This window comes from Cyprinodon tularosa, unplaced genomic scaffold (assembly GCF_016077235.1).
Source record: "Cyprinodon tularosa strain WSP-4 unplaced genomic scaffold, ASM1607723v1 ctg961, whole genome shotgun sequence".
Taxonomy (NCBI): domain Eukaryota; kingdom Metazoa; phylum Chordata; class Actinopteri; order Cyprinodontiformes; family Cyprinodontidae; genus Cyprinodon; species Cyprinodon tularosa.
In genome coordinates this window covers 767-62,266 of record NW_024039742.1, presented here as the reverse complement: position 1 = coordinate 62,266, position 61,500 = coordinate 767, and the positions used below count along the sequence as shown (strand labels likewise).

The 61,500-nt window shown below is 38.9% G+C and overlaps 2 protein-coding genes across 2 annotated transcripts; one reads left to right on the top strand and one right to left on the bottom strand.

Annotated features, from left to right (window-relative positions):
* Positions 1-14,490: 14,490 nt before the first annotated feature.
* On the top strand, positions 14,491-16,798 carry LOC119776873 (natterin-3-like). The gene is made up of 2 exons (XM_038275501.1): positions 14,491-14,581; positions 14,850-16,798. The coding sequence occupies exons 1-2, from the start codon at positions 14,512-14,514 to the stop codon at positions 15,989-15,991; spliced, it is 1,212 nt and encodes a 403-aa protein (XP_038131429.1). The 5' UTR covers positions 14,491-14,511; the 3' UTR covers positions 15,992-16,798.
* A 5,384-nt stretch (positions 16,799-22,182) lies between these two features.
* piwil2 (piwi-like RNA-mediated gene silencing 2) lies at positions 22,183-57,951 on the bottom strand. Its single transcript, XM_038275490.1, has 24 exons — positions 57,843-57,951; positions 49,849-50,264; positions 49,677-49,764; positions 48,887-48,968; positions 47,802-47,965; positions 46,273-46,369; positions 45,853-45,963; positions 45,590-45,707; positions 44,502-44,626; positions 44,245-44,325; positions 44,055-44,168; positions 43,589-43,777; positions 43,351-43,435; positions 40,708-40,800; positions 38,071-38,211; positions 33,936-34,049; positions 33,622-33,810; positions 29,581-29,682; positions 29,335-29,451; positions 28,861-28,949; positions 28,655-28,760; positions 27,278-27,531; positions 23,266-23,373; positions 22,183-22,495 (listed from the first exon to the last, which is right to left on the bottom strand). The coding sequence occupies exons 2-24, from the start codon at positions 50,245-50,247 to the stop codon at positions 22,339-22,341; spliced, it is 3,123 nt and encodes a 1,040-aa protein (XP_038131418.1). The 5' UTR covers positions 50,248-50,264; positions 57,843-57,951; the 3' UTR covers positions 22,183-22,338.
* Positions 57,952-61,500: the final 3,549 nt, after the last annotated feature.

Sequence of the window (61,500 nt, the reverse complement as noted above, 5' to 3'; positions counted from 1 at the left end):
CTGAAAACATATTTACCCATTGACTCTCGTTAAAGGTTGTACATGTACAGTAGCGCTTTGAGCGCACCAAAGCTATGCCCTGAGGTGACAGGAACTGTCATCACAATTGTAGTGCCGGAGATCTACAGGCCGAGTAAGAAATCGTCTGCATCTGATTGCCCGAACATCAAAATTGGCTCGACTAACTGCATGTAGCAAGGCTGAGTTCTGCTGCCTTTACTGCCTGCCTCCATTTTCAAACATCAGGATCTGACCAAGCATGGATAAAGATAGATAGGATAGATTTAAAGCCCTTTTTAGAAAAGGCAAAGAACCTGGGATTCATGTGGAATATAATATAATATAGTGTACTTTTATCAGGTGTTTGTTAATTTGTATAGTTGCTTTTAGATAAACACATTCTCGTAAAATAAATAGTTTTTATATATAAAAAATATATATAAAGCTGACTAATAACTTATCCATTATTAAAGTGGTACATATTTTTTTTAGTTTGTGACACTATATTGGACCATGCAAAGCACAGATTTACCTACACAAAGCCACCAAAGGGCAAAATGTATGTACAAAAACCTGTACATGAAATTATATTTTGTTTTTAAAAGTGTTTTTTATAATGTTCTTTGTTGTTGGAATTTATATAAATATACTTGTGTGATAACTTATTATAAGTTTGATTGGTGTTTGGTATACGTTTATTTTGAATTTATCACCCTCCCCTTGAGAAAACTCCACCAGCCGCCCCTGATCTGGGGGTAGGGTTGGGAATTGAAAAGATTTTCACGATTCCGATTCCCTTTTCGATTCTATGAAATGATTCGATTCTTTATCGATTCTTTTTTCGATTCCAATTTGGGGGAAAAAGGGGAACAAACAGTTTGATTATCAGCATCAACTTTGTTTACTTAACTATTGCACAATCTTACAAACTCAACAAGATCAAGATGTCCACAGGAAATGTGAAACTGGAGTAACATCTGTGTTTAAATGAAAAATAAATATACAAGAACAAACTTAATAACCAACAATGTCTAATAACAAATGATGGGATAATAACCTATTTTAAATAACAAAAAATACTAATTATAAAAGAGTAGTAGGGAAAATTAACAGTTATTTTGCAGAAAGATGAGCATATCTGCTTTTTCTGGAAGGATACAGGATCTTTCAGGGCTTATGGTGTCTCCAGCCGTGGAGAACACCCTCTCAGATGGGGTGGAGGAAGCCTGCACACAGAGGTAGTTTTCAGCCAGTCAGATAGCAAGGGCAGCGTATCTTGCTTGTTCCACCACCACAGTGTGGCGCTATCCCTGCAGGGGATGGAGGGCAAGCTTTTATAGAGCTGGATTTCCTGATCTACCCTCTGGGCTAAGGAAAGACGGGGCTTTGATTCACAAAGTGACCGCAGCTCGTTGTCTTCCTCCTCGAATAGTTCTTCCAACTTGCGTAACTTGCGTAACTTACGTAAAAAACGTGACGTAAGTCGTGCTCCCCAGAGCCGGCGCTCTAGGCTCTGGTGCTGCGGGAATCGAAAAAAGAATCGTTCAGTGAGCTGCCAAACGATGCCATGGAATCGGAAAATACGGAACCGGTTCTTAACAGGAACCGGTTTTCGATTCCCATCCCTATCTGGGGGCGAGAACAAAGTCTTCCAACCTGTGTAGGCATACTGTGAAATAACCCCACTGAACGTGATGTGCAAACATGGATGCAGGTATAAAGAACTACCTCTCCTCTAACAAACTGATGAGAAAATGGATTGAAATATGAATGAAAAAGGAACTTTTAAACATATTGTTAATGTTTCCATATTTCTTATACAGGACACCCTAAAATTTAGAGTTTTGGTGGACAGATAAATTTGAACTAATACGATTTTTACTTGTATAGAGACACGTTTTAGTCGATGTCAGTGTCCGATAAATATATATTCTCTGCCCAGTGGATGGCAATTCCTGCTTTTGCTATCAACATCATTCTATATCATTTCTGACAAAAATTAAGAATATCTTTAATAGTTCACTATTCTGTTCATATTTCAATCTGTTTTCTCATCAATGTGCAAGAGTTTACAGCGATGCTCACTCCTGCGACAGGGGAGGTCATTTTTGGCAGGCAGGTGAAGATTCCTAGTCATCAAGGTCATAGTCATTCCAAAAAAAGTTAAAAAAACAATTCAATGGACTTTGTTTTCAAGTTTGAAGACATTTTGCTTCCCATCCAGGAAGCTTTTTCAAAAATAGCGTGCCTTATTCAGTACCCCAGCAAAGCCTTGTTTTTGCTTAGACAACATGCAAATTGAAACGGACGAATGGGTCCACCCCTTTGGAATGGGGGTCGTTTGGCTTCTTTTGTTAGCCTGCAATGCCCCTTGGCAGGCAGGTATTTCTCGGCATTTATCTGTCCACCAAAACTCAGTTTTAGGGCATCCAAGATTTATGAAAACATTGAGAATATGTTTAAAAATTCCCTTTTTATTCATATTATTTATTCAATCCATTTTCTCATTACTGTGCAAGAGGGGAGGTAATTCTCAGCAGGCAGGTATTTCTAAGCATATCAGCCTATTTCATTTATAGAGTGAGAGTCATGATAAATTTTTTAAAAATTCGGGGTCTTCACATCACAAGAGACATTCTAAACACAGATTTGATATATTATTCTCAAACGCTGTTGCCCCAAATTCGGATTTTTGGAGACACTATACTGTTAAAGTGGGACATCTCTAATTGGAAGTGGGACACTATTTTTTTCAGCAAAAACACGGTAACAAATATGCAAAAAAAGTATTCTCAACTTTGTCAAAATCTTTAGTAAGAAAACAAAATTATGCGTGATTTGCAAACAAAAAAAGTAAACCTGTTATGAATGCCTTTGGCAGAATTCAAATGAGTGATTTTAATCTAGATTAATCGAGATTATTTCCAAGATTACAGTGAGATAGGTCTAGATTAAAAAATTAATCCATGCCTACCACTAGTTTTTGCCAAGTGTTGCACAAACCATTCATTTGGTTTAGGAGGCAGGGTTTTAAATATTTACCTTTCAGTAACCAAAAACAAAATAACCAAAATTTATTTGTTAGATTCATTTTGTACATTTATATTAGACTTCTCAATTGCTTTGGCCACAGATGTCAGAAATGAGGAACAGGTTATCTAATTTTTGTCACATTATAGTTGCTCAACTTCTCTAAAAGCACATCTTACCTCTGCTTAAAGGACGTAATCGATATTGAGAAATGCCTGTGCAGCATGCAGCAAAAGAATAAGAAAGGTATGGTAATTTAGTATCTAGTACCCAGGATAAAGAAGTAAAATCATGATAAAGCAATGATAGATGATAGATACAGATAGATATATAAATACACATATATAGAAAGATCTAGAAGTAGCTATGTATATATCTGAAGCGAGTCTTCCAGTCTTGTTTTTCTAAGCTCAGAGTGTAAGCCCCTTTATCAGAGGCAACCTGCATTAGATAAATGAGAGCTGAAAAAGCTCTGTATGTTTATATATTGTATCCGTAACATAGAGAGGGCATCAGTAAAAATTATTGACTCTATGACTGGCCATAACCTTTGGTGAAGACCACACCATCCTGGACAGAGCAGTAAAATTCCTTCCCAGTAATAAGCCCAGGATTATCAGTGACCTGAAGGAAATACCAAATAAGAAAAAAGATACTTCAGGAAGAGAGTCACGCACAAACTGAGGAGAACCCTCTACTGCTGGCTTCCCTTCAACAGCCACTCCGCCTTCTCCCACTCCACCTCCTTATAGACCCCCTGTCTGCTTTTCACCACCGCAATCCACATCCTACAACTCCACCCCTCCCCCCTGCTTCACATCATGTCCTCCACAACATGAGGACCTCACCCCTCCCCCTATGGTTACCTCCACAGTGTCCTTCACTCTTGACCTGGTGAGAAGACAGCTAACCAGACTCCACTCCGGCAAAGCTGCGGGCCCCGATGGTGTACTCCCCTGGGTGCTCAAAGCTTGTTCCAACCAGCTGTGTGGAATATTTAGCCTAGTCTTCAGTCTGAGCATGCTCCTCCAGAGAGTACCCGTGCTGTGGAAGACGTCCTGCCACGTTCCTGTGCCAAAGACGTCACGCCCTAGCGACCCTCAGGACTACAGACTAGTAGCACTGACGTCCCATATCATGAAGACCTTTGAGAGGCTAGAATGTGAAGAAATAACAGTATTTCCTCACAACCCTGTCCTCTCTGACCACTTTCTAATAACCTTCGGGATTACTTTAACAGAGTTCTCCTCCCCCAAAAGAAGGTTACATTTTAGTAGATCTTTATCAGATAGTGCAGTTATAAATTTTAAAGAATCTGCTTCACTTTCTCTCTCCTCTGTGTCGCTGAGCAGTGCTGCAGAGTGCAAAAGCATAGCTTATTCCCCTTCACAGGTTGATGATTTTGTTGATGGGGTTGCTAGTTCTCTGCGTACTGCCTTAGACAACGCAGCTCCTTTGAAAATGAAAACCGTTAAAAATAGAAAGCTTGCTCCTTGGTTTAATGCAGAGCTGCGTACTTTGAAGCAAAATGCTAGGAAACTGGAGAGAAAATATCGCTCCACAGGCCTGCGGGAGTCCTTCCTAGTCTGGAAAAATAGTTTAATGCTGTATAAGAGGACCCTTTGTAAAGCAAGAGCAGCATACTTCTCCTCATTAATAGAGGAGAATAAGAATAATCCTAGATTTCTTTTTAATACAGTTGCCAAACTCACCCAGAGCCATAGCTCTGTTGAACCGTCCATTCCACCTGCTCTTAGCAGCAATGATTTTATGGGATTCTTTATAAATAAGATTGATCTTATTAAAAATAAGATCATAAGCACTCCTCTATCCGCGATTGTACCTGAGGTAGTCATGGAATCTGAACCGGGTTTAGACCACTTTGATCCAGTTGAGCTTTCTGAATTACCAAAATATTGTCTTCATCTCAGCCTTCAACATGTATGTTAGATCCAGTTCCAACCAGGTTATTTAAGGAGGTATTCCCTTTGATCTCCTCCTCCATTTTAGATGTGATTAATCTATCTCTGTTACAGGGATATGTACCTAAAGCTTTTAAGGTTGCTGTAATTAAACCTCTGCTTAAGAAACCGTCTCTTGACCCAGATGACTTGGTTAATTATAGACCTATATCCAATCTTCCTTTCTTATCCAAAATTCTTGAAAAAGTAGTTGCCAAACAAGTTTGCGAACACTTACACCATAATGAACTTTTTGAAGAGTTTCAGTCTGGCTTTAGAGCTCATCATAGCACTGAAACAGCTCTGGTGGAAGTCACTAATGATATTCTCATGGCCTCAGATAATGGACTTGTATCTGTGCTCGTCCTGTTGGATCTTAGTGCTGCATTTGATACAGTTGACCATAATATTCTTTTAGAAAGACTTGAATATTTTGTTGGAATTCAAGGAACAGCACTAGACTGGTTTAAATCTTATCTATCTGATCGAATTCAGTTTGTTCATGTTAATGATAGATCTTCAACACGCTCAAAGGTTACCTGTGGAGTACCACAGGGATCAGTGCTAGGACCAATTCTCTTTACTTTATACATGCTCCCAATTGGTAGAGTTATTAGACAGCATGGGATTAATTTTCACTGTTATGCTGATGATACCCAGCTATATCTGTCTATAAATCCAGATGAAGCTAACCCATTACATAGATTACAGGCATGTCTTGAAGACATAAAAACCTGGATGACTCTTAACTTTCTACTTCTGAATGCAGACAAAACAGAAGTTATAGTCTTTGGACCAGAGTCTCTGAAAGAGAAGCTGATTAGCCAGTCACTTCATTTGGATGGGATTAAACTGATTTCAGGTAATAAAGTAAAAAATCTTGGTGTTATTTTTGATCAGGACCTGCATTCAAATCCCATATCAAAGAGGTTTCTAGAATTTCCTTCTTTCATCTGAGGAACATTGCAAAAATTAGAAATCTCCTGTCCAGGGGTGATGCTGAGAAACTAGTCCATGCATTTGTTACTTCAAGGCTGGACTATTGTAATTCTTTACTATCAGGAAGTCCACAAACTGTAGTTAAAAGCCTTCAGCTGATCCAAAATGCTGCTGCCAGAGTTCTGATGAAAATTAAAAAGAGAGATCACATCTCTCCTATCCTGGCTTCTCTTCATTGGCTTCCTGTTAAATCCAGAATAGAATTTCTCACATATAAAGCCTTAAATGGCCAAGCTGCATCTTATATCAGAGATCTGATTGTTCCTTATGTTCCTAACAGAGCACTTCGCTCTCAATCTGCAGGTTTACTAATGGTTCCTAGAATTTCTAAAAGTAGAATGGGAGGCAGATCTTTTAGTTATCAGGCTCCTCTCCTGTGGAACCAACTACCAGTTTTAGTCCGTGAGGCAGACACCCTGTCTACTTTTAAGGCTAGACTTAAAACTTTCCTTTTTGATAACGCTTATAGTTAGAGTGGCTCAGGTTATCCTGAGCTATCTCTATAGTTATGCTGCTATAGGCTTAGACTTTTGGAGGACATAGGGACCCCCATTTCATCATTCTGCTTCATTCTCTCTCTGTTCTCCTATTCTGCAGAATCTGTTAGTTCAATCTCTAACCTTCTGCTCTCTCTGCTTTTCCTCAGAGTAGCTTTGCCTTGTCTGTTCCCGTTTGGCTGTGACGTCATCCTGGAAAGAAACATCAGCTGTGCTGCTTCCATCAACACCCTTGTTTATAGATGTTGGAGATCGGCCTGTTTTCCAGTGTGGTCCTGTTTCTCTGACCGTGACTGAGTGGATGTGCTCTCTTCGTCCTCTGGCATGGGAGCTGGCTCGGAGCTCGTCTGCCTGGCTGTGTGTTTCCTGGACGGCGCCGCCTTTTACAGCTGCTTTTTGTGTCTCTGCTTCTGTCTCCTTGAACCCCAGTCGGCCTCGGCAGATGGCCGCTCGCACTGAGCCTGGTTCTGCTGGAGGTTTCTTCCTGTTAAAAGGGAGTTTTTCCTCTCCACTGTCGCTACAAGCATGCTTAGTGTGAGGGATTGTATTTGAGTCAATGAGTCAATGCAATCAACTAGTTTTCCTTAGATAGAAAACTTTGTATCAATTTGACTGTATGATCTGGTTGAACTGTAAAGTGCCTTGAGATGACATGTGTTGTGAATTTGGGGCTATATAAATAAACTGAATTGAATTAGTCCCAGAGCAGCTAAGGCCCATGGTCAGGACCTTCACTGATCCACTACAGTTCACCTCCCAGCCCCGCCTGGGAGTTGAGGACAGCATCATCTTCCTGCTGAACAGAGTCTACAATCATCTGGACAAGGCAGAGGCGTTAACGAACTGATGCCCTCCTCCTGTGTCCAGCTCCTTAAGAAGGGTGGTAATCAGCTCAGATGTAGTGCACCTGCCCGTCCATCCCTGCTGAGGAGAGAGAGAGAGAGAGAGAGAGAGAGAGAGAGAGAAAATCTGGCCTGCACCCAGGGCCCGAAGTATGACATCTCCACCTTGAAGCAGGCGTGGACATCCAAGATATTATCCCATCTCAGCTTTGAGTTCAACCACTGCAGCCAGCTTGCCTTCAATCACACCCAGCATATGGCTCAGCTCACAGTCCTGATCATTCACAGCCTTTGTGAGCATGTCAACCGCTGTCGGAAGCCTGATCAATGCCCAAATTGCTGCCAACATCCTCTGTAAATTCAAACAGAGGAAATCTGAGTATGATTAATCCAAACATGTAAACATCTTCCACGTCCTCCACTGACAACATTGTAAAACACACCATTCTCCAAGCCATCCATTTGTCCAGGGTGTATCACACGTATGGGATACACCCCCAAGTATGTCCTGGCAGGAGAGCACGGTTCAACTTTTCCCTGTCTTCCATTTGACAAAATTTGATCAATTGCATTCAGAGACCAGCAGACCAGATCTATTGTTTGAGTCCATGTGATATGAAAAGAGGGCTCTACTACCACTACTACTGAAACAACGACTCTCTGTATCAAAGCTGCTGGGGGCACCCATGCATTATCAGTTGATGTCACATTAGTAGGACTGTGCTTTAAATGTGTGTTCTTACATAATTCCTACCTCTAGTTTCTTTAAGTGGAGTGATAAGGGGAAAAACAATGTTTAACACACAAACAAAGCGATATACAGAAAATGATAAAAAGCTGAGAAGCAAAGTGATGTTTTTAGAAGGATTTCCTGCTATTAAGTAGCCTAGTAAATTAGCCCCACCTGCCTGCGAGTGGTCTAGCCTCGATCAATGGCCCAGGCCCTAGAACTGGCGGGCCAATCACAATGCAGAGATGTGTTTTGAATTTCTGGATGGAAAGCGGGCGGGGTTTTGAGGGCAGGACGACAAAGCTGCACGACGCTGGAGAAAGCACAACAAGGAAGATGGCAAAAACTTCTGAACAGTTCTCATTTGACTCAATTTTGGAAGGATTACAGTTGGGATTTTCATAGAAATGTGAGCAGGAAGAGGCTCTTCGCTATTCATTTTTAAGAAGGACATTTATTTACACTTTTGTTCACTTACACCCCCCACCCCCCAAACCCCCCGCTTCCTAAGTCACAGTCAGTTGTGCTCATTGGTCAGAGCGTAGGCCAATACGCACAGACAGCGGTTTGAAAAACTACGGGTTGTTATCATCAACAATCTTGCAATGTCTCATTCACCGGTGCCAGACTAAATTACACATTTAATCTCACATTTAGTCTGGTTTATCAGGCTAGCTATTAAGTACAAATAAACAACAGATGGTTTAATTTTAACTGATGGCCTATAGATTTTTTTTTTTTGCCAAGATGGTATAAAGAGCCTTGTGTAATGATGATCATTATCTTTCAAATCTGCAATTATAGTTTCATCCAAGGATACTGTAGGAAATGTCCCCAAAAATTCCAATATTCCTGATTGTGAAAGCTGGCTTCTTTTTTTTCTTGTTTTTAAACAGTGTCCTGTCTGGCAATGTGGCAATAAGTATAATTGTCTTAATGCCAAAAAAGAGCCGAACAGATTTTGCTTTAGAGCAGTACGGCTATCGCCATGGTGTTCTGCTTGATTTATGCATATAAATAGCTTTATTATAAATCATGCAGGGAGTATTACAGATTATATGGACACTGCAATGTAAGTAGAACAGGAAAAAAAGGAGAAAAGATTAAAGAAAGAGAAGATAAAAGGGAGATAACAATAAAACATGTTCATTCTGCTTCATCACCTGCAAAGAGTTGTAAAAAGAACAGCACAACCAACGGATATAGTATAAGAGATACAATAAAGTAACACCTAGATACTATCGCTGAAGTATAAGCAGTACTATTAAATCTGACATGAATATTGTGGTAGCTGAAGAGTGAATCTGTAAGTACCTGGAAATAAACACCTGTAGTTGTTTGTGAAAGGGCACTTGTGCATGTAAAGTTTATCCAAAGAAAAAATTCTCATGTCACAGCCACACTAACCCATCAAGTCATCAAGTTTCTGCTTTGGGCCCAGCCCCCCACCCCGCACCCAGACAAGATAACCCCCAGCAAAAGCCCCCCCCCCCCGGGGACTGGGCCCACATGCCCTGCACAGGCCACCCAACTAGAGCATCCATCCTCCCTCCCACAAACTCATTTTCCTGGAAGTAAAAGCTGGGCCTAGGAGTGGCTTTCATAAACAGCCCAGATCTTTATCCTAATCAGAAAGCAGAACTGAACAGATGTCTGCGAGGCTACTAATGGACAGCAAACCATTGTAAAAGGCATGTAGATGGAAACCTAACAGGTTTGATGCAGATTATACAGTTTAAAGCCAATTCTACCAAACCCCAAGGAATTGTATGTAAACTCCCAAATTTTAGGAGATATTTAGAGATATCTCTAAAAAGTAATTTTCTTATTATTAATATGAATAATTTAGCTGATGCTTTCTGAGCTAAGAACATATTAAATAACAAACAGAGAGGAAAAACAAGAGTTGTTTATACAATTGTCTGATTCAGCTTCACTTCATTTGATTTTATGTCAACATGTGATATTAAAACAACAATTTAACAAATTAAGCAAAGGTTACTTGTTTAACACAGGAACTGAGAGGTACAACCAATCATGTGCATCTGCTTTTATATTTCCTTTTTGGTATTTATTCATGTTGTCCTTATTTGGTGTTGTGTGTAATGAAATAAGCACTGATAGGCTCCTTTGAAAAGTCTTCCTCCAGAATTAAGTATTAAAGAGCATGCAGTCTAAGGCAAACCTCTACCTCTAAAACAAAAACTTCACAGGGTTTGTTAACTAAATAAGAAGACCGCAGATCTTCATCTGATGTGAGACTCTTCAGTCATTTAAATACAGGTAAGCTGTTTATCTTATATATTATGTTCTCTTTATAAAGTATACTTACTTTTAAAGTAAATCTAATATTCCATATAATAACTATTCAGCTACATTTATGCTTTAAGTGTTTGGTTATTTTGGTATTTCTGGTAACAAAAACTGGCATATTTTCTTTAACTACAGCTTCCACCGTTCTCCTGCTGCATCAACAGCTCAAAATGGTAAAACTGAACTCAAACTTTTCTGTCCTATTAATCATAAAGTCAAAATAAGAATTTAACAAAACTATGAGACAATTAATTTTCTCGGAGGTGCAATTATCTTGTGAGATATGCAGTGTCAAGTAAACCAATTAAAAGCCTGAAATAATGGTTTGAAAAATTACCAAATTGTTTAATTAGGAAATCCTAAAAGAAAAAAGAAAATACAGTTCATTTTGCAACATTAAATACTGTTTAGAAAAAGTAGGTAGTTTCTTGGAGCACAATAAAAAAAAACAGCGATAGCCACAAGAAGCTAAGATTCTAAATGATTTTTCTTTTTCTGTAAGCCTGTTGCTTTTAAATACTAATATCCTATTTATTTCTTCCTGTGTTTAATGTTGAGCTAAAATTCCTAATCTGTCATTCACTACCCGTGTAGCCATTTAAGACAGCATTCAGATTAAAAGTCAGGTTGAGTTGACATTGTGTTTGTCTATTTCAGTTATCCTTTCTGTGGACCATATACTGGTCAGCATTTGTATTATTTTAACTATGAATATTTGAACATATATAAAACTTAATTCTTATTAGTATAATGTTGTTTTCTACTTTCTGAAAATCAGTTTCTGTTACAAAAATGTAATTTAGAAAATATATTGTTACAGTTAGGTCTAGGAGTGTGATTTTGAGCAGAGAGAATCTTATTTTAGTGATCTACAAATGAAACAACAGAGGAGCGTGCTTTTAATAAATGTAAAAACGGTCTGCCATAGCTCACTTCATATATACTTATGCATTAACTCAAGCATCTTCTCCCCTGTCATCGTCCTCTACTTTGTAGCTGTAGTGCTGTTTCTCTGTCTTTTAAACTCATTCTACTTTTTTTTATTGAATTTATTTTTATCATTTCAGTTGGGTAAAATATGCACTTCCTGTTGCCTGTTGTCATGGTGACTCGTCTAATTGGTGCTCCACTATAATGGCTTTTCATACTTGTTGCGCACATGTTTAACTCTGAAAGGTTCTACTTGGAGTTAATTAAACTGATTCATAGCAGCTGTTGTGAAATCAAAAACTCAGAGTTCACGGCATTAGGCTAGATCAATTTAGAGTTGCAGATTTTAATCTGAATTTGTTAAACCTGCTTTGTGAAACGGACCCCTGGACTGATGTTATCTCCTTGCAAGGTTCTCCAGACTCCAGCTGATTGATATTCATATTGCAAAAGCTCAATATCAATTTCTAACTTCCAACTTGGATCAATTTCAATAAAGGAACCTACAGAATTATTAAATTATTCATTATTATTCTCCACTTGCTGTTGTGTTTATCTTATTCAGTCTCAAGATGCTTGTAAAAACTAGGTGTCCACAATTTCAAAGAATTCAACTTTTGTTACTGTTAAAGATTAAAACAATCATTGAACCTTCTCTAATGTGAGGTCATAATGGGTTCCCCTCACACTTTCTTTGTCTTTTTAGCTCACATCTTTTCTATTTTATCATGGAAAATCAGTTAGTCTATCACATCAAACACGCTTTCATGCTTTTCGGCCAAATTAAGGCAGTACAACACTCTTTTCTGATTCCAAACAGAGCCTATTTATTTCTCTCAGACATTAAAAATTATTCACAATGGCGTTTATTTAGCTAGTGTCTGTTATTTTTTTCCTCCATCAGCTGTCAGTCATATATGTCCTCCTTGCTAATTTTGTTAGCTTTCTGTTATACCATTTAAAAAGAAAAATACCCAAAACAAAAACTCTTGCAAGTTCTTTTATTTTCTCTTCTCACAAGGGAAATAGGCTTCTTTTTAGATCATTTTATTAAAGATCAGAGAGTCATTTAAATTTAATAGTTCACTTTGGCAGAGAATTATTGAGTAACTGGTTACCAGCAGATGTGCGTCACCTTTTTTCGGAAGGCATGTTTAGTTTATGTAGTTAAAGAAGGAAGAAACTATGTCCTTTTTTTCCTACAAGACTTTTGGGCTTTAAACCCACAAAATCTCTTGATTGTTTAAACTTTGGAGATTAAATCACCATTCGTCAGACTTTTTGGATCTTAATCAGATTGCATTTTACTTCTTTTCAATATGATTGTAAAACTTGCGACTCCTCTAAACAATTTTCTCTCTCTAAAATTATTAAGAAAAAAAACCTCAGAACTTAGAACTAACAAAACAGCTCAAGTGCTTTAGGAATTAGGAGGGATTACAGTCAACTCAGTGAGTCAACGCACTCAGTAGGTTTTTAATATATAAAAACTTTGAACCAATCTGACTGTATGATCTGGTTGTATTTTCTCTGTAAAGTGCCTTAAGATGACATGTGGTGTGAATGGGTGCTATATGAATAAACTGAACTGAATTTAATTAAATGCTATGATTACAAACAGCCAACCCCCAAAATTAGAAAACGCACAGCATTGTCCACCTCAGCATTGTTGGTGTTTTTAAAAACAGTTCACAGGCCATTGCAATATTTCACAATTTTTCACAATCCTTGGGGCAAAAAATACTTTTTTAAAGCATGCCTAGTTGCAAAATTAATGTGGCATAGAAAAGCAAAAAAAAAAAAAAAAAAAATTAGATGCAATGATAATTTCACATTTAGAGGTTCCGTTTTTCTATATGTGAAAGTTGCTTAAGCCCCTGTCACACCTTGATGATTTATCCAGCGTATGCCTGACGTCCCAGAATCTTCTAAAACGCTGGCATATGCTGAACTTTCTATGTATTTTTTCAATTTTGGGTGTACACATAGAAAATACATAACAAGTGCAGAACTTATGTCCAACGACAGCCTAACTAATACATAACGCATGTCAGCGTAATGCCCATGAAATGTCCTGAGGGGGAAGCAAAGAGCCCGGAGCCCAGCCTTCATCGCTGTATGTCGACGTGTGCCATCATGCTTCTGCATTATCATCACTTATAGAAAACTGACCAATAACTTATCCAACTTATGCCAGCATTTTTGACAGATTTTTCGTACGTCAGGCATACAATGGCTAAATCATCAAGGTGTGACATGGGGCTTTACCACCTGATCTCAGTTGGTCTCTCCATGAGAGTGCCCTTGTCGTTCTTTGAAATAAAACTGTGAAAAACCTCCTGTTTAACTGAACTAATAATACACTGCCATCCTAGAGAGTCAATTTATTAGAGGGACCATAAAGTGTTTGGAGAAACTAGGGACAAGGTTATGCTGCCCACAATTTTGTTTGAGAATGATGGGTGTTGTGGTGGGTTTTTGTCATAAGGTATTACTGTAGGATGAAATCTTAAAACCCATTGTTTGACCATTCCCTGGGTCAGTGAGTCCTTGGTGTTTCCTAGTGCGGGATAATGCCCGGTCTGATTTGGTAGTTGTATGCATGAAGTTGTATGAGTTGTATGTATGAGTTGTTCATGCAGGATGATGATACCATTGACTGATCCTGACCCAAATCCTGACTCAATAGAACATCTCGGTAACAATGTTGATGTCAATCTACACCATCTTATGAGGAACTTGCTAATGTTTTCATTCTTGCATTTAAGCACATGGGGGCCACCAAACTACCGAGTACTATTTTAAGTTGTTGTAAATTGACTGGCATGCCTGATCAGTTTTTCAGTTTCACTTTCTTTGTGGCTTCAGACTAACGTCAATCATTTCTGCTAAATGTAGCATATTTTGCTCCTAGCACTTAAACTGTGTGTCAGGCTTCTTCCACAGCTATACTGTGTTCCTTGGTCTTCTTTAAGCTGTTTGTCCATGTATGTCAGGAAATTTAACCTCTGAAACCAGAGAGCTGGCTCTATAGTTGAATTATATCACGCTTTCATTACTTTTAGCTCAGCAAAACAGCTTTATATGAAATTAATTCAGCAATGTGTTTTTAGAGACCAATCTGTGCAAACTTAAGAAAGTTAAGGCAAAATTTTATCTTGTTCATAACTAATAATACCTTTTATTTGTGCAACTTTTAGCTGTTGTTGATGTTGCTGCTGTCTCTGACTTTGGCCAGCCTTCAGGACAAAGTGGGGAACCAGTCAGCAAATGAAAATGGTAAGAAAAACTAGTTGAACGAGTCGACCGACCTCTTTCAACTCTTGAAATCTAGACTGTTGTTGGAGTCAGTGTGTTACAGAGACAAAAAGAAGTTTGCACCATAAAGATAAACTTTGAGCTTGAATTTTGTTAGAATTAGGATTGAAAATAAGGAAATGTGGCAAAAATGTTCAGAATGAACAGTGTAAAGTAAGCAGACAGCAGGTGTATGGTATTTATTGTTAAAGTGATTTTAATTTGAACTAAATATTTCCTCTTTTTGCAGTCTTGTCATTGAACCAGAATCCAGTTGATGGTGCTGCTAAAATGAAAGCTATCATATCCATCTCAAAATTTCAACATGTTCTTCCTCTTGCCAAATGGAGAAAGAAAAGGCCCGTTAACTCAAAGCTCTCCACACTACATGATCAAAGCAAAATGCGATGGGCAAAATGGGAGGGTTTCCTTCCTAATGGAGCTGTTTCGATTTATAACAACTATGTTGATCGCATCGACTATGTCTGCAAAGTCAGATGCCTTTCTGGCTTTTATACCCCCAGTATGGGTGCTTACTGCCATTACCCAGACAATAAAAAAGAACTTCGTTCCTCTTCATTTCAAATCCTTGTGAATGAAGATAATTTCGAGATCTTAGAGTGGAAAGAAGATTCTTATGGTTCTGTTCCCAAGACTGCAGTAAGTACCTGCTCCAATCAAAAAATCTATGTAGGAAAGAACAAGTATGGTCTGGGGAAGGTCGATCCAAAAGATGAATGCTTTTATCTTCCCTGGGAGGGTCAAGAATATTGGTACAGGCACTATGAGGTTCTGACCCACTGGAAGGCTGAAAAGGATCTCATCTCCTCTGTCAAGTACAAAACAGACCAAGCTAAGATTTTTAAGGAGCCTCCCAAAGCCCTCCAAACCTCAACTGCTATCAACTATAACAGCAAGCCTGTGAAGAAAACAGTTACTTTGACTAAGACGACCAAAGATGAGAGACGATGGGACACCAGCTCCTCCTTTACAGTTGGTGTGAGAGTGTCCATCAAAGTAGGTATTCCTCTGATTGTCGATAAAAGAATTGAATTAAGTGCTGAGACGACCCATGTGTTCTCAAAAGGAAATACCTGGATAGAGGAGATCTCCCACTCTGCCTCTGTAGAGCTTACTGTACCACCAAGCAGCAGCTGCAGAGTCAATATGGTTGCTTTCCTGTACAAAGTGGACATCCCTTTCACCGCCATCCTCAATCGTACTTATGAAGATGGAGAGACCAGATCCGTTGTCATCACCGGAACATATGATGGAGTCCAAACTGGGGAGATTATGACTGAAATTGAAGAATGTAAACCTTTATTCAAATCTAGGTCATTTCCCTATAAGATAAATGACATACTGAATTTGGGAAAAACTGGTATATTGTAGTTAGCACAACTTTACCAGGCATTCAATATAGACCTACAGCTGCATTTATGCTTTTTTCTCCATACTTTTTATAGATGTTCAATTCAATTTAATTAAATTCAGTGTATTTATAAAGCGCCATTGAGCACATGTCATCTCAAGGCACTTTACAGTTCACCAGATCATACAGTCAAATTGATTCAAAGTTTTCTATCTAAGGAAAACCAGTTGATTGCATGGACTCATTGAGTCAATGGCAATCCTTCAAACTAAGCACGCTTGTAGCGACAATGGAGAGGAAAAACTCCCTTTTAACAGGAAGAAATCTCCGGCAGAACCAGACTTGGTGTGAGTGGCCATCTGCAGAGGCCGACTGGGGTTCAAGGAGACAGAAGCAGAGATATAAAAGGTAACTGTAAAAGGCGGCCCCGTCCAGGAAACACTCAGCCAGCAGACAAACTCCGACCAAGCTCCCATGTCAGAGGATGAAGAGAACACTTCCAGCCAGTCACAGTCAGAGAAACAGGACTACACTGAAAAACAGGCTAATCTTCAACATCTATACACAACGGATTAGAAACATATTTGATAAAAGTGAATTTTGGCTGTGCTATTTAAATGTAATTTGTAAAGGTCCATTAAACATTCTCTTTTTCTATAAATCATACTATATATTCTTTCATATAATTAGCTTATTTACTTTTATTTTCTTTAATTACATGTGCTGTGAACAAGCCACTGCAGTCTTTTTCTTTTTTCTTACCTTAAGCACTTTGAATTGCCTTGCTACTGAAATGATAAATAGATAATAAATAAACCTGGCTTCCAATGTCCCTTTTGAGTCTGAAAATATTTTTTGCACTGGGAGTGATAAGCAGACATCAACAATGTCATACAGGTGCTGGTCATAAAATTAGAATATCATGAAAAAGTAGATTGATTTCAGTAATTCCATTTAAAAAGTGAAACTTGTATATTATATTCATACATTACATACAAACTCATATATTTCAGATGTTTATTTTGTTTAATTTTGATGATTACAAATGACAACAAATGAAAATCTCAAATTCATCATATCAGAAAATTAGAATATTACTGAAGACCAATAAAAACAAAGGATTTATAGAAATGTTGGCCAACTGAAAAGTATGAACATGAAAAGTATGAGCATGTACAGCACTCAGTATTTAGTTGGGCCTCCTTTGGCCTGTATTACTGCAGCAATGCGGCGTGGCATGGAGTCGATCAGTCTGTGGCACTGCTCAGGTGTTATGATAGCCCAGGTTGCTCTAATAGTGGCTTTTAGCTCTTCTGAATTGTTGGGTCTGGTGTATTGCATCTTCTTCTTCACAATACCCCATAGATTTTCTATGGGGTTAAGGTCAGGAGAGTTTGCTGGCCAATTAAGAACAGGGATACCATGGTCCTTCAACCAGGTACTGGTAGCTTTGGCACTGTGTGCAGGTGCCAAGTCCTGTTGGAAAATGAAATCTGCATCTCCAAAAAGTTGGTCAGCTGCAGGAAGCATGAAGTGCTCTAAAACTTCCTGGTATGTGGCTGCGTTGACCCTGGACCTCAGAAAACACAATGGACCAACACCAGCAGATGACATGGCACCCCAAACCATCACTGACTGTGGAAACTTTACACTGGACTTCAAGCAACGTGGATGAAGTGCCTCTCTTCTTTTCCTCCAGACTCTGGGACCTTGATTTCCAAAGGAAATGCAAAATTTACTTTCATCAGAGAACATGACTTTGGACCACTCACCAGCAGTCCAGTCCTGTTTCTCTTTAGCCCAGGCAAGACGCTTCTGACGCTGTCTGTGGTTCAAGAGTGGCTTGACACAAGGAATGCGACAGCAGAAACCCATGTCTTTCATACGTCTGTGTGTGGTGGTTCTTGAAGCACTCACTCCAGCTGCAGTCCACTCTTTGTGAATCTCCCCCACATTTTTGAAGGGGTTTTGTTTCACAATCCTCTCCAGGGTGCGGTTATCTCTCTTGCTTGTACACTTTTTTCGACCACATCTTTTCCTTCCCTTCGCCTCTCTATTAATGTGCTTGGACACTGAGCTCTGTGAACAGCCAGCCTCTTTAGCGATGACCTTTTGTGTCTTGCCCTCCTTGTGCAAGGTGTCGATGGTCGTCTTTTGGACAACTGTCAAGTCAGCAGTCTTCCCCATGATTGTGTAGCCTATAGAACTAGACTGAAAGACCATTTAAAGGCTTTTGCAGGTGGTTTGAGTTAATTAGCTGATTAGAATGTGGCACCAGGGGCCATCAATTTTGAACCTTTTCACAATATTCTAATTTTCTGATATGATGAATTTGAGATTTTCATTTGTTGTCATTTGTAATCATCAAAATTAAACAAAATAAACATCTGAAATATATGAGTTTGTATGTAATGTATGAATATAATATACAAGTTTCACTTTTTAAATGGAATTACTGAAATCAATCCACTTTTTCATGATATTCTAATTTTATGACCAGCACCTGTATACTGTCACCATCAACTGACAATATTTACTCACATCCTTCAATATGTAAGCTTCTGGAGCTTGAGTTTTTGCATCAGTAATCACAAGTCTTTGTTATACTCCACTTTTACTCATATCTTATCCCTCAAGGGTCCCATATTATGTAAAATTCACAGTATAATTATTTTGTAACTTTCATGTGTGTCCTGAAACCTGTGCAGGAGGATCACAAGTGATAAAACCCTTTCACTTCTCTCATTGCTCTCCACCTCTTAGCTGAAGTGGGCTCAAAAGGAGAAATGGGCTGTTCAGAGTGATCTGTAACAGCAGATTGGTAGAGCTCCAGCCCTCAACTAAAGTATTATACCATGCTCCTAGGCTATCTTTGCAAATTCTGACTGGTTGTAAAGGTTGCAGGTTGTGGGACGGGGCGTGGAAAGCCAAAACAGCTCATCCAGAGGAGGGCTGAATACGCAGCTTTTTGGTTCAGGGGAATTTTCTTGTACAAATGGGAAACACATGCTCTAGGGACCTGATTATTTAAATTATTTTATTTTTTTAAATGTAGAATAATATTGGAACTTTAAAGCATTAAATATTTGTTTTTTATTTTTCATGCCAAAGGGGCTACCTTTATGAAAATGCCCAGAGGAAACATTTATAGTACATAAAGAGATATCTCACTGCAGCAACCCATGCATCCCGGCGTCTCTTTGTTATGTCTGTGGTCCATATTTCCTTTTCTAAGTGGGAAAAGTGAAAAAATGTAAACTACTTTTCACTGTTTTCTGGTTGGAAGTATGATTGCACCCTTTGACGTTACACCAGTGCCCTATTTTGTCAAAAACAAGCCACTAAATTGTCTCAACTCTGTTTCGTTTGCTTCTGCTTTCTCCCCCATTAAAATAGTGCCAACTGCCAAAAATTAGTTGCGCTATTGCAGCCATGTTTTAACCAATCAAAGACTGATTTGTAGTTCATTGGCTCCACTTGCTCCTTCTACTTCTTTAATTAGTCATTGCACTTATGCACAAGATCTTAGAGCTTATGGAAAAACACAAAACCCTTTAAGCTTTAAAGATTACCGGTATATGTCTAAAAAATCCCAAACAACACCATTTGATCTTGATAAAATATTTTTTAAACACGTCTGTCCTGGTACTGCTGAATTCCAGCACTGGGAGCAATGAGCAGTGCCGCAGAACAGTCAGAAAACCAGATTACACAGCGACTTTATAAAGCTAGACCGAGCCTGAATGTGTTGCAATGCCTCGTCTATACTGGTAAAAGTCGAAGTAACAGCTTGACCTCTTTACTCAAGTATAAATGAAAAAGTATGTGCTCCAAAAACTACTTAAGGCAGGGTTCTTCAACGTTTTCCAGGCCAAGGACCCCCAAACTGATGGTGAGATGGAGCGGAGACCCCCTAATTATATATATTGGATGAAATTATGTTATATCAAACTGGTACTATAGTCACTCTATTAACGATGGAATAATGAAAAGTAATTTCCTGGGATTATTAAAGTATTTCTGATTCTGATTCCTCGTAGATGGAACAGGTGTTGTGAATGAAACGTTGTCCAGCTTGAAAGAGCTCCTGTGTGTCGCAGAATGTGTGCGTTGATGACTGAAAGACATCTTCTGCCTCCATTTATCTGTTTACGACAGTGTGATGAATTCATGTTAATGTGGATTTAAAGACATTTCATTTAGTGGAAAAAATTTGCAGGAGGCAATATAAAAAAAAAAGTCTAATTAACCAAAACTTTCGCGACCCCCATGCAGTACCTCCGTGGACCCCTCAGGGTCGCGGACCCCCTGTTGAAGAGCTCCGACTTAAGGTATAAAAGTATAAAGTCACCTTTTAATTCATATAGCGGCATCTGGCTATTTTTTAAAGATACATTTTTTGACTATTTAGAAAAATTCTTTGAGATAGGGCCAAGGATGAGGGAGGTCTTGTTGGTCTCCGTCTCCTGATACTTTCAGATATTTCAACATCTTTTTCTGAATCCAACATTGTAGCATGGCATAGACAATTCACGTTTACAGTTTGAAGAACACCTGCTTCCTTATTATGATTCCTTTGTCTAACCAATGAGTGTTTGCGTTATATCACTGATCCAATTACACTAGTTTTCACTAGATGTGGATGGTGCCAGTGATCTGCATTGGATGGCGCACATGACATGAAATAAATATTTATAAACATTAAAGGGTAACCAATTAAAATCAGCGGGGTCCGGATAAAGAAAGTCATCAACCCATAAAGGTCCGGAGACATTTTTAATGATTGTTACTTTAAACAGAATTGAACACTGAAATAAAATTAGACGTTTATGGATTTATGTTACACATAGAATTTTTAAATATAAAAAAAAATAGAAAAGAGTTTTTTGAAGTTCAGAATAACAATCAGTTTGGTATATAGACAATTTCCTGATTATCATATTATATAAAACACCTGAACTGACCATTTTTTTCTTTTTTCTGTCTTAATGAGAGCAGAGGGCTTTAAGCTGCCATGCAAGGCTATAAACCTGGGTTTGAATGGAGACAAAGCCATTCTAAAGCACAAATCAAGGTGCTCATTTTGAGCCTGGATCCATATTTATTTTTGATTAAAGTGCTGAATCCTGCTTCACAGAAGCAGGTTGAGCCAAACCTATTCTAAATGTGCAGGGTCCGCTCCGATCTGGCCAGGTCAAGATCAGGGGCGGAGCTACATAGGGGCCAGTCCACCCTTAGCCAATCACTGGCCACCCCTACCATTTTTCCCTCAAATTGAAGGTGTGATAAGATCAGCTTTCTCATTTCTTTGCAAAGATCATAAATTACCCACAGAGTGAAATCCATCTCATTTAACTTAACATGACTGCAGAGTTGAATACATTTTTCGCAAAAGTTTGCCTTTTATTGGTCTCCATTTTCTAATTGTAGCATTTCTCTGCTGCAGCATTTTTATTTGTTTTGCAAGTTAATTTTGTGTAAATGCAGTAGTTTGTTGCTAAATAATGTATTCCCAGGAAAAGAAGCATATTTTATATAAAAAAAAGAAAACATTCCTATGGGTGAAAGTTTAAATAATTTCAAAGTCTGCTGTAAAGAAACCATTAAAATCTTTTAACTATACATTTAATTCATTTTCAAAACATGAACATCATTCAATATTTAAAAAGTGTATCTAATGGCACATTTAATGCTCATTTCATAATTCAGTGATTGATCTAATTACTAAATTATGTATTAGCTAGGTTACATTTCATTATTTTAAGGGACATTTATATTTTTGTACATTCATTTGAATTATGTCTATTTTGACTTTCTGTACCCTTTTGACTTTAATGTCAAATCAGTAATAAGTTGCAAAAGATTATGGTATAGATTATGCTTATGTCTTTAAAAGGAAACTTGTCCATACAATAGTCAATGGCAATAGAAGCCACTTAAACTGCTTGGCTTGCAAATTGTTTAAAACCCCAACAAAGAAAACCTAAACATTTATTACAACAGAAGTTATTTATAAATAAAGGGAAAATTAAAATTATTCTTGATATGGCAATCTTTAAAAGAGCAAGTCAAGTAAAGAGTAAAGGGATCCGGTAAATCAGACCTTACTATACTGTTGCAGATTTTCATTGCACATGAAAATGGTTTTCCTTTTATTTGCTAAAAGTATCCAAAAAACTATCTTGCATTTAAATGAAAGGAAATGTGTTAAATGCACAAATCTCAACACTAATTTCAAGAACTGATTAAAACAACAGATTTTATTAAAATAATTAAAACAGAAGGAATAAAAAACCGGAACATTCAAACTAATATTTAACTTTTTAAGAAAAGAAAAAAAATACAAACTTTTCTGTTAACCATTGGTTCAGAGGAAAAAAAGCTTGTCGGACAACTGGAGGGAGGGTTCCGAGTGAAGGTACTGGCCACAAAGGTAAGCCAGTTTGTGAGCATATTTGCACGGTGCTGGGACACGAATGGTGCCTGGCCAGTTCCAGTACAGATGGCACATCTTGAATGTAAGCCTGAAATGAAACCAAATTAGTACTGGTTAGGGATACAGTTGACTTTTTTTAGGGAAAAAAAGGACCAACAATAACTCGGTAACAAAGTAGTGGGACCAGGCACCGAGATTCGATGGGAACCAGTGTTAACAAATTTATTCTCCAGGGATAGTTGAAATTTAAAATGTTTGACTCCCAGTTCTAACGCCCGGTCTGCCAATCAGAGGAACAAGCAGCCAAATACCAACAAAGAATCTGCAGAAGTGTTTGTCCAACCATCTATTTTAGCAGCAGGTTTAAAAGGTGTGCTTAAATATCCAGTCAGCTGAGTGCAACATTTGCAAATGGGATCATACCATCCAACCCCCACAATGCACTGCAAACTGAATTGAGCAAGGAAAAACTCTAGATAGGTCCTTTACTTTATAGGAAAATGCAGCGTCAGACACTGGATATGTGTTAATGTGTTTTAATTTGCTTTTCAGCAATGAAGCTTGTAGTTCGTATGGACAGCAGGCTGACAGAAAAGGGGGTATGAGAGAGGGGGAAAGACATGTGGGAAAGGACCACAGGTCGGATTTGAACCCGGCTCGTCCGCGTTGAGGACTAAGGCCTTCGTACATGGGTCGTGTGCACTAACCACAGCACCATCAAAGAGTGCTCTCACCACATACATTTTTGAGAAGATGTTAAACTTCCTGGTCAATGTATCAGAGCCTCTTGCATGATCAGTATAGCAGTTTGAAAAATAATAAAAAAGTAAGCCAGGACAATATGAGTGAAGCACCTACCTCTGCAAATGATCAGGAGTGAGGTTTGCAGAGTTGTAGACGGCGATGTAGTGGGTGGGAAGTCCACAACCTTGACGTACGTGATGTGCCATCATGAAAAAGTCCACCCTAAAAACAGGCACAAAATATAAAATAATGAATCCAAGCATTATATAGGGCTTAAAGCAAAAAGAAAAGTTTAGAAGTTTAACACAATTTGGAAATTAGAGACCATTCTGTTGTTGAATAAATGATAATCATATGGTTATTTATTATGAAACATTTTGTGATTTTTATTTTCAGCTATAGGCAGGGAAATCTTAAACAATAGATCTTGCTTCACAATGAAAAACACACCCTTCCTTTTAAGAGCAGATTGCTGGTTAAGTCTCACTTTTATAAATGTTTTGAAAAAAATGAGAGAATAGTTTTTTTATTCTTTATCAAAATATACTTAAATATGAAATATTTAGGCTTTTTGGACTGTTTTTGTAGGAAAAATGTAACTCCCGTATACGGGTTAGTAGTCATTGCGATTAATCAATAATTTAATCAATCATCAACTAATTAAACAATCGATAAATTGTTAACTTGAATTTAGACTCTAAAAACTGACTTTTAGCTGAAAGAGCAAGCCCTCTCAAAGCAGTTAGTTTACCAAAACTGCTAAATTATCGTTAGTTAAAGGCACACTATGCAACATTTTTCAGTTAATTAATGTGTTCCATAACGTTATGGATGATTAAATGAGTCATTTCAGGTTGAACAAAGGTATTCTCGGCCGCCCTGGTGGTCTGTGGGGGAAATACTGCACTTGCAACTGCAGGAGCACCGACCCGCACCCACAGGCTCAGAAGTCTCGTGAGAGTTAGTCTTGCTTTACGGCGAGAACTGCTACACCCCCCAGTTAATGCATGCTCGTTGCTAGCACAGTGGCAATCTTTGTGCAGTAATGCCACGTTCACGCAGCAAAAGCACGTCTGCTGCTTCATTTTTGCTGCTTGTACCAGTTGCTGCTCTGGCTGCGCGGTGCAAAAGTGTGTCTGAGGTGCATTGGGCGGAGCTTCACTAACCTTTCTCTGCCTTGCAGCTATATTTGCTGTGATCAGTGGGAATAAAGTAGTTTTAATATGTTTTTAACTGAGAAAATACACCTGAAAACGTAATCAGTGCAGTCAGTTCATTCAGATTATTATCCTGCCTTCAATATTTTTTCTGTCGGAGCCGCTCAGACCCCCACATACCAGGGATGCGCCGACAGTATGGATCCCTTCATCAGCAGCGGTTCACCGCGGCAGCTGGTAGGTGTTTTTCATCTAAATAATCCAAACTGCATATTCTGCCGGCAGATTTCTGCATTTTAAATTAATTTAGGCGTCAATAAACTGTTTAAGAGGAGTGATCATCAGCGCTGTGTCTCTCTCCCTGCGCGCGCCCGATGCGCTGCTTCAGCTGCTCAGGCGTGCTGCGCCTGGTGCTCAAAACGCGCCGCTGGACCTTTTGCTGCGCCTTGACGCGCGTCAACCATTGACTTTGCATGTAAACTCGCTGCTTCTGTCGCGCCAGCTACGTCCAGTGTGAACGCAGCGTTAGTCATTCGCTGCTAAGCTCAAAACAACCGCGCCTGGCTTGATGGAGAAACCAGGAGAACAGCTGAGCATATTTACGACAGTGCACTTTTACTTTTGCCCTCTGGGGGGAGCCTCGCTGGAAAATCAACACCGGTTGCATAGTGTACCTTTAAGCCCTGTTTTGTGTGTATATATATATATATATATATATATATATATATATATATATATATATATATATATATATATATATTTTTTTTTTTTTTTTATTAATTAATCTATCGATACATTTTTTTGATTAACTGATTAATAATCCAAAAGATTCCTTAAAGACTTTTTACGAAATCAAAGCAAGTGAAACTAAGGCTTTTTCACAGAGGAAATTCGTTTTTTATTATATTAAATGACATTTATTTTTTTTTACAATTTTGGTACAATTGGTGCTCAAGGTGGGTCGCTCTGATCGCTGAAGACATATTTTAGAGTCTCTAAATTTTATTACTAAATGGTTCATTGTTTCAGCCCTAATATAAACATTTTGCATTCAAGATGTTGTCCATTAGTATGCTTTATTCATAAGTCCCCAGAGGGCACAGTTTTAGCTTCTGTATAAAATTTATTTTGAGCAACCTTTTTCCATTCCATTGTTAATTATTCGATTATTAATAAAAGCAAAAAAAGAATCGACAAGCTGTTATATTTAGGGACCGTGGGAACACGGACTTCAAATCTGTCACTCTTTTCTAAGATTTGTGCTGAGTATTCAAGCAAGCTGCTTCTATCAAAGATGTTGTTTTTCAAAATCAGTGACATAAACAAGCATATTGATGATGTTTTTAAAGACATTTCCAGTTCACATGTTCCCCTGAATGCAACACCTTTTTGGCCAGCTGTCCATTAACTGTTTTAACAAGTTGAGATGTGTCATCTTCCATTGTTTATAGGGGTGTAAATAATAATCGTTTTGTATCGATGCATCGATCCAAAAGCCGACGATCCCATGCATCGACACGTCCGCAAGATAATCGATTAATGTTTTTTTTTTTTCCCTCCGGTCTATTTTTATCCATTTGCTCCTGGGCGTAATTCTTCCTCCCGTGCTGCGGTGGCGCTAAACCTATTTTCCCCTCCTACCGCGCTTCCTGGTTATACTCTTACAGCAGTTTGTTGCAGCAAGCTTCACACAGACATTTTTAAATTATGCTCAGTATTGAAGCGTGGTCTGTGCTACACGCTGTGGGTCTAGATACGGCCGAGGCGATGAGGAAGTGGGGGCGAGTTTAGTCCGACGACGGAGGGACAATGGGGCAAAAAGAGCGGAGATTCAGCTGGAAAAAGGGTCCCAGCGTTCTCGCGCACCTCGCTCTTCTAGCGGGTCAAACTTCACGAGTTGTTTTCCGCAATTTCGGTCATAAAAACAAAACTAGCCGGCCTCCTGTCTGGTGCACTGTTTGCGGTCAGCTACAATCTGGGAGAGGAGCAGCGGAGCGTCTCTCAAGGGGCGGTGACGTCAACACTCTGGAGCCTTCTTCTTCTTTTTTTTAATGGCGGTTGGCAAACAACTTATAGCTGCATTACCGCCACCTTCCAGAATGGAGTATGGACCAGACAAACTATTATATTCTCCCTAAAATACCCGTTCTTCTTAGAAAATTAAAAATACCCCCAAAAACTACATCCCCAGATGACCTTTGAAACAATTCCCTTATATGTAGTTCATTTTTATTCCTGTCTAACTCTCTACACAACATCTCTCTTTCCTGAATATATTTATTACATTCTAAAAAAATATGTTGGACAGTTTCTCTGGAGCCGAGGTATTGCATTGAACTCATTACACTGATATTGGGCAGTATTTTTGCAGTATTTTTTGATGCAACTTTTCTACTTCTGTTATTTGCCGTTGTTTCTAAAGAAAATGCATAATGATATTACAGCTTTCATTGATTTATTTCAAACTTGAAACTTTGTTTAGCCTGTAAGGTGTAAAAAAAAATAAAAATAAATAATAATAAAAAAAAAATTAACCGATTAATCGAATCGAAGTGTATTCTTAAGTATCGAAAATAATCGAATCGTTGGATCAGGAAATCGATACTGAATCGAATCGCCATGATGGATGTGATTTACACCCCTAATTGTTTAGTGCAAAACTATTAAAAAACTTTGGGTCTATAGTAGTGTGCATAGATTATAAAGGCATTTGCTATAAATTATCGTTTGTTTTGGTCCATGTCAGAAAACGATGCCAATAACGGATTCAAAATAACTTGGAATCACCAGTGTGATTTCAACATCATTAAAAAGAAAAGGACTTTTTTCATTTTTCCAATTTCCCTGTATATTTTCCCTGTTTCTATCCAGAGATCTACTTTGAGCAATATTCTTCAAACATTTCTAAAAAGGTCACTTCTAAACGTTTTTTATACATTCTGTGTACATTCACTTCACTTTAGACTCACCAGTCTCTCTGAGTGAGGGTGTGATCCAGGACAGTTCCTGGTGGAACACTGCAAAAGCCGCTTTCCTTACAGGAGTACAGAGTGGTGTTGATGCGCTTCTGGACCACAATGAAGACCAGCTTGGGCTCGTAGGCGGGGAACGTCTCGAAGCATCTGATCACCTGTGGTATCTCGTACTGCTCCACCAACTTCAGCTGGCTGTCAGACACACCGTCCCGATACACCACTATCTTCTCTGGCAGGGTGTGATTTATCTGTGCAGAACAGACAATGTCCCCGTTTTAAGACTGAAACTTTAAATTTAAAATCCTCCACATATAAAGCCTTAAATGGCCAAGCTCAATCTTACATCAGAGAAATGATTGTTCCTTATGTTCCTAACAGAACACTTTGCTCTCAATCTGCAGGTTTACTAGTGGTTCCTAGAACTTCTAAAAAATAGAATAGGAGGCAGCTGTGTTGGCAGCTGTGAAACCAACTACCAGTTTTAGTCCGTGAGGCAGACACCCTGTCTACTTTCAAGGATAGGCTTAAAACTTTCCTTTTTGATAAAGCTTATAGTTAGAGTGGCTCAGGTTATCCTGAGCTATCTCTATAGTTATGCTGCTATAGGTTTAGACTTTTGGAGGACATAGGAACCCCTATTGCATCATTCTATCTCTATTCTTCCACTCTGCAGAATCTGTTAGTTCAATCTCTAACGTTATGCTCACTGTGCTTTTTCCTCATAGTAGCTTTGCCTCGACTGTTCCTGTTTGGCTCTGACACCAGGAGAGAAATATCAGCTGTGCTGCTGCCATCAACACATTTGTTTATAGATGTTGGAGATGCTTCTGTCTCCTTGAACCCCAGTCGGCCTCGGCAGATGGCCGCTAAAACTGAGCCTGGTTTTGCTGGAGGTTTGTTCTTGTTTAAAGAGAGTTTTTCCCTCTCCACTGTCACTACAAGCATGCTTGTTGTGAAGGATTGTGTTCGAGTCAATGAGTCGATGCAATCAACTGGTTTTCCTTAGCTAGAAAACTTTGAATCAATTTGACTGAATGATCTGGTGAAATGTAAAGTGCCTTGAGATGACGTGTTGTGAATTGGTGCTATATAAATAAACCGAATTGAAACATAAGTTTATTTTGTTTTTCTTCCAAATTATTTTATTTAATCTCAAACACCAGGCTTGCTGTTATACACTTTGTCTTTCTGGATGTTACAGCTTCCATTCATTCATCTGGTTTGAATTATGTATGCTAAGATGTATTAAAAAAATCTTACAAGCCAAACTGATAGCCAGTAAAGGTCTGCATAGTAGTCTTACTTATTTACATCTGGACTATAATCTGACATTTGTAGCCTGAGCTGTAAAACACACATGCAGAATGTTACCTCGTGGTATCTCTGCAGAGCAGCCACCAGACAGACTGTAAAGCCTTGGATCAATTCCTGGGAGGGCGCTTGGAAGCTAACTCTAGAGTACCATCGAGTCAGAGAACTACCAAGAAAAAAAGAAGAAGACATATTTAGACTGATTGATACATTTTCAAATAAAAATTTTAAATTAAGAGTTTAACTAAAACCCTTTACAACTTTACCTGTTCACACTAGCAACAAATCCCATGACTGACTGGTGTGATTTGCTAGTGTCGTGATGGACATCAACCCCAACTATCATCAAGTTTTTCTGTTTCAGGAGAGAAAACACAATAAAACTAGACATCTGCAACAAAAAGCATAACAGCATGCATTTGTAGCAACACCTTTTTCAACAACAGTTGACACTCTGATTTAACTTCAACATTTATGCAGTTTGTCAGATGCCCCACAAATTTAGATGTACAAGCTGACGTATTACTAACTAAAGATAAGGGGAACCCCCCCCCCAACAGATTTTAAGACAGGTATTTTTAAAGAAGAAATTTTCTTTTGGGACAATATTGTCTGAGAAAGAGTACATTTACATACATTATTAAGCAGGAATGATTTGACATTTAAAGATGACGTCCCTATGACTTTAAATCTAATCAGTTAACTTCGGCTGTTTTGCTTTTCAGAGACATGATACCCACCAAAGGAACGTTAACCGTCCATAGTTCTCCTCCCATCTTGCTGTTCACCTGGAGGAGAATCTTCTGAGCGATACTCCTCAGCCTCTGCTGTTGCGATATCGTCCGGATATTAATGACCTGGGGAGAAGATTTTACATAATTTCTGGAATCTATAACTTCATACAACTTTTTACCGGGTTCACAATTTCAAGATGAGGTTGTTACTTATAAATCTGCGGATAAAGTAAAAACAAAAACAGCACAGACCTGGGAAGGAATGGGGCTTTTAACACAGCACACTTTCTTGATGGCACTATAGAGGTCATCCCTGTTGCCGGCCATGATGCAGACAACGAGCTGCAACTTAGGCTAAACACAGATATGAGACAAAATAAAAAAACATGCAATTTGAGACTTGAAAAAAATGTTTTCACATAAAAAACAAAACCCTCTTTATTCTTACAGAGGGGAAGACACCCTCGTAATAATGCGCTCGTATGAGAAATTGCTTAGGAAACTTGCAGATTATAGAAACCACCTTTGTTTCAATTTGAGATGTAGACAGCAAAGACTCGTTTCTAACAGCTTAAGACTGAACGCTACTATCAAAGGACACAGGGCAGAAGTTAGGAATGCACACAACAAGCAGCTTAGTGAGAGGATAAAACAGTCTCACTTCATAAGTTAAGATCTCTCTCACAAAATAGATCAGACAAGGTAGAATATTTCCAACCTTCTCCCTCAAACTTTGAAGAAGTTTTCAGGTTTGTTGAAAAGGTCCTGCTTTCACAGCACCAGAAAAAAGAAAGGCAATAAGCTAAATTCAATAAATTACAACAGAATGCAGCATTTAAACAAGATACCAACATACCACAGGAGGAAGCCACCAACATCGATATCCAGGACAAGTGGGTTAAAAACCTGTCTAACACACCTCTCACAAAGCCAGAGATGGATGTTCTGAGTAAAGACCTAAGTTTAAAAAATTCTCTACAAGAAATGCCCATTGTGGAGCTAATCACTGCATCTGATTCTGCCATCAGGAATAACAACCTGGCTGAAACAGAGGCAGAGCAACTCAGGTTAAAAGTAACAGTTACCCTGTCTAGCGCCAACCCACCTCCTTCCAATCTCACATCACAGGAAAGGAAAGCCATAACATCTCTTAGCCAGGACGAAGCATCACCATATTACCAGCAGACAAAGGAAGATGCACTGTGTCCTTGGACTACAAGGACAAAATTCTCATTTTGAGTGACACTAACACATATGAACTTGGAAAAGAGATCCAAATGCTTACAAAAAGGAAATTACAGAATACCTCAAACAACTAAAAAAAGATAAGATAATTAACCGTACAGTTTATTTTAGATTATATTAACCGTACAAGTTTATTTTAGATTATATTAACCGTACAGTTTATTTTAGATTATATCAAAGGGATAACATTCCCTGCCTATATCGACTCTCAAAAATCCACAAGGAAGGAACACCACTTAGACCAGGGGTCGGCAATCCAAACTGCTCAAAGAGCCATATTGGACCAAAAAAACCAAAAAATAAATCTGTCCAGAGCCGCAAAAATGTAAAAGTCTTATACATGCCTTGTATGGAAACACGGGCTCTAAGTGTATTATCCCACTATAGAAAATGAATATGTGGGCTTAAATATATAATAAGCATTCATGATTAAATCTTTATCCCGGAGCAAATGTCACATAGCAGTATGAGGTGAGGGAGGAGTAGTGAACGCTCCCATCGCGCGCTTAACCCCCCTCACCGCGCGGTTTCAGTTTTGTTGCATTGATGAAATTATAGCAACAGGATCAAGGAATCCCTTTATGGTGGATGTGTTTCTGTTGGGAGGAGTTCATTGAGTCATGAGGAACCAGCAGGAACTGACATCCATCAGAGCAGAGCTCTCTAAACCTGAAATTCCACATCCTCCGTCACCATCATTCCTTGTTGTGATTTATATTTTTAGGATTTGAGGAAAAAAATGGAAGAAAGTTCCAATTCCTGCATTAGAACTCTACCTGTTCGATCTGCGGACGGTTTTCCATCCTTGCAACAAAACTAGCAGCAATAGTGGAGTTTGGAGATGCAATCCACTTCTTAAATCTAAATTTGCTCTCCTCTAATTTATCCAGAAGTTCTGCAATCACCATTTTTCTCTCCCTCCCAGCTTGGTTGTTGGCTGCATATTTAGCTTACCTTCCCTGGAAATGCCTTTCCAATTTTTTATTTTTATTTTTTCTTCCGCATTATCAATCCTTCCGCATTGATAATGAAAGAAAATGATTCGGTCCATCCTTTGAATCCTCTTTTCTCATCAGCTATCTTCCTTTTTTCCCCTTTGGGATCCATGGTCCAAGACACCCCTGCAGCTATGTTTGCCTGGCACTGCGTCACGCTGGTTGCAAGTTCTGACCACTTATCTCTATGGCTATGTTGCAAACTATTGTTTAAATTTATTTATTATACAAATGTTTACAGCATTGGAAAACATAATTATTTTTTGTTTGACCTCCTGCACACCATATTAAAAGAAAAGGAAAAAAAAAATATATTGATTTTCAGAAATTTTTAAAAAAGCTCCAGGGAGCCGCAAGGGGAATGCTAAAGAGCCGCACGCGGCTCCGGAGCCGTGGGTTGCCGACCCCTGACTTAGACCCATTGTCTGCAGCAATGACTCCATAACATACAACATGCTAAAAAGCTTACTATTTCAGCCCTCCTGGTGGGAACAAAATCAAACATTTAAAGATGGCAGCATTGAATGTCCAACAATTGTATTATTTAGGCAAGAGCTTACAGTATGGTAAAGAATCTGGTTATTATTCGAAATTGTAAAGGTTAGCAGTTTTTTGTAGTGCAACATAAAACTTGACTAAAACTAGAAGAAAAAAAAACTAAACCTTTTTGAGTTTCATTCAACTAACTAAAACATTCATATATCGTAAATACTAAAGCGCAAGTAAAACTAATAATAGTTTTCATCCTAAAGGCTAAAACTAGGACAAAATCTAAGATGACTTTCAAAAACAACACTGGTTTCTGATTGGCTCTCAAAAACCTACAACGCAGCAATTGAGTGATTCCTCACAGGTATCATAATCCTTATGGCCATGCAGGGGACCAAAACAACTCGCATGCTCAGCCAGGCCAAATATAACCCTAACAACTAGCCCCTTTCAGATGCATAGACCAGTATAGAGTATTGAAGGCTAACAGACCTCAACGACTCAGCATACCTAACGGGCAGAACTGTTTTTCCCGGTTCAATTTGGATGTTTTCTAAGCCAAAACAAGGCTTTGTTTGGGCAGCTCTATAAAACCTGGTACTCAATGCTAATTCTGACATTTTTCCTAGTTTGAAGATGTTTCCCTTCCCATCCAGGAAGCTTTTTCAATTGAAAATAAGTCCAGTTGATTGTTTTTAAACTTTTTTTTTTTAAATGGGGATGTGGTGGCCTAGTGGCTAGGGCGTTGCGCTTGGAATCCAGATGTTCTGAGTTCTGAGTAATTAATTATCTGCCACATTCCCATGTTAATATCGGTCTTTGGAGGATGTGTTTTTTTAACACCCCTAGTTCTCTCATTTTTATTCCAAATACAATTTATAATTTGAATCACAGGGCTATTTTTATCTCTATGGTTCAGTATTTTCTCAAGTAGCAACTTTAACTGCTATACTTTCCTGTCTTAAAAGGCAGAACTCTTCTAGTCTAAAAAAACCTCTTTTGTTGAAATGGGGGGACCTATTGTTTGAACCCCTTAGGGGCTTTTAAAAACAAAAATGCATGTCATTTTTTGCGCTTTATGAAACAAAGTACCCTATATTTTGTGGATGTACAGCTAAATTTCAAAAATAAATGTTTTAACACAAACATTTATTTTTGATATTGCACCAGGACAGTTAATGAGCAACCTGTACTTGTGTGCTTGTTTGTTCTGTCTAAAATGTTTATTTTGGAATAAAGAGGTTAATATAAAAAAATATTTTTTGTCCGATTCATCGATTAATCGAAAAAATAATCGGCCGATTAATCGATTTTTAAAATAATCGTTAGTTGCAGCCCTAATCAAAACTGATGGAAATAAATTACTAACTTCATCTCATGGAAAAACTGACTTTTCCCCCTTAGAAAACTGATCAAAATTGGGAAAACTGAAGATAAATTCTTGATGAGGAACCACAACAGAACTGAGGACCCCGTTAGTGTTGTGTGTGCCATTGCAGTTGACCGTTGTAAAAATGAATTGTTAAAAAATAAATAAATAAAAAAGAACAAAAAAATTCCTTACCTCACTGGTGTACTGCGAGTGGATACTTTTGACGTATGTCTCAGTTCGGTCATCCCGCAGCTCCACTTTGATTGGACGTGCAAGCTGCAACCCAATAGGCCCAGCTACCTTTTTAAGGTTGGAAACCAGCTCTTCAACTTGGTCTGCAAAACGATGGGGGTAGAAGACTGCCCAGATGTTCAAAGGGATCTACAGTACGAGAAATATGCCCCAGTTTATTGGCGAAACAGAAATCTGTGAGCAATAAATAACTTCAATACAGAATAAGTAAACTTGAACCACCTTAACACAAAATTAAAGTTCAAATTACTCACGGAGCTAATGGAAGCCTCTCTCACAATCTCTCTGGACCAGGAAACATCAGCTCCGGTTGCAGAGGAGCAAGACTGAAAACAGATGCTTTCATACGGTAAAGTTCTGCCACGGACCTGAAGCAGAGGGGAAAAAATATCTAAGAAGCCACCAATGTTTATGCAAGAATTCCAGTTTGTTAATTATTCAGGTGTACAAATCAAACCTAATCATGATTACTGGTAGCGAGTGCTGAACACAACACAAAAACCCCCTCACACAGTTATGTTGAGGGTAGCAATAAAATGTGTAAAGTATGAATAGCATTGCAGCCTTCATTAAAAAAAAAAACTATTACTACATCTGCTTTAAACATTGCCAATGCACCGATAATGTAAATCCCTTTATTGTCCCACAATGGAGAAATTCACACTCTACATTTTAAGCTGAGTAGCAGTGGGCATTGCGTGGCGCCCAGGGAGCAGTGTGGAGGTTACGGGTTTTGCTCAGGAACCAAGAGTGGGGGCTGCGGTGATCAAACCGGGTACTTGCAACCTTCTCAGAGCACAAACACACTAATGTAAATATAGTAATTTGAATATCAAATGATAATGACGGAAGATTGTGTGAGGGCAGCAGATATTATCAAACAGTAGAAATATGGGACAGAGAGAATTTGTGGAGCAGATTTTATGCTCCTCACGTCTGGAGTTTGTAATTTCATTAGGGATTCCATTAGCTATGCCATGGCAATCAATTCGTCTTCCTGGGGTCCAAAATTAAAAACGAATGCACAAAAGGATTAAATAGAATAAAACAACCACTAAAAACACTTCAGAGGTTTGTAGGCATGTTATTCTAAAAAGTCAATGATCTATATATAAAATATCTCTTTATAACCATCTGTAGAAGATAGATAAACTGTATAATATCAGAAAATCATATTTATAAGTAGAACATTAATATCTATAGTGAAACCTTAGTCTATAAATAATCAAATTGGATGGAAAACTCAAGGAAACCGTTATCATTAATGATAGTTATTAGAGATGAAAGATTTTTTCAAAACTGCAGCAACTATTTATGGACACATTCAGACTGCAGACTGAAATCTATAAGCTAAATATCAAAATACCTATCCCACCTAACTAAAGTATATTTTGGGAGTTTCTGATTAGTGATTGAAGAACAATATTTAAAAGATGTTGGAGACAAATGTTCCCAGCTGTGTATATTCAATTAAATAAAATTCAATTCATTTTATACAGTGCCAATTCACAGCAAATGATTTCTCAAGGCACTTTATAATTCTAACAGATACAACTTTATTTCCAGACTAGGTAGGATTCCCGTATTCATGTAGTGTCATTTTCTTTCCAGTTTCCTATTATTACTTTCAGAGTGCGCAGTTCTGCATCAAACCAGGGAGCCAGCTTTCTATTTTCAAAGTTTCTCTTTTCAAAGGGGCTGCCTTATCTAAGGTAGTACGCAGAAAACTAGCAACCCCATTAACAAAATCATCAACCTGTGAAGGGGCATACTTCTGTATACTGTAAAAAGACACCTGTCCACCCCATACAATCAGTAAGAATCAAACTACTAACATGGCCAAGACCAGAGCTATCCACAGACCCTAGAGACAGAATTGTACAGCTCCACAAGCCTGGGAAGGCTAATGGGGAAACTCCACTGTTGGAGCAATCATTATAAAATGGAAGAAGCTAAACATGACTGAATATCCCTCAGACTGGGGCTCCATGCAAGATCTCGCCTTGTGGGGTCTCAATGATCGTAAGAAAGCTGAGAAATCAGCCCAGAACTGTACGGGAGGAGCTGGTCAATGAACTCAAATTAGCTGGGACCACCGTTTCCAAGGTTACTGTTGGTAATACACCAAGACGTAATGGTTTGCAATCATGCATGTCACGGAAGGTTCCCCTGCTTAAACCAGCACAGTATGCCAATGAACATTTGGATGATCCAGAGGAGTCATGGGAGAAAGTCATGAGGTCAGAGAGACCAAAGAAAAACCTTTTGGTAATAACTCCAAGAAGAATAACTCCAAGAATGATGAGAACCAGCCCAAGAACACTATACCTTCTGTGAAGCATGGGGGTGGTAGCATCACGCTTTGGGGGCGTTTTTCTGCATACGAGACAGGGCACTGCACAGTCTTAAGGAGAGGATGACCGGGGCAATGCATTTCCAGAATTTGGGGAACAACCTCCTTCCCTCAGAGCATTGAGGGGTCGAGACTTTTGCAATTGCAAACAAATGCTACTGTACCAAATATTAACATTGATTTTCTCAGAAGTTCAAATACTTTTTTACAGCTGTATCATACAATTATATAGTTAAAAAAAAAAAAAAAAAAAAAAAAAAAAAAATTCATACATTGTGATTTTTTTTTATTTTATTTTTTTAGATTTCGTCTCTCACAGTGGATGTGCATCTACAGTAGGGCTGGGCGATATAGAAAAAAAGCTTATCGATAAAAAAAAATGCATATTGATCGTTATCGATAATTATTGAAAAGATTTGAAACCATATTTTATGTGCAGCTCTGCCTGGACTTTTTTTAATATTGCTAAATGATTTAATTTTAATAAAAAACACAAACACAGACTTCGAATTAAATCTTTATTTAACCAACTTTTTTAACCATAACAGAATTGTTTTAAAGAAAAATAACTTAAGAGACCTGAGTTATGTTATTAAATACTGACAAAGAATAAACTACAGTGATCAGAAAAGTGACCAAAATAAATATGCCACCCCACCGCCGCCGCCGCCCCCGTTTCCTGCTTTAACCTGAGTTATTACTTTGAAGTTTCTGGCCCCTCAGCATTTTTATCTCAATTGTTAGAACTACGTGGGAAACTGCCCAGAACTGAAAATATATATACATTTTCCGAAGATTCCTCGGAGGAGAGCCGCGCCGGGGCCTACACAGCTCGTACTCCTGCGGGTGTGAGCGGCTGAGATGATAAAAAGAAAAAAAAAAAAGTTGGTTGTGTTATCAGACTTGGTTTTCACTGGTTCCCTACACATTTTCCAGATGACTGTGGTTTGTTTTTGGTCCGACTTGCCATGACCGAAATACTGCCAGACTGCCGAACTACAAAAACCCTTCTTTGAAACAATTTCCTCCGCCTCTCCTTGCTGCATCTTCATGTGCTCTGTGTTGTGGTTTGAGAGGGCGGCACTTTGTGACGGCGTGCCTGGGTCCGCGATTGTGATTGGCTGGGAGGAAGCAGTGACTAGCATAAACCTACATGCTAGGCTACAATGAGAAGGAAGGAAAACTGCGTTTCTTTTTTATCGAACTTTTATCGAGCCCCTTTTTTTCTATTGCGCCCCACGTCTATCGATCAATATATATCGTTATTGAATTATCGCCCAGCCCTAATCTACAGTGACAATTTTAGGCCATTCCATGATTCTAAGCAGGAGAACTTGCAAAATAGCAGGGTATTCTAGCAACTATTGAAAACAAATAACCAGATACCATCACCCACAACTTGAAATTCAAGGGAAAACCAAAAAAGGTGGAAGGTACTGCTGAGGAATTCAGACAGAGCCAATATAAAAAAAGTTTGATCAGCCATGAAAAACATAAAGCTTGGTTCTACAAAGACCTTCAGAAATAGTAGCCCTCTCAGCTGAGCACACATAATTCTATTCATAAAATAACATTACATGCAGCACTTGGTCTTTAGGTGAGTAAACAAGGGCAACGCTGATTAAATATTTAGGTCAGATTTAAAAAGAAAACACCACCAGCTGAGGACAACAGGGTTTTACACTCTACCAACGCACCTGCTACAGCTGACATTAGGAGGCTGGATCAACAGATTTGGTCTCACATTCTTCAGATGAACCAAGCTGTGCTAGTGGTTGGTGCTCTCATCTCTGAGCCATTTATTTTGTACCATTATTTGAACAATTAAAAAAATATATTCTCAGCTTAAAGAAACAGACATTAGGCAGTAAGTATTTCACCTTTATCCGTGGATTAAGGATTCCCTATAACCACTGTTCACAAAACATACATTTCACTTTTTAAACTATTCAAAAAATATAAAACTTTTGATGTCAGCTTTGCTAAACTTAACCCTCCCTTTTATTACTTTTGGTTTTCAGGTGACAGATTCTTACCTTCAGGGTTTCTGAGGAGATCTCCAGGCCCCATCGGCTGAGCTCCTTCAGACTTTCAGCATTAGAGTTGATGTTCTTCAGAAGTTTGTCTATTGCTTTGGCGTACTGGTCACTGCTTACATTGATGTGCATGGTTAGATCCTGTAATACAACAACACAGTCACCAAAATTAGCCAAAAAATTTTAACAGCTCTAACATTCTCGTTTTTATACAGTTTCTGCCGTTACAGCTGATTTTAGCACTTCAACTTCACTCTGTTGATTCTCTTAAACTCTTTGTATAAGAAATTCATTTATCACACTTAAAATAAGTGGATATTTAATTTAAAAAAGTAGTTTCTGGTATTAACAGCAACCCCACATTAAAAAACAAAAAAAGTGAAATAATTATAATGCTTCATAGAGGTTTTTTTTTTTAGAAATGAGAGACAAAAGGTCCTTTCATTCAATAAGTTTTGATATGTAAAAGTTAAAAGACAAAGCAGGAAAAGTACTACTTAAAAAACCTGCAAATACTTTCAGTGAGAGAAATATGTGAAATATGTTTAACAGCTGAAAATCCAATGAAGGAGACTGGATTTTGACGATTACTCGTAACGATAACCTTAACAGCTCACAGTTTCAAGGGAGCTTTGAAGCGAGTTGACAATCTATAACAACCTTACATACATCTTTACTGTGGTTTTCTTGCAGTTTTGCTGCATCATGATTTATAGAGTTATGCTGCGTTCACACCGGGCGCAGCTGGCGCGACAGAAGCAGCGAGTTTACATGCAAAGTCAATGGTTGACACGCGTCAAGGCGCAGCAAAAGGTCCCGCGGCGCGTTTTGAGCAGCAGGCGCAGCGCGTCTGAGCAGCTGAAGCAGTGCGTCGGGCGCGTTTAAGCATCTGACGCGCTGCAAACGCGCTGCTGCTCGAGATGGAAAAATTTAATTTTTGCTGCTCGACGCGCCGCATCAACCAATCAGAGAAGGTGATCTGGGAGCTGGCTGGGAGAGAGACACAGCGCTGATGACACAGACCGCTCTGATTACTCCTCTTTAACAGTTTATTAACGCATAATTAACTTAAAATATATACATCTGCCGGCAGAATATGTTCGCTTTTATTATTCTGGTGCCTGCAGATCGGATTATTTAGATGAAAAACACCTACCAGCCACCGCGGTAAACCGCGAGGAGGCGACCCGGCCAGAGGCTGCTGATGAAGGGATTCCTTCTGTCGGCGCACCGCTGGTATGTGGGGGCTCTGAGCGGCTCCGACAGAAATAACATTGGGAGGCAGGATTGTAATCTGGATGAACTGACTGCACTGATTAAGTTTTCAGGTGTATTTTCTCACTTAAAAACATATTAAAACTACTTTATTCCCACTGATCACAGCAAATATAGCTGCAAGGCAGAGAAAGGATAGTGAAGCTCCGCCCAACGCGCGTCAGAGCCACTTTTGCACCGCGCAGGCAGAGCAGCAAAGCTGCTTCAGCCGCGCGTCAGAACTGGTACAAGCAGTAAAAATGGAGCAGCAGACGCGATTTTGCTGCTTTTGCAGCGTCCGGTCTGAACGTAGCATTAGAAAACACAGCAATGGGAAGTTGCTGATTTGATCAAAAATAAAAAATAAATTAGGCGCTTGATTACTAATTTCAGGAACATGCCTTCAAACCTGTAGTCTGCAGTTTTGACAAATGGTCAAAAAAATAAATAAATAAATAAATAAAAAAAAAAGCTAGTGGTTCCCAACCTTTTCTTGGCTGCTATCCCATCCTCCAAACGGCATTACCTTCTTGCTGAGGACCCCCTTTAGCAAACTAAAAGTTAATAAAAACTGGAGCGCAAAATCAATTTCAAGAATGTTTTTCCCACTTCTGTCATTTAGTTAATGTCCATTTTAAGAAGAACTGTTGATGGAGAAAAAAACAAAATTTGAGAGTCAGGATTCTGAGATTAAAGTCAGGATTCTGAGAAAAAAAAGTCAGGATTCTGAGAAAAAAAGTCAGGATTTTGAGAAAAAAAGTCAGGATTCTGAGAAAAAAAAGTCAGGATTCTGACTTTTTTCCCATATTAAACTTAAATAAAATTTAAAAATCAGTTAACTTTTTTTTTTTTTTTTTCCAGTGGTCCTAATCCTCTTCAGTAGAAAATCCAGGTTTAGACAAGTCTGTTATTGCAAATTATAAAAGGCATTTCAGTGCCTTTTCTGTCAAAGTGGGATTAACTTTTCTTACGTAATTTGATGTATTAATTATAAGCGACAATTAATAATATTCATTACAAATATTATATTTCATGATAACAAAAAACATCAACTCTTTTTGGATATTTTGTTTTTATTTTCGCTCCCAATTTCCTGAGGTATGCTTCGCGCCACAAACCAGTCTCTTTAAGGGGCAACAAAATAAAAAGATAAAAAAAGATAAAAAAAAAAAAAGATAAAAAGTCTAATGTTGTAACATTACCATGTATAGCTGTGTCCAAGTTGTTTAAATCATCCCAAACAACGCAGAATTAAATACAGATCAAAAGAAAATCCAGAACAAAAACATTTTTTTAAATTAAGGGAACATTCTGATGAAACTGGGTCACAGGGGCAATGCAGAATAAAGGCTGATCAGGCAATGGCCACAACATTAAACTTACTTTCATGGCTTTGAAGTCCTTCCTCATCTTTTCTGGGATTCCTGTCAGGAAGGAGAGCTCCGGAACCAAAAGGATCTCCCCAGTGATGATTTGCTACAGGAAAAGGAATAGAGGTACAACATAAAGAGTGTAACAGAAACAGGATGCTCAGCTACTAATACCGTATTTTCACGACTATAAGGCGCACTTAAACGTCTTTTTTTCCCCTCAAAATGTGCGGTGCGCCCTATGGTGCGGTGCGCCCTATGTGTGTTGTAACTGCGACTTTTGAGACCACCTCATTGAGGAGATGATGAAAGAGTGGCTGAATGTAAGGAGACCAGGTGTTTTTTTTTTCCACTCATCACCATCGCTGTTAATATGTAACTCCATGCGTGCCCATCTCACAGCTGATGTGAAAAACATGGGGAAACAAATTAACCCTGTGCTCGCTGTTCAACCGCTCGACATCGGTGTGAACCGGACCCAGCAGGTGCAGCAGAAGCAGCGAGTTTACATGCAAAGTAAATGGTTGACGCGCGTATAGGTGCAGCAAAAGGTCCTGCAGCGCGTTTTGAGCAGCAGGAGCGTTTAAGCATCTGCCAACGCGCTGCTGCTGCTCGAGATGGAAAATTTGAAGTTTTGCTGCTGGACGCGCCGCATCAACCAATCAGAGAAGCTGATCTGGGAGCTGACAGCGAGACAGACACAGCGCTCTGATGACATATGATATTAACGCAAATGAAACGGGCTGGATGGGTGAGGAGATGATGAAAGCGTAGCTGAGGGAGGTGTAGCCTATGTGAGGAGACCAGGTGGTTTTTTCCACGCATCACCATCGCTGCGTGCCCATCTCACAGCCGATGTGAAAAAAAAGGTGAATCAAATGAACGCTGTTATCCCGGGGGGTCTGACAAAGGAACTTCAATCGCTCGACATCGGTGTGAAGCGGCCGTTCAAAGTAAGGCTGCGAGCGGCGTGGGAGCGATGGATGGCCGACAGAGACCACAGTTTCAGGATAAGTGGAACGCAGCGCCTGGCAAGTTACGCCACCGTTTGCGGATGGATTGTTGATGCTTGGACTAACGTGTCTGCTGGCTCTGTTGTTCAAGCTTTCGCAAAAGCCGGCATCATTTCCAAGGAGCCGCACGGCATGGAAAGTGACTCTGACAGCGAAGAAGAAGGGGAAACTGGCATGTCGGATTTAGCGCAGCTGTTTAATTCAGAAACAGAGGATGATGACTTTGAGGGGTTTGATTAATACTCTGTAATAAATACTTGAATAAAGCACAATCATACTCAGTTTTGCTCCCGCTCTATTTTTCTACCTGAAAACTTAATTCAACAGCAGCCTCTGGGCCGCGGCGCATACGGGCTCACCTCTGCAGGTGTTTTTTTATCTAAATAATTTAAATCTTTTTAAGTGAGAATGTCCACCTGAAAATTTAATCATTGCAGTCAGTTCATCCAGATTATTATCCTGCCTATGTTTTAAGTTAATTTATGCGTCAATAAACTGTATCAGAGGAGTAATCACAGCCCTGTGTCATCAGCGATGTGTCTCTCACGGCCGGTTCCCAGGTTTGAATAATACTTTGTAATAAATACACCTTGCAGCTTTATTTGTTGTGATCAGTGGGAATAAAGTAGTTTTAATATGTTTTTAAGTGGGAAAATCCACCTGAGAGGACATGTACCTGTATATAAAAAACGCGCCCTATAGTCCGGTGCACCTTGTGTGTGTTAAATACAGAAATGGCACACATAACTGAGACTGCGCCTTTTAGTCCGGTGCGCCTTATGGTCGTGAAAATACGGTAAGTTTCTGTTTTTGAGTCTGAGAAGATGGGAACTGTTCTGAGAAGTGGTCCTGTCATTTATTTAGGTCAGCTTGTAGAAGCAAAGCTTCTAATTTGCTTTAGATAAGAGGTTTAATTATTCTGGTTTACTGATGATTGATTGATGTCAATTCCATGGAGCAGATTTATATCTAAAATGATAAAAAAAAAAAAAAAAACATACGTCTTTGGCAATTATAGATTAAAATTGATGGAAATGAGCAACACTCTCTGCAGCCACCAGATGGTGGTAGTATTCTCTGATAAGAAGAACTTTATGTGGACAGATCAGTCTACACTGGTGGTAACCAAATAAAAATCAGCAGGGTCCAAATAAAGAAAAATCATCAACCAGTAAAGATCTGGAGACATTTTTAATTATAATCTGTTACTTTAAACAGAATTTAACACTGAAATAAAAGTAGGTTTTTATGCATCCATGTCATTGAATAAAAAAAATAAAATTTTCATTTCAAAATCTAAAGTGCTTTTTGAAGTAGAGAACAAAAATTATTCAGGTTGGTAGATAGACAATTTCCTGATTCACATATTTTATAAAACACCTGAACGTCCTGTCGGACGCTCCACGGGGCTTTAGCATATTAATAGGAAAAGTTGCACAAGTGAAATTAGTGTCGTTGGACAACATGCAGTAATTTATAAATGTTTTAAATCAGGTTGGGTCTGTATTAGCTAGTAACATGGGTCCGGATCCAGACCGCAGTCCGCTAATCCATGACCTCTGGTCTACATGAAAGGCATTGACTTTATTTCATAGCTAATGTTTATGCAAGCCTTCAAACAAGAATAGTAAAAGAGAACTTGCCTTCCCTCCTGGCCTGGACCTCTCCTTAGGTCGATGCAGGAGTAAAGGCTGGTTCATCTCTTTGATTGTGATCCCATAGTTCTTACTTTGAAAAATAAAACACATTCAACAAATATCAATTAAGTTATAGCAGGAAGGACGTTTGTTATTTATCAGATGTTATCAAGCTTAGTCGATTTTTAAATCAGACCTAAATTTTCCACCCACTCAAGATGTAAATAGTTTAAAGGAGTGTCACCTGTAGTATTCCAGGAAGGAGTTTTTTGTTCCATCCATCAGAGTAAAAGTGTCCTTAGGTGACTTCTTCCACTCAATGGCGTCAATGCGGTAAGTGCGATTGTTGTAGCGTGTGATAACAATGGCCCCGACTAGTTCCTTGGTACAAACATCTTCGAAGTTCTCCTTGCTCTGCTTGTACAGCGTGCTCCTTTAATGACATCAGGAAAACAAACTGAACCTTTCCTTTATTATAACTTAATACAGTGGCCACATAGTGAGGTTTTTCTTAATACCCAAAGCTGGAACAACAGTTTATGATAAATTGACACATTTCTGATATCTTTTAGAACATTTGTTAATAAGATAAAAATAAAAAAATCTGACTTTCCTATTCTCAAAATAAAAAAAAATAAAAAACTGATTCCCTGTGACTTTGGACCTAAAGGTCCCTGTAAACGGCTCTTAATTCTTGTGTTCAAACTTACATGACATCCAGCACAGAGTCGTTTTGCAGCACCTTGTGAGTCACCTCCACAGACAAGTGCAGACCTCCATCTGTGTGTTTAATAGCAGTAGCATACCCTGGCCATACTTGAAGCCTACATTACAAAAAAAAGAAAAAAAAGTTGGATATACTAGAATCATTCTCTCTGAGGGGGAACTAACTCTACTAACCGATGTTTTTCAAGAACAACGGCGTTCTCTGGGTCATAATGATTTCGGGCCACCTGCCTCAGCCCAATGACTTTCATCACCCTTTAAAGAGAAAAACAAAAGTCAAATGCTGGCATTATAAATCATTTTATGATAAATTCTATATGGATATAAAATCACCTACTAATTAGTATTAATGTCTAGAGCAGTTTCTATTTCCCCACATTTGGTGTTAGCAAAGAAAGATTGTTGCCAGGAAGTTTAAATCTGTGACATACCTTCTGAAAACCACATTGTAGAACGGGAGACAGAGATCGCAGCTCGGGGGCAGAATCTTTGTCATCTTGATTTTGATTTGTATTTCCTCGTTATCAGTCCGTCTCAAGCTTTTGAGAACAACCTCCTGTATGTCATCAAATGTCAATAGGAACCGTTAAGGGAAAAAAGGATGGATAACAAATCAAACCAACTTTAAGGGAGACTGAAAAGGCAGGACTTAAAAAGAAAAAAAAATGTTGAATTCTCAAGAGGTCTCATGTACAAACTGAATATGCACACAAAACAACAAAATGTAAAGAAATGTTTAACACGCAACCAGATTTATAATTAATAAAGGCTGGCTGCAGCCATGCATGTTTTCAAAATGACTATGCCAAGCTATTGGAGAATAGCACATTGTAGAACGGGAGACAGAGATCGCAGCTCGGGGGCAGAATCTTTGTCATCTTGATTTTGATTTGTATTTCCTCGTTATCAGTCCGTCTCAAGCTTTTGAGAACAACCTCCTGTATGTCATCAAATGTCAATAGGAACCGTTAAGGGAAAAAAGGATGGATAACAAATCAAACCAACTTTAAGGGAGACTGAAAAGGCAGGACTTAAAAAGAAAAAAAAATGTTGAATTCTCAAGAGGTCTCATGTACAAACTGAATATGCACACAAAACAACAAAATGTAAAGAAATGTTTAACACGCAACCAGATTTATAATTAATAAAGGCTGGCTGCAGCCATGCATGTTTTCAAAATGACTATGCCAAGCTATTGGAGAATAGGGGCAATGCAAGCAATTGCAGAACCAATCATGATTTGCAATGTTACAACCTAAATGATTTGGAAACTGCACCTAGAATTTGATTTGTTTTCACATGTAAAATATATAAATAATAATTACTTCTGTAAAGTAATTTTTCCTGGTACAGCACTGGAACCACTTTAACTTTATTTATGAGTGTGCTTAAAAAAAGTTTAATTACTGCCAAGGTTCAAGATTTCTTCCAACTGCCAAAGCTGGATGCATTTATGCGCATAAAGGCCTTAGGGCTACTCTCTAGCTATAAGGAGCAACACAATCATTACAAAACTTACTTCTTTCAGTTTAACTGGAAGGTAGAGAATGGAGCCATCAAAAGCCATCACTTCTCCTGTGATTGAGCGATGATCCTTCATCATGCCGAAGCGCATTGCCATAGATTCAACATTTGGCCTGCGGGGGAGAATTTAAATGGATAAATAGAAGCAGCTACTAATAAAACCTTCCTGCTTGCAGCTACTAGCTAATTATATCAACACTTTAGGGACAGAAACAATGCCTGAAATGAATTGTTTTCATTATTCTTTGTTGTACTTACGTGAATGTGACGTGGTACTGATACACAGCTTCATACTTGCATGAAACTCTGATGTGGTTCGACCGAATATTTATGGGAGATCCTTTGGTCCCAGCTTTTCTTAGTTGTTCACTGAGAAGATAGTGACATAATTAAAACCATACTATTTACCACAAGTGGCCTTAAACAGAAAACCTCACATTTATATGAAGGGGGAAAGGACAGATAATGATGAAATGACTTTTACGTTTCAGGTACATGCAAAATGTACATAATTTAGTATTAGTTCTTAGCTGCATGAACTAATGCAAGTGTTTTCACTTTAAGTATAAAGAATATGTATGTGTAAGGAAATAAAGGACCATGTCGAAATAATATGAACCAGAGCAAAAACAAGTCATTGACAAGACTGATGTAAAAGGCCACAACAGAATCATTCACCTCACTGCCTCCATCATCAGCACCTTTGGTTGGGCTCTACTTGAAGGTGCAGCCAAGTCCTCAGTCGTTTGAGCAGTTGGATAAACTCCTCTGGGTACTTTGACATCAAACAAATGATTACATAATAAATACATTTAGGGAAATTAAAGTATTATATATTATTTGGGGGCGAAACAACAAGACACCCAACTACTTAACTATTTGTGCACATCAAAACCAGAAGTGCAACAAGGCTTATCCAGGACTGAATAGAGTTTTTAATGCTCTTAGAAATCCCCCATCCGGATTTTAGGTTCACTTATTGGGTCATCCGATAGTCACGGGACCAACCACCAGTGCCGCCGGGTCTTTGGTCCTGGTATTATTGGATGTGAGTGTTATGTGGGAATGTGTGTCCGCGTTTTTTTTTCTATGGTGCAAGTGGGGGCACTATGGAGGAAAGGCATTATCGAGATTTTGAGTGTTTTTTTTCTCTCCCCCAGATTGGGGTCTCAGCTGCACCCTTTCCCAAATACATCTCAAGTCTCCGTTAAGTGCGGAACCCATTCCCCCCATCCTGCTCTCCCTCCGCTGGCTGGCGTCGGGGCTCGCCGGTGCACTGGTGGAGCTCGGGGTCTGGGGGTGGACGCCTGGGTGGCTGCTGGCTCATTCCTGGCGGCCTCTCCGCAGGCCCCCGCCTTGCTGGGGCTCCTGTCTGGGGTTCGGGCGCCCCTGGGGCCTCGGATGCCTGGGGCCCGGGACTGGATTCACTTCGGGGTGGAGCTGGGTGTTGTTCGGGGATTTTCGGTGCCGGTGCCTTCGCTTCCTGGGCGATGCCTTTTCCTGATGCCGGTTTTGTGGTATCGGTTCGGTGTCTGGTGTCCACTGTCGCATTGTGGTGGCCTTTCTGCTTGGCAGTGTTTTTTTTGTATTTTTTTTCTTCTTCTTCTTCTTCTTTGGGGGGATTGGCATGTCTGTTTTCTCGGGGGGCGGGCGGGCCCTGTAGGTGGGGGTCCTGCTGGCGGCACGCCGCTGGTGTGTGGGGGTCTTGGCCGCTCCGGCGGGGGAGGTGTTGGGGGGCTGGTGTGGATGGGCTGGCTGCGCTGATTGGGTTTTCCGGTGGGTTTTCCCACTTGGAGGCATGGTGGAGCTGCTTTGTTCCTGCTAAACGCGGCGGGTGTGGCTGCTTGGGTGCGATTGTGCGGTCTGCTCTTCTTGCGGTCAGGCAGGTCAAGCGGCTTTTCTGCTCTTGGGTTGTTTCTGTGCGCGGTGTGTTGCTTTGCGCGCTGTTGGCATCACTCTTTGTTTGGTGGGGCAGCGCTTTTGGCCTAGGGGGCGTTTTGGGGGGGGTTCTGCAGCGCTCGCGGCCAGTTCGTGGAGGATGCGCGTGGGCCCTGGCTGTGGGCGTGGCCGCCTGTACGTTCATGATGCAGTGAATACAGACAGATCTGAGGGTTCAAATTAAACACAGGACCCCATGCTGTCCCTTGGTGCATGACTACCATAGACGCATTCAATGCGAGTGCATCATTAAAAAAAAAATGGATTACCTGATGCAGGAAGCTGAGTCGGAACTGCCGTTTCGGGATGAGATGTCGAAGAAATTGGCTTAATCTGACCTGGCGGCAAAGAGGGAAGCAAAGCTCTCCCTCTTCCCACTCCAAGCTGTGGGAGAGCTGCCCTTCCAAGTCCTACGTTCATCTGAAGAGAGAAACTAGGAGAAAGGAGAAAATTAATTTAGCACCACAGCAGACAGCACTACTAATATGTTTTATGAAGAAAAAGGTAAAGCAGACCTTATCTAATGTTGACAAGCATCCTTATATTTGCCTAGCAATGAAATTCACTGAGAAAAACCAAATGCTACAACAACAATTACTGTTTTTCTTATTCTTTTTTCTAAGGACCACATTTGTTTGACTGTTTTTTTTCTATAAACTTTTAGCTGCGGTAAACATCAGAATTTCCCAGTTGTAGGACAATAAAGGGATTTTCTATTTCAATTTAACAAGAGTCACAAGATTATTTTATTATTAGATTATTATTATACAGAGTATTATAAGGTTATTATAATTATATTTTATCATTATAAAAAAACCTAAAGGTTAGAACTGTAAATTTGCAGTCATATGTTTATATTACTGTTTTTATTTTATTTATTTTTTTATATTTTTCAAGGCTGCACTTAAAGAAAAAAAAATTTGAATTGTCTAGAGAGCTGTTCTAAACAAAATGTTTTTTTTTTTTTTTTACACTTGTTTAAACAAAATGACAAATAAATCTAAGTCTAAGATGCCAGCACAAGAGAATGTACATTTCATATCTGCAGCTAAAAAGGTTAATTATGCTTCAGATTTCCTAAAACCAATGGATTATTATTTCATCTGAAGTCGCTAGATTTTATCTAGTCCTATTAAGTTTTGGCTGATAAAATAAACGTGAACTAGAGTAAAACCACTCACAACAAGCCGCAAAAACCTTTAAATCAAGTCTTAATCGAACCTCACAGTCATGCCAACTACACTGTAGTGTGGCTGTGCTGATGAATACAGTCAATATTATTGCCTCTCTTCTCAAAATTTACAAATTTTTATACATCAACAGCTTAGATATTACAGAAGAAATGAAAAACTACCTTCTTCCTCTGCCCAGGGGGCTGATGGTTTCAAAAGGGGCACCTTGTTCCGCATCTCCAACATCTCCAGATGCGCCTATTCCTGCACAAAAAGGACTTAAGGTTATTTTACACATGAACTAGTTCAGGAGTTTGGTGGTGTACGGAAACCCTTTCTGGCTTATGTAAACTTTATGTACTTTTACATTAGAGAGTTAAACCAGCAAGGGTTATACGGACATTTACATTACTAAGTACATTAGGTCAGTGATTCCCGAAGTGGGGGGGGCAAATGTTGATTTCCATAGATAAATAAATAGCGACTGAACCTTGAAGACAGCGTTTAATCCTAAGATACTGGCTGAGTTTTGCATTTCAGTTGAGAGGGAATAAATGCAGCTATCCAGGGCGACTTGATGTGCTGATGCCGTTTGGCACTACCCATTTGTGCGAAAAGACTTAAAAATAAATACATATTGCGATTGAATGCGTAGGACGTTCTCAGAGAAGTCGTCTCAAACATTAAACCAAGATTGGACTTGCTTTGCTCCAAACATATTGCACATCCACCTCATTAGATGAGGTGGAGTTTAAATTAAAGTAATGAGTAAATTACTGTAGAATAATGTTATGGCCGTTGTATTGTTTTGTGTTGTCAACAAAACAAAACAAGTGACTGGGGTCACAAGTCACTTGCACCGTTACTTTGGGGGTCGTGGGATGAAAGTTTTGAGAACCCCTGCAGGTCATACAAGCCTCTTCTGTTCATGTCAGACAGGTATGGTAGAGGGTGGAGGGTTATACTACTGACCCACTGCTGGGGTTCCTCTTCCCCAAGAAGTCACACCCATTCCTCTAAACATGGAGAGAAGTGATGATCTTTCACCACAGGGTGACACCTGTGAGCAGAATCAGACTTTGATTACAGTGAAAGCAAATGCAACATTATAAAAAACAAACATGTTATTCTAAAATTTTCAAACCTCTTTTCCCAGTGAAGCAGGAGTGTCCTCTGTTGGGACTGATGGTGTTTCTAGGGGAGGTTTCTGCCCTTGTTGTTCCTCCAGTCTATGCAGGACAGCACCTCTGCTCAGTCCAACCACCCGCTCAGCTCCTGGGAGCAGATGGCCTCTGGCATGGCCAACCCCTCTCTCATCAGGCTGCACCAGCACTCCTCTGCCTGCCTGGAATTCTGCTCCTCTTACAGGGTCAGCACTAGGAAGGAGGAATCCCCTTGCTCGTCCCAATCCTGGCCCTTCTGGAGCAAGTAGCAGCCCTCTACTACGTCCCCTGCCCATTTCCTCAGGCTGCAAACCTCTTCCTCGACCCAGCATTTGGAAGCCGGTCCTGCCACTTGGATCAGGGGTTTTTCTTGGATCCATTTCTTTCAGGCAAGTTTCTGTAATCATGCAAGGTAAGTGTTTAAGGCAGGCTAAAGAAAAAGTTTAACACAGTTATGTGAAGAGGAGGCAGAGACAGGTGAAAAATAACAATGGAAGATTGTCACTGTTCTCCAACTTTCAACATTGTGGCAGAACTGTACAGAAAAACTGGTGTTTTTTTACCCTTTGAACTGATAAAAAAAATTTATTTAACATAAGTGCAATAAATACAGGCAAATTTATGCAAAACTTTAAGCAAATATCTAAATAAACCAAAAAGTGAACGACAAACCCATTAACCAAAGTAGTGGCAGTATGAAGAACAGAAGGGGTCACAATATTGTCTATTTCTACCAGGGTTGAAAGTTTCTTCCAAGGTTTTTTTTCCAGCTGGAAGAAACTTGGAAGGTGAAATGTTTTGATTCTTTTCTTAAACACTTTTCCCTAAGCATGCCCAAATCCAGTAAAAACCTTAAAGGAATAGTACACCCAGATCTCCAGATGCATTTTAGATATCAAAAAAGTACTCCAGGGTGTTGTTCAGCATGGGGCTGAGTAGAAAATGAAGGCTAATCATGTTTTGGGTGTACCATTCCTTTAAGGTGGGGTTCAGTATCTATAAACCAGGGTAGTTTGGGGCATGAATAGCAGAAGAAATTAAAGAACAAGAAAGCCAGCTGGTGTAATCCAAGTATACAAGAAAGCATTTTCTCACCATTTAAAGGCCATTAGTAAATTATCAAATGTATTAAATATGTAATTCCCTGATGGGGTTTTCTCTGGTGAAATCGTCTTGGTGAGCCAAAGGTTTCAAACCTTGAATTCTGTTTCTGAATACTACATGGCAAGAATGAGCTGGACTACTGACCTTTATATCGCTGCTGTGCTCTTTATGTAAATGCAGTTTCAACACGGTTGTTACTTTGCATGTTTTGTGGCCAATAGTTAGTCATTCATCTAAATTTGTATTATATACAAATAAAGGTATAGTGGAGGATTTTCGCAAAGTTTTAAAAAGACCTGTCCCATTAACCCCGTGCGAGAGCGTGCACAAGCCCATTTCTCCTTGTGCACGCTCCATTTAAAAGTTGCTGTTTGCATCATTCATGCAAGCTTACTTTCCAAAAGAAGAGTTGCAATTTTTCCACTATGTCAGACTCCTCACCGGTCAGTGAAAATGGGGACGAGCACATAGATGGGCCTTACATAGACATATCACCAGAATGATTGACAATTAGGAGGTACACTCATTTTAATGACCCAAGAAAAACAACATCCTTCATAATACCTTTAATAAATTATATTAATTCTTAATTTGCATCACTGTGTGTATTCTCATAAAGGTTTCTCCTTATTTAGCCTGGTTTATATAGCGAGTTAACTTTTCAATTATAAGAACGCAATGCTTGTTGGGGCATTTAGTGTAAGAAAAGTGGAAATATTCAACCAGGATTCTTTAAATAAACAAGATGAGCAGTGATAGGCATCTGCCAACCTTTCTGACAATTTAGGACAGTTTCGCAGAATTATATTGCCACCCAATAAATTGGTGAGTCAATTAAATAGCATCAATTTAAAACATGTCTTTTTTTTTATTTCATCTCCATGATATCAAAATTGTTGGCCCCTCTTACCAGTTTATCTTAAGAACATCAAATAAACTTGAATAATTGTAAAAGACGACAAGTTAGCACAAAAAAGCAAACCAAATTTAAACGTTCAAAACCTAAATATTTGGCCCCGAGTGAAAAAATTATTTGTCCCCTAAATCCAATAACTGGTTGAGTGACTCTTTGAGACAAAATCTGCAACTGAACAGCAATAACCTGCATTGAGTATTTTACAGCACATTGGAGGAAGTTTGAGTCACTCATCTTTGCAGAGTTGCTGTAATTAAGCCACATTGCAGCTATTTGGAGCATTAATGGTCTTTATAAGATCCTAGAGAGATGCCACAGGATCTTTCAGTGGGTCACTGAAACCCACTTACCGATTCCTTTTATCCAATTTGGTCTGATCCCAAATTGGAGGGCTGTTATTTTAAAACATTTTTAAACATCCTATTAATACTAGAATTATACTTAAGTTTTAGAGGAAATTATTAAAGTATTAAAGTTAAAGTTATTCAAGACAGGAAAAATGCATTTTTTTAAATTAATCTTTGGTTTTTGAATCAGTCGGTTAATATGATAATCGTTTCAGAATTGGAAAACCTATGATTTAACACAACCCTGCTGCATTGCACAGAATGCTGCCTGGTAATTAGCTAATGCACAAAATGTGTCTTATTCTTGCATGTTTGGATTTGCTTTCTTATGGATTAGAAGCAGTGTGACTGACTAGCTTTTTGAAGACAATTGTTTGTCCAGGGTCTCGTACTCTATCAGGTAAGCCTGAATTGCCACACCACAGGACTAAATAAGAAGTAGGACATTTCAGGCACAACTCAGTTGGAAAGGCCAAGACGGCACTGAAAAAAAAAAAAAAATAAAAAAAAAATAAAAAAAAAGCACAGCAGGAGCACAGCCTCCCAGAGCACTCAGTCATCGCAAAATGCCCAACAAGGTGAAGCTCCAAACCACAGAGGGTTGAGAGCACTCTCAGCAGACAAAGAAAAATCAAGACCTTTGGTTTATAAGCCAGGTGTTACCATCCCTGTAAGTATTTACGGATAACCCCTGGGTCTGGTGAGACTTGCGTTACCATTTAATATAAAAAAACAAAAAAAAAAACAATACTGTCTTTGTGTTTGCGGAGAAGGAGGCAAACACACAGGACATACCCAAATACACAGGAATAGCCAATTGTGACAATTTAGCAACCAAGGAACAACTGGAGAAGGCATGCTTCATGGATCTGTGATTTACAGTCGACGATTCGGCAGCGAACAAAGTATCAGATACCAAGAGCAGATGGATGTCAGGTATGTATACAAAACACAGAAGCTAAGCATTATAGTTGCATCAATCTGATAAAGAATATAGTAAGTTTTTAATGGATGTTGAATAAAAAAAAAAATTGAGTGTTTATTGTTCCCCACAATAATTTTCTCTGTACTAGGAGAACCACTAGGCAACCCCAAACCTTACATTATATTTTGTATAAATGTCACAAGCTGAGGACATGGCAATTAATAACTACCTGGTATTAACTGCTATGGATGGTAAGGAAGACCGCTTGGCATGTTGGAAACTAGAGAAAGATGCAATTAGCCAAAAAAAAAAAAAAAAAAAAAACTTTAATCCATGTTAAATTACATATAAGACCTTCCCACATTTGGTTTTCAACAAAACAATATTTTAAATACTTATTCTTTTTTTTTTTTTTTTTTGCGAAAGCAGTTGCTGGAGTTGGAAAAATTTAACTTTTGCTGCTCGATGTTCCACATCAACCAATCAGAAAAGTTGATCTGGAAGCTGGCAGGTTGACAGACACGGCGCTACTGATGCAGATCGCTGTGATTACGACCCTGAAACATAAACCATTCATTTCCGGCCCAGTAGATGCATTTCAAATTTTGAAAACCTTTCCATATAGGAAGAAAGCTAAAAACACATAAATAACAGATATTTGTAACTAGTGTTGCACTGATGCCATTTTCTTTTGCCCCGATAGCGATACCTGGCTGTGCAGTATCGGCTAATACCATCTGTTTGAAATTGATGTGTGTGTGTATATGAAGAACTGCATACTACTTAGATGTAAAATAATCGCCATCATGGCTTTGTCAAGCTGCTGCCTTCCTTTGTGAAACAGGAAAAAAGACTAATACAAAGGGAATCCAGTACAACTTTTTATTGCCTACCAGGAATGGGTGACAATAGTTTGATAAACTTTTGACTCTTAAAATGGTGTCGGTGCCCTATTTGTTGGTAGTCGCTGATATCGATACCAACATTTTAGTGCTAGATTGGGGCAACTACTGAACTGAATTCTGAATTCACTAGCTTCTTTGTTCCTTTCTCAATTCCTCTAATTTTATTGTCAGCGTACGGCCAAACATTATCCGGAGATTTGGTTCTACAGGCGCTGTTGTTGATATGAGAGATGCTGTGGAAGCGTTGCAGAGACAACATCGTTTTTATTGTTTCCGCTATCTGGACAGAACCAATAATAGTTAAATTGAGCGGTTCGGAAAATGTAAGAAAAATATTGTAAATTATTTTATTGTTTGATATGGATTACAAAAATAAAATCCTATTTATGATAAGGTAACAATTTTAAGACCTAAGAAAGACTGATTTAAGATATTTTAATACCAATTAAGGCCTTGATTTTATATTGAAGAATCCAATGCCTTTTAAAGGGGAACACCGTTGTTTTTTTTTTTTTTTTTTACATTGGCCCCTTGATTTCACATTATTAGATCATGTTCTACTCACCCATATGAGTTTTGTGTCATTTGGTGCTGTTCCGAAGATTTTTGGTTTTGTAATCCAAGTAACGTCTTCCTTTGGGCACAAACTAAACTGTTCATAATTTGTTCTTTATGGTATGCCAGCATTCATAACATGTAGGTGAATCACTGTCCTCCAGACATCCACGGTTATATTTTTGTTATATTTATTTATATATTTTTTAAACAAAGCGGAGTGTGTATAACGTCACCCACGGGCCGGACTGGAGTTGTGACAGGCAGCCCGAGCCACAGGCGGCTACGCTCTACCCCTTCTATTCATTCGGCTAGCTAATCTGAATCGACTTTTGAAGGATCTGTGGGAACTCTGAGTAATGTCATAAAACATATTTCATTTTTTTCCTTATAGATATTGCAGAAAACTTTTAAAAACATAAGTGCAATTGCTTTTAAGTACGTATAGTTGATGTAATTTTAGACCTACTACTAAAGCATATTAAAGCTGCAGTCTGTAACATTGAGGAGAGAGCAGACTTCGACTGAAAACTTGAAGAAAAACAGGTTTCACGCCACTCCCCCACCCTCTCTGCTTCACTCATACCCCACCTCCAAGCTCCACCCCTGAGCTGTGATTGACACTCCATCAGACGCTCCTCTGGCTGTGATTGGTTGTTTTGACTCGTCCCGAATTATTCTTTCCAGATTGAAATACAGGCAGTAGGCGGTACCAATTGAAGCAGTTTTTTTCACAGGTTACATATCACATGTACTGCTGTCTGGGCATAGGGACAGTTTTAGCCAATAGGGCTCGGGATCCACGTTGCATTGTGGGACGTCGCAGCCATACTGACTGCTACGCAAACGTAAACTTAGCTCTGACACAACGTTGTTGTTGAAAGAAGAGACAGAAGTAGAGAGAAAAAAGATGTTAAAATTCCGAAAAGGATCTGGAATTTACCGGGACACATTAAATAGATAAGCCAGGGACCGGTATGGTGACAAAATCAGCATTATTAATCATTTGGATCCATATAAAGTTCCAAACAACGAGTGGAGCACCGATGAGTGAGTGCCTATACTTCAAAACAGTTCCCAAGCTACAAGTCCTTGGAGTCTCATGTGCAGTTCATGAATGGATGGGTTCAGGAGCTGCAGATCATAAAGCCAGCAAATAGTGGGAACACAGTAATCCGTACGAAGGTAAGCTGTGATCAGACGGGCCTCTGGAACCTGCTAGTTTAGTAACTGCTAACCGCTAATGCTAACAACCACTCACGCATGTAATGTACTTTTAACTAGCTGCTATGTGTTTCAAAGGTGTAGTTAGTAACGTTAACTGCCAACCCTCCGGGTTTCTCACGTATTTGAGCCTTTTCCCGCTGCCGTTTTTATTATTTTCCCGTAAAAGATCCCAACTTTGAAGGAAAGAAACAAAGTAGGCTATAAAATAAAACCGTGCATCTTTAACTTACCAGAATGAAAATGCAGGGAACACACTCTCAATGACATTGGAATACTGTGGAAAGTTATGTTCGGTCGTCTTACAGCCGCGATCCAAGCTAGCCGACGACTCTTTATCTCTGACGCTTGGTCTCCATGGTTACGCCTCCAGTCAGGAAAGCGGTGGAAAGTTAACCCATTTTCTATGTTTCCATGGCGATCATGTGTTGAGCTGTTACAGCCCACAATACAGCAACGGTTTACCATGGTTGAAATCAAGTTAAGGTGAAATTAATCAAATTAAAACACGGCTGAGAGGGAGTACAGTACGCGGTAGTCATAGGCAGTAGTCTGAGACGCGGTAAAAGACGCATTCAACATGGCGGCGACGCGAAGTGCTTACGTCACGACGACCAAGCCCTATATGACAAAAAAGTGATTTTTAAAAACTTACAGACTTCAGCTTTAACACTGGTATTTTGAGGGTTTTTTTGTGGAAAACTCAAGTGAATATATATATATAAAATTTTAAAATATGTCTTTTTTAGCATTTCAGCTTTTAATATAAAAATATTTCTTCTAGAGCCGGTGAGTTTCAGTAGGCTAGTTTTTGAATTGGAGCAGAAAAGAAACCAAATCCCAATTCAGAGGCTAACTTCTCGCTTCCTACAAGAGTGGGGGTTTGAGCATAAAACCACCGTTTATTGTTCTTTAAATTCATCAGGATTTATTACACTTAACACATGTGTAATGGAAAGTGTACTTCAGTACAAATAATCCCAAGTACCTCAACTGACAAATCTGTTCTGCTAACACCAACATTAATTAGTAGGACTACTTGGTTAAATGAGACAATAAGTTCAAATCTAAAACTGTGTTGTCCATCCATTATCTAGTCAATTTAATACATCTCTTATGAATAATAATATATATTTTTTTTGTAGTTTAAAGAAGGAGGTGGAGCGTTTTTTTCTGTTAGCTATGGAAGCATGTGTTAAAGAAAATGCCTCTACACGCCCTTAAACCCTCAAAAATACATCTAGGCGAGAACTGATATAAACTTACAACAGTTTATCAACAAACAATTATATATTACATTACTTCTAGCAACTTTAAAACGTACTGGACTATGAACAAAAAGTTAAACTTAATATTTCGATTCAGAGGCTAACTTCTCACCTCGAGCAAGAGTGTGGGTCTAAGCATAAAACCGCCGTTTACCGACCTTAAAATGTATCTTAAATTATCACAATTAACACATATCTAATAGGGAGGGTACTACAGTTCATCTAATTCTAAGGAGCTCCACTGAATTGGTTTGCTAATCCCACCATTCATTACTCAGACATAAAGGCGCCGCCGAAGTAGGACTGCTTCTTTAAATGAGACAGTAAATTCAAATATAAAACATTGTTTTCCATACATTATCTAGTAAAAGTAGTACATATTGTTTAAGTAAAAAAGTTATATACTTTTTTTTTTTTTTTTTGGGGGGGGGGGGGGTCGTTTTTTTTTCTGCTAGCTATGGAGGCACGTGTCAAAGAGAAAATGCCTCTACGCGCCCATAACCCCTCGAAAATACGTCTAGGCGACAATTGATATAAGCTTTCAACAGTTCACCGACAAAAATATGAATATTACATTACTTCTAGCAACTTTTCAAACGTACTGTACTGTTAAAAAAAAAGTGAAGCTAAATATTCCGATTCGGAGGCTAACTTCTCGCTTAGTGCGACGGTGGGGGTTTGAGCATCAACACAAATTTCATCAACAAACAAAAACATTTATATTAAATTACCTCTGGTGACTTTAAAGGCAACAGGGATGCGAAATAAACCCGTTAAGCTTCTGGACTTGGAGCAGGCAGGTGGTCTATTAGGGCTTCTTCAAGTGAAAACTGTTAGTCCCGCCCTTATAACACGCTATTGGTCAATCCAGGAAACTGTGGCGAGGCAGTTGGTTAATTAATCTGTCAATCATTTTTTAAATTTTCGAAAACTTCTGTGAAACTCGATTCTGATTGGCTGCGGCGTACCGGTTGGCTTAGAACGCATATAAAAATATTTGCTGTCAAATAATCAGATTTTTGTCACAGAGAAGTATTTTTAGTCCTTAATTGTTAGTCCTTTTTTATTATGTTATTCTTGTACATTTTTCTAAGGTCCATATTTGTGTTACCATTTTTTTTTATTATGTTAGTGCTGCTGTAAGCAACAGAATTTCCCCAAAAAAAGGATTTTCTATTGTATTTAGTTCTACCCTATTCTATAGAATAGAATATATAGAATAGAATGATATATATATATATATATATATATATATATATATATATATATATATATATATATATATATATATATATATATATATATATATATATATATATATATATATATATATATATATATATATATATATATATACATATACCAGAATTTCCCCAATAAAAGGATTTTCTATTGTATTTAGTTCTACCCTATTCTATTCTATATAATATATAGAATAGAAAATATATATATATATGTATATGTATGTATATTTTTTGTAATATAGTCTCTTGGGGGGTTCCCTTTTTGTTGATGATGTAGAGGTATTATGTTTATTGAAAGCTGTGGCAGGCTATAAATAAGTTGAGTCTTGTGCTTTTAAATTTTTTTTATATACACCACATTTTGTAAATATTTCTGTATTTTTACAGAAATGTTTCAGTGGACCTTAATTTTAAATTCCTTCAGCAACCCTGCACGCACCTTATAAGCCTGCTATATCAACAGGTGACTCAATGCATGCTGTTAAGTTTAACTTTTGTAGCCTGTAATGATAAATTACGGGTCTACTTTAATAGACCAAAAAAAAAATGTGCTCACATTATACCTAATATTTAAGAACAATCAGTGGCATAACAATTGCAACTTTAACAGAATGGTTTGTATTACCTATGTGAAATAAAAATATTTACTAAGGGGTTTCTTAACGTATACCCCTTTCCCAATGTTCGAAATCCCATTTAAACCAGGGAACAATTGGATTTTAGAAGCAGTGGGAACAGCTCACTGACCCAAGTCTACCTTATATATTTTTGGAAACAGGAAGTTTCACTATTGTGGAGAATTAAAACTGTAGAGGGCTGCTCAGCTGGCAGTGGGTAGCACTGCTGCCTTGCAGCAAGAAGCTTCCTGGTTCAATTCCCAGCCCAGGGTCTTTCTGTGTGGAGATTGCATGTTCTCCCTGAACATGCGTGTGTTCTCTCCGGGTACTCTGGGCTTCCTCCCACAGTCCAAAAACATTACTGTTAGGTTAATTAGCTTCCCTAATTTTTTGTTATGTGTGCTTGAATGGTTGTTTGTCTCTGTGTTGCTCTGTGATGGACTGGCAACCTGTCCCATGTGTACCCCGCCTCTCACCCATAGACAGCTGGAGATAGGCACCAACGACTCTCGCCCTAACCCGCTTGGTATAAGAGTGATAGAAAACTCATTTGTGTGGCATTTACGGTTTTCCGACAGTTTGGCCCAGACCATGAAGAAAGTCCACACTTCCCCAATAGAAATCCAATGAGAGATTTTCCAAAAATCACAGACAAAATCGAAAACGATACATATTTTCGTATCGCTCCCATTTATTAACTATTTGATGTACTAACATGAAACTTGGTATACAACATCTTCAGAACCTTCTAGCACTCACATTGAAGGAATTTCTTCAATATCATTTATGGTTTAGCTGTTTAGCTGACTTGTTCGGGCATAGGAAAACGCTGATTCTGAGAAAAATCCTCAAACTCAGAAAATGCAAATATTTACATCGTCACCGTGGCCAAATAGTTTTTAGTAGAAACATGAAAGTTGGCACAGTCAAAGCCGAAGGATGGCTGACGCCAACGGTGAAAGAATTTTTTGAATACCCTTTACGGTTTTGGCTCACCGCTCGTTTGTTCGCAGGGAAAGTTTTGCTTTTGAGAGTTCTGCTCTACCATTGAGCTGAATGTTATTTAAAGGAATAGTACACCCAAAACATGATTAGCCTTCATTTTCTACTCACCCCCATGCTGAACAACACTCTGGAGTACTTTTTTGATATCTCAAATGCATCTGGAGATCTGGGAGGCTTCTTGCTGTCTGCTGACATTCAAATTATGGAGGTCTATTGTGCCCGAGACAGAAAGGTCCATAAAAGTCCACAAAAAACGTGTAAATATTCCTCCATGCTGCTCGTCCAATGTATTCCAAGTGTCCCGAGTGGGTAGCATCCAGAATTTACTCGAAACGAAGTAATTTAGAATGTTTTTAGAGCATAAACAGTAGTGTATAGTATTTCCTAAAAGCGCGTTCACGAGTCTATGGAAACCGCGGCAGACCAAACCAGACGAAAGTGCGCATTCAGCTCGGCAAATAACTCCTGCTCTTCCTCAACACTGAAGTCCTCAGACATTTTTCTTTCGTTGTTTCTTTCTTTGCACAGGTAAACAGCACATTTCTTCTTCTACGCTTGCATTATCAGCAGAGCAGACGCTGAATGCGCACTTTCATCTGGTTTGGTCTGCCGGCTTCCGTAGCGTCCTGAACGCGCTGGCGCGCGCTTTCAGGAAATACTATACACTACTGTTTATGCTCTAAAAACATTCTAAATGACTTCGTTTCGAGTAAATTCTGGATGCTACCCACTCAGGACACTTGGAATACATTAGACGAGCAGTATGGAGGAATATTGACACGTTTTTGTGGACTTTTATGGACCTTTCTGTCTCGGGCACCGTAGACCTCCATTATTTGATTGTCAGCAGACAGCAAGAAGCCTCCCAGATCTCCAGATGCATTTGAGATATCAAAAAAGTACTCCAGAGTGTTTTTCAGCATGGGGGTGAGTAGAAAATGAAGGCTAATCATGTTTTGGGTGTACTATTCCTTTAATGAGACCAGCAAGATTTACAAACCTTTATATTCCTCCTTCCCATTAAGGCTGTGAATGAGCTACAGCCATGAAAGTTACCCCAATTGGAGACAAAGGATAGCTGTCGCTTAGACTGAAAGAATTTTTTAGATACCATTTATGGTTTGTCTTCAGCACTCGTTTGTTTGGAGCTGATATTCCCTTTCAAAAAAGCCTGAGAGGAAAGGAACGAAAGTGAAGTGTGTTTCTCTCCCTCACTGACAGGCTCGTTAAGCGTTGTCAAGTTAACCGAGCTTCAAAGGGATTTTACCTCTGCCACTTTAAATACCACATTTTAATCTAATGGAGGGAGACAACACTGATTTAACATTAGGAAGTGGATACAATATGACTACTGGCCATGACCCTTCCCTTCACACGCAACCCTGATAGACTTTCAAAATAAGACTCCGGGGACCCTTCAAATTAAAAGCCCCTACATTAAACTCATATTTTTTTCCCAGCATATGGCTAAACCTTATGACCCAAACTCAACCACTTTTTAAAAAATGAGACTCTAGGGGGTT

What these genes read in the sequence shown, in the direction of transcription:
- LOC119776873 (XM_038275501.1), top strand. Translation starts at nt 14,512, where the DNA reads ATGTTGCTGCTGTCTCTGACTTTGGCCAGCCTTCAGGACAAAGTGGGG. An exon ending in CCAGTCAGCAAATGAAAATG is followed by an intron (nt 14,582 to 14,849) that starts GTAAGAAAAACT and finishes CTCTTTTTGCAG; the next exon opens with TCTTGTCATTGAACCAGAAT.
- piwil2 (XM_038275490.1), bottom strand. Translation starts at nt 50,247, where the DNA reads ATGGATCCAAGAAAAACCCCTGATCCAAGTGGCAGGACCGGCTTCCAA. An exon ending in GACTCAGCTTCCTGCATCAG is followed by an intron (nt 46,370 to 47,801) that starts GTAATCCATTTT and finishes TTGATGTCAAAG; the next exon opens with TACCCAGAGGAGTTTATCCA. An exon ending in CTCTGCAGAGATACCACGAG is followed by an intron (nt 27,532 to 28,654) that starts GTAACATTCTGC and finishes TGTTCTGCACAG; the next exon opens with ATAAATCACACCCTGCCAGA.